General features: G+C 36.5%; 2 protein-coding genes and 1 pseudogene across 2 annotated transcripts; all 3 read left to right on the plus strand.

The window, feature by feature from the left end:
• Nucleotides 1-10,382: 10,382 nt before the first annotated feature.
• Nucleotides 10,383-27,946, plus strand: MYCT1 (MYC target 1). Its single transcript, XM_006197797.4, has 2 exons — nt 10,383-10,555; nt 25,401-27,946. Exons 1-2 carry the CDS (start codon nt 10,504-10,506, stop codon nt 25,910-25,912), a joined length of 564 nt encoding a protein of 187 aa, XP_006197859.2. The 5' UTR covers nt 10,383-10,503; the 3' UTR covers nt 25,913-27,946.
• An 8,011-nt stretch (nt 27,947-35,957) lies between these two features.
• Nucleotides 35,958-36,985, plus strand: LOC102528811 (mitotic checkpoint protein BUB3 pseudogene; annotated as a pseudogene).
• Nucleotides 36,986-48,551: 11,566 nt separating this feature from the next.
• Nucleotides 48,552-57,446, plus strand: VIP (vasoactive intestinal peptide). Its single transcript, XM_006197720.3, has 7 exons — nt 48,552-48,713; nt 49,915-50,029; nt 51,901-52,023; nt 52,988-53,092; nt 53,837-53,968; nt 54,794-54,882; nt 56,617-57,446. The coding sequence occupies exons 2-6, from the start codon at nt 49,923-49,925 to the stop codon at nt 54,837-54,839; spliced, it is 513 nt and encodes a 170-aa protein (XP_006197782.1). The 5' UTR covers nt 48,552-48,713; nt 49,915-49,922; the 3' UTR covers nt 54,840-54,882; nt 56,617-57,446.
• Nucleotides 57,447-72,089: the final 14,643 nt, after the last annotated feature.

The raw sequence follows: 72,089 nt of genomic DNA on the forward strand, positions 1-72,089 counted from the left end.
AATTCATGGATGCCTTTTCCAACTCTGGTAATTATAGGACAGCATGGTCCACTGAAGCTTTCTGTGATGATGGAAATCTGGACCTGTGGTACCCAGTATGGCAGCCACTGGCCACATGTAGCTTAATCACATGAAATGTGACCAGTGTGACTGGTAAACTAAATTTCTAATTTAATTTAATCTTAAGTATTTTAAATTTAGTTTTAAATAGCCAAGATTTGTTACCATATTGGATAGGGTGGTTATAAAATGTACAAGATTTCCTGCATTTGTTTCCTATTGTACTGGTTTTACAGTGTCCTTTGCCCACTTTTAGGCTTTTCTGTTCCATTTGGTCACTTTGAAATCACTGTGAGAAGGGCAAAATAAATTATTTGAGTCTCTGATTGCTCATGGTAGTGAGTGTTAGTGGAAATTATATTTATTTATTCATTTATGTATGTATTTATTTATTTATTTTGATTGAGGTATTGTCAGTTTATAATGTGTCAATTTCTGGTGTACAGCACAATACTTCAGTCATATATGAATATACATATATTCATTTTCTTATTCTTTTTCACCATAAGCTATTGCAAAATATTGAGTATCTTTCCCTGTGCTATACAGTATAAACTTGTTTATCCGTCTTACGCATACCTGTCAGTATCTGCAGATCTCAAACTCCCAGTTTATTCCTTCCCACTCATTTCCCCTCCGGCAACCACAAGGCTGTATTCTATGTCAGTGAGTCAGTTTCTGTTTTATATATAAAGTTATTTGTCTTTTGTTTTTTTTTTAAGATTCCACATATGAGTAATGTCATATGGTATTTTTCTTTCTCTTTTTGGCTTACTTCACTTAGAATGACATTCTTCAGGGCCATCCATATTGCTGCAAATGGCACTATTTTATCATTTTTTATGGCTGAGTATAGTAGAAATTGTTTTTAAAAGTGAATTTCTAAGAGCAATGTTATGGCCTCACAATACATCTTTTCTCTTGCTTAGCTTCTTTTCAATGAATGTTAAAAACTTAACACTTTTGTCTTTAATTAAGACTTAATTATCTTCAATGTGTAATGTAAATTTTTCCTTTAACACCCCTAATTCACAGTGTTTTTTGTTTTCTTTTTTAACGCCATAGTATCCTTTGTTGCTTTCTATAGTATTTGTGGTACAAAGAGGCTAAGGTTGTACCCTCTACATTGTGGGGTATCATCTCAATGTCATGTAATGTATGTACCAAAAAATTTAAAAAACTCAGACTGAATTGGGGGTAAGATGTTATTCACATAATTTTTTTAAAAGATGTTCTTCCCCAAATATATCTGTTTAACAAAGTAAAACATACAATGAAATCTGTTTGAAATAAATAAAAACAAAATAATGTAAACATGTAATATGGACCCACATAATACCTATCTACCTTGTTTTTAAAATAATCATGTGTTGTTTGATTCTTTTATATTATAAAATGAGTCACTATTTTACCAAAATTTATCCTCTAAAGCTTCCTATAATGAACTCCCATGTTTTATTAAAAAAAGATTATAATTATCTTTTGGAGAGTATATCTATTCCTTACATGGAATACATCTAAAGTTCTCTTGATAAGGGCTTTCAAGGTACGGTAATGAGCAAACAAAATTGTTTCAAGGATAAGTTTGTACTTCGGATTGTCTAACACACTCTCTGGTAAAAAAATGAAAGTATTTGGGCATCGAGAACTTTGCGTGTATAGGCATTTGTTATCCACTAATGTAAACTGTGCATGATAAAAAAAATAATCACTCCCAGTAGAATGCAATTCCACAGATTATACATAGATTTATCAAGGACATTTCTCTACCGTCTCCCTCCCTGGAATTCTTCCCTTAGGGTGTGAACCAAGTTAGAGGAAATGAACCTTTAATGAAACTTGAAAACAGCTATTCCAGCGCTAGCTTGCTTTTTGTTTTCAAAATTTTAATGACATACAAGTGATAAGGGAAAAAGCTGGTGGAAGCAAAAAAGTCAGAGAAAAAAAATTAGTTATTTAGAGTATTATATTTCTGTTAATATAATAACACCATTTCAAAGCTTAGATAGCATTTTATCTATAACCAAAAAGTACATTTGGTAGAGAACATTTTTGAGAATATTTTATATCTGAACAGTTCATTTGAGCTGGTTCACTATGAACTTCTATGTGTCATGAATTCCCTTGAAACAAGCAGATGTGATGATAGAGATATTTTTTCCACCTATGGGAAAACTCAAACTAGCGTTCTCCTTTATTGTTTAAGTACATTTTTTCAAGGTAAAATTTATTTTAAATTATTCAAAGTTATAAAATCATGCCACTGTTACATGTACGAAACAACAATAAATTATGTTCAAGATTTAATATTCACTGAAAAATACCACCATTGTTTTACTGTTTTCCTTTTCCATTTCCACTAGTCATTTTTTTGTTATTTAATATAAACATCATTTCTACTAAAATATGTATTTAGATATTTAATAAACCCATTTTAGTCCTGTTGAAGTCCACTACTGCTGTTTCATTTTAACTTTCTTTTAGTATCTTCTTAGGTCAATAGTCTGACATTTGAAAAATAGGAACTCATAATAAGAAGTCACCATAACTAGGAGATTATCATCATAAAAATTAGCTAAAATCCAAGTCATTTTATAAGACAGTAAGAACAGGGCTTGTATAAGTTAGGCACTGATTATTCTTACCGTGTATTTATCTCGGGATCTAAATGCTTTACAAGAGTCCTTTCATTGAATACTCATCAGTTCTGGGATGAGTGTTATCACCTCAATCAACACATGAAGGAATTGAAGTTCAGAGACCCAAGAAAGAGCAGAAAAAATGGAAGAAGGAAATCAGCAGGCAAACAATCAAGGAGGTGAAACACTGCTATCCATGACAGGCAACAGAAAATTCAATTTCCAATCTATCAAGTTAGAAATGATTTGAAAGTTAAAACTGAAGCTCTCTTGCCTTTTGGCCTTGGACAACTGATTATCAGGTAAGACAAGCTTTTAGGGCAGAGCTTCGGTATGCAGGCTCTGTGTTACATTGTTGGATCTCATGGTACGAGCTAGAGAAAAAGGCTCATTGCAGTTAAATGACTCGGTCAAGGTGACAAAGTGACTCTTTTAGTACTTGAATGTTGACAAGAAATTCTAGACCAGGGTGGGGGCGGTTGGGAGGAGGAGATTATGAAAGGGGAAAAGCGAAGAGAACGCTTACCCCCCTCATTCTGGAGAGAGCCATTTTCAGTATTCCAGTTATTTGAGAGCTGGAATGAGCTTCCTGGTCATAACTTCAGCAATTGCCTTGGTGTCATGGCAGACAAGAACAGAGAGAATTTGGGCAGATGAACTTCTGACTGACCAAGAGAACACCTGAACCAGGGCAGCAGGGGCAGAGGGTGGGTGCTTGGTGGGGAAGACAAGCCTGCAGCAGGTGGTGCCTTAATCATCTCTACACCACACCCCAGGCCCCCTGCACACAGTCTTTAGCCCTGCTCTCCATTTTGTTCTTTCCTCCTTAGATTTGTTACAACATAAACTAAGGCATATTAACAACTTTAAGAGTTTATTTGAGGAAAAGCTATTCAAATTGGGCAGGGCCAAACCAGAAGAGGTTAGGTGTCCTCTGCGTCACGCATAAGGGCCAGGGGAAAGACTTTTATAGCGAAGAAGTGGGAGCAAAGCAAGGAAATTAATTATTTGATTGACTAAGCTTAGGCATTTGCCTCATTTGGAAAAGCATAGTTAGCTGTCTGTGATGGGTTGGGTTTTGATTTCTTAACCTTGAGACTTTTCAAGGTTAGGTTTTGGTTTGTTTATATAGGTTACTATAACATTAAAGCTCCCTGAGTCTAATGGTTCTCTTGTTAAATTAATTTAACAGATTTAACACTTATTATTAACCAAATCTTGCATTTTTATTTGCCAAAACTTACATAACCTATTACACTTTGTAGAGTTATGGGGTTTTTAATTGATCAATCAACACAAAATTTTAAATTAACTTTGCGTAGCCTATCATATTTTGTGACGCTATATTCATGACTATCCCCTTATTTAATTCTTACCATAACCATACATGCCTGATGCTAGAACTCCCGTTTTGCAGATGGGGCTTTTGCTTGTCTATGAGTAGATGGGGAGATTGTAAGCAGATAGAGTAGAGGGTCCCTGGAGAAAAGAGAACCAGGCACGGCTTTCTTGACAGAAGAGAAGCCATTTTTTACCTAAGCCATTTTGTCGTCTAAGCTTGGCCACAAGGCTTGCCCTTGAACAGACCTCCGTAATTAATGACCTTAGGGAAACAAAAGAACACAGAAACAAATGACTGTTATCAAGCAAAAGAAGTTAAAGTAGCAAAGACAATCAGTTGTAAAGGCTCCCAGTTCTCTCAGTGATAAAGATTAGCCTGAAGCGTTCAACCACCAGATCAACTGGAGCCTGAGGGATGATGGTGTAGACCTCTATTGACTCTTGTGACTTCAGTCAACTAAAACTTGGACTCTGTTGACTGTCTAAGCCTGTCTGTGAATACCCATATACCTGTGAATGAAAAATACTGCAAACCATGTCAGTAAACAAAGAATGCTGAAGTCATCATGTCATCAGCCACTGCCGCCACCCCCTAGAGAAGACAAGCCTGCAGCCCGGCCTCTGCAGCCACTCACAATGGTGCACCCTGAGGGGACTCAGAATAAGAAAGGACAAGATATTCGCCCTAGGTAGCTAGGTGCTTGTCAAAGGAATGAATTCAATGGGCTCAAATGTTTGCTTCCTCCCATACATGGAAAAGCACTAAATTCTTTAACTTGAGACGCCTGATTTTCTTTAGGTAACAAGTAATCTTTTATTGTTCCAACTACCTGGTTTTTGTTGTAAAGCTCCTAAATATCCTAGCTCCTCCCCTACCTCTTTGGAGCAGCCCCTCAGAGCGACCTGAGAGGCTGTCATCCTGGCTCGGGTCCTCCTGCCGAATAAAACAGAACTCTCAATTTCTAGGCTGCACGTTTATTTCAGTCAACATACCCTTAGCTTAAAACTTCCCCAGTTTTGCTGTTTGGGGAGACCCTGCTTTGGGAAAGACCCCCAGCGTTCTCTTGCTGCAAGTAATAAACCCTTCCTTCTCCCACTCTTTGCCTTAGTTTGCCTTTTGTCTTGACACCCACTGAGAGGTGAACCCAGTTCACAGGTGACAAGATGGCTGTAGCTCTGAAATCCCATAAGCATTGGGGTTCACGGGCTTTGCTCTGAAACAGGAACTCCCAGACCTGGTGCTCTAATTTCCCCCAGAAACTTCAGCGAATCTCTTTAGAAAGAAAACCGCATTTTGGAAGGAGGGAGGAGTGGGGAGTGGTGAGGGAGGAGTGGGGAGTGGGGAGGGAGGAGTGGGAGTTGGAAGGTGATACAGGAAATACCTGTTTATCTGGCTGTCAGGTGCTCTTCTAGGATTGAGGATCTGGCAGGGGCGGGGGTGGAACAGCAGTGGACTGTGCAGTGAAGTTGATCAACTTCTTTTTACTCCCACACCTCTCATACTCTTACTCAAACGAGGCATTTTCACATCCATGACTCTCTGAGGTTTGGCAAAACAGAGACTCGTCTTGTGTCTTCTGCCCTACGTCATTAGCCACCACTCCACAGCTCATTGCTGGCTGTCGGCTGCCCTTGGCTCCTAGAAGCCTCTCTCTGGTCCTTGCACGCGATACCTACATTTTAGAACCAGCAACAACATGTTACATCCTTCTTAGTCTGGGATCTCTCTGGCTTCCTCTTGGCAACATCACTCCTGCCCCTTTTCACCACATCTGTCTAACTCCAGGCAGAGAAAGTTCTCTGTTTTTAAAAGTCTATGTTATTACGTTAGACCCACTCACATAATCCAAGATAATCTCCTTTAACTTCATCTGCAAGGTCCCTTTTGTCATGTAATGTGACATTCACAGATTCAGGGATTAGGGGGTAGACATCTTTGGGAGGAAGGGTAATTTCACTTACCAGATTGCCTATTGATTTTTTTTTTTTAAAGTAAGCCCTTGTTTCTTAGAATTTCTTTCTGGAAATTCTTTGAGATCCTAGTTTAAAGTGTGTTCCTTTACAAAGTTTGCTTTCTCTAGGTGTGTTGGTTACTGCTAATACGGCTAAATGCTTTACATTTTCAACTTGATGTTTTTTGGGACTATGAACTCAGGCCCCTAACACATATGAGCACATGATTTTATTAGGAATTCTCAGAGGAGCCAAATTTTCCTCCCCCGTCTCCCTGAGTCAAGGCAAGGTAAGCAAATCTTCTTTTGCAGGAGAATTTCTTCTTGTCTAGTTTGCAGGTGACTGTGCAGCATTCTGACAGCCATCCTCAGGACGAGCATCAGGTCCAGGGTTCTGACCCCGGGGCTCTGCCCTGTGCCTCACTGACCAGCCCCAGTGCACTCCTCCCTCTAATGTGATTATCTCTTAATGAAGTCACAAAGACATATTTACTTAGGAAAAAAACACCACCCTCCACCCCAATGCCAGGAAATTATCTTGATCTCCACTACAGTTTGTAAAAATCTTAAATCCCAGCAGTAAGATTTTCACACATAGAATCTGACTTCTATTTTGATCTCTCTTACTTTTGTCACCCCCCACCAAAAGGAATGAGTTTAAGGAAAAAGGAAAAAAAGAGACCAAATCTCATACCGTGTAAACAAGAAGAAAAGAGGCATCAGTATGCTAAAATAATGTTTACATTTTAATTTATCTTTCAAGTTACTTTTTAGAAACTTGATTTTTTAAATTGATATAAAATTTCAGTTTTTGTGGGTAATTCTTACATGTTCTGAGAGTTCTCTCAATTTAGCTAAATTGTTTGGATCAATTTAATATGGGGTAGATAAAACCCATGAGAGTCTTAAAAGATAAAGCTAAGAAAGGAAAGTTTAAAGTCAAATGTGTATCTTCTTTTAAGCATAACAGTGTTCTTTGTATTGCTTGAATTTGTATCATGTCATAAGTCAAACTTTAAAAATACTGCATGCCTATTAGTAGAGATTTTTCACTTCTGTTTTTAAGTGGTGACGTTGTTATTAACCTGACTTGGGCTGTCCAAAATACTTTTGAAACTGGGGCTTAGATTCATTAAGCTATAACTTGCTTGTCTAATAAATAGTAAATTATAACTGCCTTCACTGATCAAGTTCACTTTAGTTGTTCCTGCAAGGTGCATATCCTCCAAGTTTAGACAATATATCACAAGAGTCCTTTAACCACCCCCTGTAGATAACGCCTCTGACGTATGGGTCACCATAGTAACGGCTGCCTAAATTGTTTTCCAGAAACTTGGAGCCAGTTCTTGCCCAGCTCAAATTGGTTGAAACCACTGACCATTCAGCTGGATCTGCGTATCCAGTGGATGACTTTTTGACGCCCAAACTCCACCCTCTGATCACGCTAATGCTACCATTTTCTGGACACGCGTCCCATGAAGAAGCGTGTAACTCAGTTACGCCTGCGCAGAGCAGTGATTACCTCATCTTTTTCCTGCCTCCAGTCACCTTCCCCTGTGCCTCTGACCACCCTATACTCCTCATCCATAGGTATCCCGAGCCCCTGACCTCCGGGGAGGTGGATCTGAGATTTGTTTTCCCATCTACTTGCTTGACTGCCTTGTAAATAAACCTCCCCTCCACTGCAAATCTCAGCCTTTGCCTCGCTGCACGTCAAGCAAATAAACCAGGTTCAGTAACACCTTTATCCTCAGATCCCTTGGGATTACTTCATTCTCTTACTGAATACATATTTGCTATGAGCCTACTATTAAGAGCCTGTTGTGTTATTATTAATAACATTAGCAAATGTTATTAAAAGCACTATATTAGCCACAGGATTTACAGACAAGAGCAAGATCAATAACATCCCTGTCCTCAGGGAACTTAATCTGTGATGGAAGAGACCAAAAACAACCAGGGAAGCAAAGCATTCACAGCATAAGGTCAGGAAGTGAGAAGTGCTCTGAAGAAAAGATAACGAAGGGTCAGGGGAGAGAGGAGTTCAAATGGGAACACTTTAGACGAGGTGAGTAGGGAATGCCTGGTGAGGAGGCAGAGACCTGAATGAAAGGGGAACGTAAGCCCTGTGACTGTCTCTTTGAGGGAAGAACAATCTTCTAACATATCTTATGACTATTGGAGAATACAGATCTGAAGACATAACTTGTGGAATAATGAACAGTAGAAGAACAGACCTCACATCTTCTTTAAAGATAAAAATCAACTTCCTGTTTCGGCATGGCAAGTCATGGGACCTGAAAATCACAGACAGAAGAGCTCACGTGTGTAGATCTCCACCAGAGGAAATAGGAATCCTTTACCCAGCAAATTACATGGACAGACAAGAACAAATGCTACTAAGAAGCTCTTCACAGAAAAGAAAAATATTCCTAGGTCAGCAAGTGATAGAAAACACATTTTCTTCAGGGCTTTGACTGAGTTCTGAACATCTGCAAAAGTGAAAACTGCGAGAAAATCTAGGTGATTGAACATGAAACAATGAAAGGAAGTCTCAGCCCGCGTCCCAGCCCTGAGATGGACGGAGCTTGGCTTCTGCACCAAAGACATTTCGACCAAGCCAGACTCATCCTCTCTGCTCATCTGGTTTGCTGTTTTAGGTCAAATGCACTCTATATAACTCTTTACAAAAATGTGTCCATTTTGGACATGAGTATTTATTGAATCAGGTAGCCTGTAATAATACAAATTGTGTACTTAAAATATATATAATAATTGATGAATAACTGAAGAATTTAGAAGCATTTCAATATTTTTTCATCCAGATTATGTTGTTCCAGAAATCAGGTGGCCTTTTCTATTTTTATAAATTCTGTCAAAAATACTGAAAAGTAAAGATAACTATTAAAATATGAGCCCCCCTTTTTTTTCTTAAGCAAAAAGATGAGTATGATAGTTGAGTATATGGAAATAAACTTTAGCAAGAACATTATAAAGATGAGTTTTCATATTTTCTCTGCAAAATCTCTAAATTTCCTGTAACATTCCATTATTCTCTTTTATGTGTCTATATTTTAATTTCCAATATATTTACAGTTAATATAAATATATCAAAATTAAGAAAATGAGCAGAAACAAGCTAATTTTGGAGAATTAGGACTGCAAAATTAATATGGGATAAACTTCATGTTAACATTTTTCAGGGTTTCCTAGAGCTTCTCAGGAATATAGCACTGACTTCATAAAGATGCTTATTGCTCACGCTAAATCATACTGTGATGACAATTAAGGTGAATGCAAGTTACATAAGAGTTAATGTTAGAGTTAATCAAAGATTGAGGAAACCAGATCCCTGAATGCAGTTTAATGCAGTCATTAATTACGTTCTGGCACTGTTACTCCTACTTTCAATGGCTTCCCAGTGCTCAGAGGATCCAGTCTGAGCTAATAAAGCTTGCAGACAAAGACTCTTGAAATTTTAACTAACCTACATATTTCCTGAACAGTCTCATGTAATTCTTTCCTATGTCCACACTTTCCACTATAGTCACACCCGAATACCCACAGTGTGAATTGTAATGATTCTTCTCCTCTGTTTATGTTGTTCTTTCTACCTTATTACCCTTTCTCCACTTGCTGTAATTGTTTTCATACTGTTATACTCAGTACCAAGGTCATCACTTCTCCATGCAGACAAAAATCACTGTGATCAATGTACTCCTGATGATAGCCCTTAACCTCTGTTGGAACTGAATGTTGGCATTAACGTTTCCCCTTTTTGCTTTTCAATAGGACCCTTCAGCGTAGAAACTGATTTTTCTCATATTTACCTATCAATTGTAATAAAAAATTAAATACAAAATGACATACAGATTAATATTTATAAATTAAAGAAATAACTTTTCAAAATTAATATACTAAATAGACCAAGAGTTGTTAAGAATTTTAGTAAGTAACTGAGATTTATAAAGAATAGGTAGTAGATAAAATTAATTGTACTGGAAGAGAATATGGATTTCTGAAGAATTTTCCCTCCTAACTTACTCTATAAATACAGATTTCAAACCTGGGAAAGTAGTCTATTTCTTTAGTCTATATAAATTTAGGCCAAAGTGCTGTAGCTGAGAGTCAGAAATCTTCCTCTGTACCTCTGTAGGAGATGAGGAAAGAACAAGACAGGGAACCTCTAATCCCCAAAGCAGTTTGGAGACAGTGGAAAGGAGGGCATTTAGCAACATAGCCGAGGAAATGACGAGAAGGAAATTGTTTTGTGTCTCAGGAACCATGTGGAATTCCAAGATAAGGAAAACAGTTGCTAATTTGAGTATAAAAGCAGGAAACATGATACACTTATTTCCTTTTCTGCAAACACAAGTATATGAGGGGTGGTGTGAAAATTATTTTTCTCTCTCTGAACCACAAAGACATAGAATTCAAAGTGCTTCTTTTGGACATACTGGCTTTTCTTTCTTTCTTGTTTTCTTCTCCCTCTCCTATTCCTTGTGGATATTATGGCTAATAACACAACAAGTTTAGGGAGTCCATGGCCAGAAAACTTTTGGGGTAAGATATTCTTTAACTACTTTAAATTTGAAATTAAAATGCAAAGGTATGTACTGTATGTTATTAAAATATTGGAAATCTCAGAGACATTTTGTTTACTGTAAATTGATTACCTAAAGCTTTCATAGATATATTGCAAAAAAAAATTTGTTCGGATGAAATGTCTGTAAGGTGGGCTACGAAGTGATTCCAGAAGAATCTGGGCAACAAGTATAGAGTTTGGCTGATGTTATGAAATATAATTAGAAAATAATAAGAATAAAAGTGAGAAAAGAGGTGAAAGTAATTGCTGTTTGGAATGGAAGTAGATTTTGTTGGAAAATTAAGTTTTGTTTGTCTTAAGGTTATATAGATATGTACCTTACTTAATGAACATCAGAATTGCCATAGAGATTATTTTAACTTGCATTGTCAATGTTATACAATGTTTAGATTTCCAAAGTGAATCCAAACTACAAATCCGTACTGGAAGAGTGTGATGACATAGATAAAATAAGAAATCATATAATGAAGTCAGAGGAAAAAATTGTATTAGAAAATGTTAAGTGGAAATAACATCACATGTAACATTACAAAGAAAGCCTATCCTGGGGGTAAAAAGAACGCTACAAAAATTCTTTTTGGCTGAATTCAGAGGCAGCTTGCAGCTTCTAGACAAGTCTGAGCAGCAGGACGGCGTTGAGGTCAAAACCACCAGACTTTCAAGGCTAGATTTAAGAGGCAGAAAGGCTTGGATGTAAAATTGACATGTATTTTTGGGTTCAGGGAAATTTTAAAAATAAAGGGGGCAAGTTGAATTAAATTCAGAAAAGAAAAACTTCAAAGGAGAAAACGGAGTTTGTGAAGAGATGGATAGCCTGACTGATTGATCTAGAACAAGGTTTTAGTCTCTGAGAACTATTTCAGCTTTTCTGTTGTGATTCCAAGGGACATTTTGGGAACTATCAGGTGACCAGTGAGCAGCCGTGCTGCCTGCCCCTAACCACCTTACCTGGTGGTCCGCCATCAAAGAATGTGCACGAAGGGAGTTAACTAATTCCTTTTACCATCAACCATTTATGTTTGCTTCAAGCCTGAAAATAAGAGACATGAGTAAACATCCTAATATAATTATTATAAAAATTAAGAAGCAGAAAATAAACTATACCTGCACATTGTAAAGAGTGGCTTTGGTATTAAGTTATTCTAGGTAGACACCAATAGACAATAAGCCTTTGAATTGTGAGAGTCTTAATTATATGTGTTTGTTACAATACTGTTTGCTGTCCTCTTTTACAGAGAAAGTGATTATACTAAACACAGGCTGAAAAACAGCTAGTGTGTTAGAGTGTTTACACCAAACTCATCACTGCAAAATCAAGTAACTGTATAAATTATTCAAAAACAAAGTAACTCTTACTGCAAAAAATAATCTGTCAAAGCCAAATTTATCTTTTTCAGATCGTTCAAAGTTAAATTGCAGGTTTAATTAAGGACTGAAGGAAAAAAATCATTATCCACTAACTAAAACATGGATAGCCATCATAAAATAAACCCAAATGAATGACAATATTTAATTGGAGTCTATTTACCAATCTTAATTTTTTTTAAATATAGAAATCTATGCTTACTAAGGAATTCAAACTTATTGTTCCAAAGACAGTTCCTAGGGTTTCTTTATCTTACAGTGTGAATACAATGGAAAATAGATGGAAATAATGAAAACCAGGAAGGGGAGTGTTATATCGATAAGCATTAACAAAGCCAAACAAATATGTTGAGCAGATATAATGTTATAATGTTTGATGGCATGGGGAAAATATATTAAAAAATCACATTATTTCCTTTGGGGTAAAAAATATTAAGTTCAAAGTGCAAAAAATGTATATGTGAATATATGATGCAAAATTTTTCTAAAATATAAATGCTGATCTTTTACATTTTTATTTCTTTTTGTATCTAAATTGTTATCTATCTTGATCACTGTCATCACAAAGATATTATTTGAAAATCTTGTAAATGTAGTGTGATACATTGTTTATTACTTCTGAAATCAATTGTCTGCTTGGCATTTTGAATTCAGAGAATAGACAAAGAACAGTTTAGAAAAGCAAAACTTGTACATCGAACCATACAAATTTCCCAGACTAAGGCTGCATAAAAATTTGCTTTCCAAATATAATTTTCCTGATTTGCTTTGATGAATGTTGAAAAATAAGATAATGACACCAGGTTATTACCAATAACGATAGCTTGAATTTTCTTGGTAATCCCCCACGGAAACATTACATTTTGCACAAGCATTGCAGTAACTGGTGCAATGGTTGGCAATAAAATTGGCCTGAGAGTGACAACACAGCTGAAGGCCACACCTTGCATTTCTTACTTTTGCTTTCTTGAATGCATTTCCCATCCCTATAAACATCCCTCATGGAAACAGCAGGAATATAACCTGTGAAAGTTTGCTGCACTCTGCTTTAATGAAATAGTAGACAAGTGTCTCCAAGCTTTGGTTAGTCTCTTGGTATTTAAAGTCCTAAATAGAAGACTGTTTGGTTATATTTTTGCCTTCTTATGCATTTTCTCTCTTTTGGCTAGCATTGTGAAAAATTAGGAAAGTTATTGGTTTAGGAACTTTTATTTATTCACCTTATTTAATCCTCACCAAAACTATGTCTGTCCACAAGAAGATTATACTATTGGAGGAGATTTTGTGTCCATACATATGCAAATGTATGCTTATGTTGTTATGAAATAATACAAGATAGTATATGGTAAAATGACCATGATTGTTATTAGTTAAAAAAATCAAATATGGACGATATGGTTCCTAATTCTTCTTAGAAAAAAATTCCTATAAATCAGATAAGGTTCAAATAGGGAGATACTTCCAGTAAGGAAATTTTAATCATTCAGTTTTCCTACATTCACTTATTATTAACTCATTCATTCATTCATTTATCTATCCAGCCCATTAATTTAATCAGAAGCATTGACTGACCACTCCTTACATACTAGGCAATGTGTCAGGTGTTGGTGAGATAAATAAGGTATAGTTGGAGAATTTCAGGGAGTTCAGGAGAAATGTGGTCAGCAAATGTGCAGAAGTAAAAACACACAAGTCTTATTTGTGGAGAAGTGAATGGTTTGAGGCAGATTTGTGTAGTTTTTTATTTTTAATTTTTTAATTGAAGTATAGTCAATTTACAATGTTGTGTTAGTTTTAGCCAAGACACGGAAGGAACCTAAATGTCCATCGACAGAATATTGGATAAAGAGGATATATGTATTATATATGTTACACACAGTGGAATACTACTTGGCCATAAAAAAGAACGAAATAATGTTATTTGCTGATTTATAGTTTTGAATGTCAATGTAAAAAGTTTCACCTGATTTAGCATAACTATTTTCAATTTAGTTACTTCATGTCTCCCCACTTTTCTCTTCCTTAGGACTTTCCTCTAAAGTTGGAAATAGGGTGTGGTTGGGGTGGAAGCTATATATTATCAAGAGTATTGGAAGGAGAAGGTCATTGTTTCTTGATCAGGTTCTGATCTCCGCTGACTCTGCTGATGGGTATTTCTTATCTGCTTTAGGGGCATTGTCCTTTCTTCTTGACTCCGCTGCTGGGGGCTCTTACAGTACAATTTGGCTTACATGGTCCATGCAACATATGTAATGGCATGGTTTTTCCTTTCTGTACGCCCTTTCTGGTCTACTGACCCGTATTCACATACTTTTCCATCTGTCTCAGTGGCACAAAACAATGTTGAATGATCGATCTTCCATAACCCTGGGCTATGGGTGCCTCTTGAGGTTGGGCTGTATATCAGAGATGGAGTGATGGCCCCTTTTCCAGAGCACTTACTGGTCACATACTTTATAGCTCTTCTTCTCTCTCCAAAACTTCTCTTTTCACACTGCTTCTGAAAATTGACTTATGCATTGAATGCTTATGCCCATCCCACCCCCAAGTCATATGTTGAAGTCTTAACCCCAAATGCAGTGTCATTTGGAGATGGGGCCTTTGAGAGGTAATTTGGGTAAAACTAGAGGATGAAAGTGCCCATAATGGGGTTAATGGCCCTATAAGAAGAGGAAGAGATACTGCTCTCTCTCCATCTGCCCGTGTGCATGCACTGAGGCTAGGACCTGGGCTCTTACCAGAACCTGACCATGCCGGCACCTGGATCTTGGACCTCTTAGGCCCCAGAACTGTGAGAAATAAGTATCTGTTGTTTAAGTCACCAATCTATAGTATTTTATATAGCAGCCCAAGTCGACATAGGCATGACTCCTAGCCCAAAGTTTATTTTTCCAAGTATTGTTTATTATAGCAAAAAGTGATGTTCCTGAGTCCTTTAGGCTCTTAGTATTTTGAAACTACAATAAACATCAAAAAACAACAAAACCATTGTCATCTCTCAAATGTCTAATGGTCACCTTAAAACAATTGGTTTTCAAGACAATCATCTATTCTATACATTTAATAGTCTTGTTAGTCATTCTCAACATCAATGTTTCCTTTTTCTGTGTATCCTTGATAACAGCCCTAATCCTCTCCAAGATAACTGAAGAGATGGAGAGCTGTTCATGGATTTCTTGGGCAGTTAAGTGCTGTCAAGGGGAGAAAACTTTGGTTAACAGCTGAAAAGTTGATTCCTTAACTTGTAGAAAACTATATCACTTTGGGCTCTACTCCTGATGGGAGTAAGATGTTTCTGGAGAAGTCAAGGAGGGAAAAGGTTTATGGGCTGGGCATACACCCCAATGAGGTTCTTTACTTTCCCTCTTCTCAAATAGTAAACAAAGACTGACTCTATTTCAAATGCATATCTTTAATTTGTATTTTTAGAGCTCTTGGATATCTATGCATCATTTCATATTAACAGCCTACTTATTACTTCCTTTATATTGGTTATCTAGGAAGTTTGAAAAACAAGTGTTTACAAATGCTTGTCTTTAAAACTGCTGCATCTCAATTCCACAGAGACAAGTTTGAAAATTCATCTCTTACTGAACTCCATGCTCAGAGATTGTGATTCAGTAGGTTTGAGGTAGAACTTAGAGGAACGTATTTTTCAGTAGGGTCCTGAATTTCTACATCTACGTGAATGAGAGAAATTTGCCTGTAGTAAGTAGTCTTTTCTTGTGATAGCCTTGTCAGGTTTTGTATCAAGTTTACGCAGACTTCCTAAAACAGGTTGGGAAATGTCTTCTATTATCTGGAAAAGTTTGTGTAAGATTGGCATTGTTCATTGTTTAAATGTTTGAAAAATTTCAGCAGTGTATTTATCTGTAGTTTTTTTTAATAGAAAGGTTTTAAATGACACTTTATTTTGATTTTTTAATTTTTTCCCGAATAAATAGTTTTTATTTCCCAAATCAGTCCACTTTCAATAAAATTGCAATCAGTTTAAGGAAAATCCACAGGAGAGCATTTTAAAATATGTTTCTGAAGATGATCACTAAATGGTCCACATGAGTTCCAGGTATAGATTCCAATCATTTCACCCTTTGAGATAGCACAGCCATCAGACAGGAAAGTGTAGTATATCTTTCTTTCTTTCTTTTTTTAATTGATGTAATAGTCAGTTACAAAATATCAATCTTGGGTATACAGCATAATGTCCCAGTCATACATATACATACATATACATGTTTTCATATACTTTTTCATTAAAGATTATTACAAAATATTGAATATAGTTCCCTTGTGATATACAGAAGAAATTTGACTTTTTCTTATCTGTTTTTATATATGGTAGTTAATATTTGCAAGTCTTAATACTACTCAGCCATGAAAAAGAATAAAATAATGCCATTTGCAGCAACATGGATGGACCTGGAGATCATCATTCTAAGTGAAGTAAGCCAGAAAGAGAAAGAAAAAATATCATATGATACCACTTATATGTGGAATCTAAAAAAAGAAGAGCTGATGAACTCATTAATTTTTATTTTTTAATTGAAGTATAGTTGATTTACAATGTTGTGTTAGTTTCAGGTGTACAGAAAAGTGAGACAATTACACACACATATATATTAAAAGAATATATAAAATACATAAAAGAAAAGACTCTTTTCTACTATAGGTTATTACAAGTATTGAGTCTAGTTCCCTGTGCTGTACAGTAGGCCTTTGTTGGTTATCTCCTGTATATACAGTAGTGTGTATACGTTAATCCCAAACTCCTAATTTATCCCTCCCTCAGTTCCTTTAACAATATTACAATACTCAGATTTTCTATGGATTTTTCTATTAGTTTAGGGCAGTTTGTGTTTTCTGGGAATTTGCTCATTTTAAGAAATTTCTAAATGTATTGCCTTAAAGTTGTTTATGCTGTCTCATTTGTTTTTCTAAAATTTATTATGAAATGTTCAAACATACAGAAAAATTTGAAAAATTTTACAGTGAGTATTTGTATCTCTATCACTTAGATTCTATTATTGACATTTTATAATGCTCATTTTTATCTACTAATCTATTAGTTTATTCTAAGTAAGTTATAGGTATCCATACACTTCCCCCTAATTAATTCAGCGTGTATATTAATAACAGGAATTCAATATTTTTCATAGTCATTTTTTTCCTTTTAGGGCCAAATTTACACACAATAAAATGTGTAAAATGAACAAAAATGAAGTGCACAGATCATAACTGAGCATTTGCTGAATTTTGACAAATACATAACACACCTACGTAATCCAAACCTCAATCCAGATACAGAACATTATCACCCGCCCAGAAAGTTCCCTGATGACACTTCTTAGTCAGTCCCTGTCACATCATCCCCAGAGGAAAGCACTAGCGGGTATTTATTGAAAAAAAAATCTGCTTATAAGTGGACTCACCCAGCTTAAACCTGTGTTGTTCAAGGTCAAGTGTATTTCTGCCGGTGTGAGGTCTTCTCTACTTTTTTTTTCCCTTTTGCTATTACTCTTAACAGTAGTAAGAGTAGCTCTTTGGAAGCTCAACTCAGAGTCTAGAATGTCGCCCAGAGTCTGTCTTTCTTGGTGTCACCTGAACGCCTGTTTTCCAAGCCTACTGAGGTTGCAGAATTCTACCCAGAGTTTTGCCTCTCTTTACAGATTACTGTGATGAGAGATTTTATTTCTTTGGAATTTGCGCCCTCAAGTAGTGGTTTTGGTAGGTCTCTGATGGCTTCAATCAGATTTTTAAAGATACTTTTGATCCATATTTTATATTCCATCCCAGTGGTTTGATACATGTTGTTTTGTCATAGACAGAAAGGTATGATCTACCTTGTTCATATGGAACATAAGTGAACTTACCTTCTGCTCTAACAATACTGTTGGCTAATTACATTCAGAGTGTGACTTAATGCCTTTTGCCTTTGGCCAGAACCACTCCCAGATCTCCCAGATTTTTGCTGTTTGTCCCACAATTTAGTGTCTAGTTTCCAGTAATCTAGAAAGAGGAAAGAAAATCAAGAGTGACAGCCATCAGAGGTGGAGCAGGATGAAATTGAAATAAGGTGTTCAGGGAAGGCCTCGGTGAGAAGGTGTGAGCAAAGATCTGAAGTCACCAGGGCAGATGGCTGAGTTGAGAATTTCAGGAGTAGGTGCACAGCCAGTGCAAGGCCCCAAGTCAGGGGCACATGGGATGTGTTTAAGGAATGGCAGACAAGGCACTGTGGATGGAGAGGATGAGCTGGAGGAAGAGTAGAGATGCGCACAGGTGACTGGGAATAGGTCAGGCTGGAACTTCAGGGCCATTTGGGGGAGTTTACGTTTAGTTTGGGAGAAATTAAGGGTTTAGTGCAGAAGAGTGATGTGTTTTGACTACCGCTTTCGAAGGCTCACTCTGGCCACTGTGTTGAGAACTGAGTGCAGCTGTGGGAAAGGGAGCAAGGAGGGAAGCAGGAACCAGACAGAACCCTACTGTAACATCCCAGGTCACAGATGATGGTGACTTGGATCAGGGAGGTGGCAAAGTGGATAATGAGAAGTTGAATTCTGGATATATTCTGAAAACAGAGCAGTAGGATTTTCTGGGAGACGAGATACACATAGAAAATACTTTGTTTAAATTATGTAGTTAATAACATTTTCTGAACTTTAAATATTCTTCCTAAAAATGTTTTTGTGCCAAAATCTTATTGTCTGAACCATCCTCCTATACACTTTAAGTTGGGTACCAAGAACAGCGTAGCCTATTTCAGTAATAGCTGAACTTAAGGATTCTTATAATTGCAAAGAGTTTTTTTTTTTTTTTTAATTAACCAATGTTCTATTGTCAAAGATAAAATCACTTTTCAGGTATCAGAACGATTCAACTCAAGGCCACTAGGTGGTGACCTCGACTAAATTTTGATACTAACGGACAGAATTGTAGGTATGGATTAATTAGATTTACTGAAAACTAGATTCAATATTAGAATCTTAGAATTGGAAGGCACTATAATGACCCTAATATATAGCCCAAGAAAGATCAAATGACTCAAGAAAGTTGTACAAAAATTGGTAATAATAACTACTATTCCTTGAGGACTTCCGTCACGTGTTACTAAATAGGATAGTAACACTTAATTGATATGACACCTTATTAACGTTAGAGATTGTTCCTTTTTCTTGTGTAGGGAGATCTGCATTTTTAAAGCAATCATTTGATCTCTTTAGTTGCACTGTACTGGAATTATATGAAGTAAAATTGTAGCTCCTTTTTCCTCCCCTAAGTGTTGAGAAATAAGAAGGCAAATTGACTTCATAAAAAGGAATATCCGTGCCAATGTATTTTTCAGGTACATTTTCTTTCACAGTACATTTTTCTTTTCTAAAAAAAAAAGAGGGCTCCCACAATTTATTGTCAAAAATCTGCTGGAACGGAATTACATATGTGAAAATTTAAAGCAGAATGGCCAATAGATGCAGTATTCATGATATATTTTCTGGATTCTATAATTTGGGTCGAAAAAACCATTAACTCTAGTTAAATAAAAAGAATCTCTACATGGTCATTCAGGAATAGGCTGTACCATAATTATGACTTGATATTTCTTATTGCTTTTCTGTATTTCTACACTTATCTTTGCATTTTTGGATTTAAGGGAGCTTAACAAGATAGGTAAGATTTTTTACCATATATTTCTGCAAGATTTAGAGATTCTTATGTCATTATTATCATTTGTAACTATTAAAAAAATTTTCACATCTAACAAAGGGATAAGAATTTTTGTAATGTTTTCTAAAAAAGATATTTGACCGACTTTATGGGTTAGGAACTCATTTTCATGGTATTTGCACTCAACCAAACAAGAAGAATTAAGCAAATTCATGTCATAAGTAGTAAGATTTTTTTATGTCATTTTTATAACTTCTATAGCTGCATCTTATCCTACTTTATATTCATTCAGAATTTAAATCGTTTATTATTACATGTATAATGTACATGTGATTCTTATGTACATTTAAAATATATTATTTAATCCTTCTCAGATTTCTACCTTTATATAGTCTTCTGTTGATGATAGTAATAGGATATTTTGAGTCATAATTACCTTGTCATTTCCCCCAAATTTGGGCAGACAATATGTTCACAGTGTCAGAGATATTATCAAGCCTTAGACAATAATTATTTAAAATAGATTTATTGTCAAATTGCTCTCCTGGAAATATTGTCCTAGTTTTAGTGCCACCAAAGTCATTTTTTACTCACAAAACTTAAATTTGTCATTGAAGAAGATTTTGGTGGTTGAACATATTCTTTAGCATCTTGTTTACTGGAATTTGAATTTTATCCTTGTTTTCTTAGACCAGAACAATATATTTTGGAAGTCAGATAGTCATCTGACATATTAATATATTTCTCACTCCATGTGTTTGGGTTGTCTTTGCAAATTTTCTCCATCACTTCAACAGACAAGATATTATTTTCCCTTGATCTGCATTTTAAAAGTTTCTAATTTTATTTCTTGAAATGACCCTTATGTTACTTTTTGCTGTAGATTAACCGTTTGGAACATTTTATTGGTCAGAAGAGACTGTGTTGGAGAGGCTCAGAGGGTATATGCACTGAGACCGTTAAGAGAAACACCTGTAAACTTCAAATGCTTTTATTGGGGAACTGAATCCATTTTAAGATTTTGGGTTTTAATCTCCATTTAGTTGAAATAAAGTAAATATGTCTCTTTAATCTCATCTATTACATCTGCTTATAGCTTTAGAGATTAGGATCCTCAATCAGACCCTAGTGGCTACATAGGTTTATGCACAAATCAAAGTCATGCACTTTGCAAACCTGAGTATTTGTCATCTCATTTCATGTCATACAGGCAAGAAAGCAATAGTCCCCGACCAGTGCTAGTTGTCAGTCTTCAATTTTTAAAACAAATCAAGTGTCATTTCTACCACATGAGCCTTAGACTCTGTTTCAATATCAATAAAATTAGGAGTTTGAGGTAAAGCATTTTTAAGAGTTTATTTTAGTTGAAACCTTACATCTCTGATTCTCTATCTGAAGTTGTTGGTATTTAAAATTCTCCAGTGGAAGCTGTTGACTCAGGGAAATATGACTGTAGAATACATAGTACTGCTTTACTACAATTTCCCTACACATTTCTGTTCCAAATCTGGTATTACAGAGGTACATTTTTAATGTATTTTAAGTTCTTCACTTTCATTTTCGATAAATATGAAAATATTCCAACACACCAAAGAAATAAAGCATTTCCCTAATTAGTTGTTTGACAATTAAGCAATATAATACACTTAAAATGATGTCTGAGACCTATAAATTGAATTAATTAAATTAGAAATGTGCATTATTATTTATCAAAATAATGAAATGAAAATAGAATTGCATTTTGTAAACTATATTCCTGTAACATCAACGTTTTCTTAATCACAGTTTTAGTCAAGTATTTCTAGCTTGGAATAATAGAAGTTCAAATTTAGAGGGAGTTTACAGTTTACCATCTAGATCTCCACCTAATGCACTATTTTTTGACTCAAAAGCACAATAACAGTTAGATGGACAATAGTATATCTCTCATTTTTCTATTCTAAATAGGAAGAAAGAATTTCTGAGTGAGTATTCATATTCTTTGATTAAAGTATTTTTCACGGTAATCAATTATGGATTCTCTGGAGTATAAACTACTTAATGAATAAACTCTTCCATGGGACAACTTATCACTTAATAATTTACAATAATAAATTATTCAAATTATGTGTAATATGTTTGACAAGAACAAAAATTGTCAAAAACTCGTTGAAATAAGGTAAAATTAGTATTTTCTTAACCAAAAAAACCAAATTAATAAAATGCCTGGACTCACATACTTATTTGGAACGAAGATAAAGGACTTGGTTTTATGAAGTATTTGAGTAGTTCATGATTTTTATTTAGTTCTCTTCTAAGAGCAATTAAAATATTTTTCAGTGAAAATCAGAATTTAGGCAGCCATTATAAGCAACACAAAACTTAAAGGAAGTTTAATATTAATGATTATAATACAGATTCAAATCTGCCCTAGCAAATCTATTCTTTGATAAACTATTATTGCATAATTGGAAGTTTGAGATTGGCTGCTACAAACTACTATGTACAGAACAGATACACAATAAAGCTCTACTGTACAGCACAGGGAACCATATTCAATAGCTTGTGGTAAACTGCAATGAAAAAGAATATGAAAAAGAACATATACATATATAAATATATATGTATAACTGAATCACTATGCTGTACACCAGAAACTAATACAACATTGTAAATCAAAAACGTAGAAATTAAAATGAAGAAAAAAAACTATTACTGTATAAAATGGCAAAAGCAAGGAAGGAGATGCTCAAATTTCTAAACATTATAAGTTACTGCTAGAAAAAAATGTTGTTATTTAGATCTGAGGAGCCAAAGCTTCTAAACCTCAGTTTATCACCACTACCCACCTTACTTACTTCTTAGGGCATTACTTCTAGGACATTAGATGGTATGATGCTTTGGAATAATTTTTACATTCTTCTGACTTTGGATCTCTCCTGACCAGGTTATTTCTTTCCTATTCATACTACAGCTTCCCAAATTCCTATTATTATTGCATGTTTAAGTGGATGAGTTATATGAAAACCACCCTCCCTAACCCACGCCAGAACCTGGGAGTCATTCTAGATTCATCTTTTGCTCAGTGTATCAAAGTGTGGTGTTTTTACTGGTTGATTTTTATTTTTAGAGGTTGGTGGTGGGGAAGGATTGTATGTCCTTTGATTGTTTTTTTCTTTTGTTTTGAAGGATCGTAAAGTTCCCCCTTGGTCTTGCCTCTTTTCTCCTTCATTGTGTAGTTTCCAAAGAGCATCTGCCTTTTTCTTTCTTTTTTCAAACAGCTTTATTGAGATGTAGTTTACTGACCATATAACTCATCCACTTAAAGCATACAATTAAATGGTTTTGTTATAGTCACAGAATTGTGTGACCATCACCACAACCTAATCTAGGAACATTTTGTCCTTCAAAAAGAAACCCTGTTTCCATTGGAGGTCCTGCCCATTCCCTCCCACCTCACCCCCAGCCGCACACAATCACTATATAGAGAGTGATTCTGGACATTTAATGTAAATAGAATCATAAAATATGTGATCTTTTGTGATTGGATTCTTAACCTTCTTCTCCTGTAATCAGTGTGCTCATGGGACAGAACACTTCTCATTATTTTTGCAGTATTTCCAGAACTGCCCTTCATCTCTGTGATGGCTTGTGGGAGAAGCATGGGATATATAATTTACTGGTTTCTGTTTTTCATTGTTTATTTTCTAGGTAACTTGAAGTTTGGATTTTTTTTTTTGTCTTCCACATATACTGAAGGCACACTTTTGTGTATTTTTATTTGATCATCTTGTTCTCTATTGTTTTTTGTAAGAAACATTGGGAAATGCTAATTTAAATGGTTTCTTTGCTTTGGCAACCCAGATCTCCCATAATTCTTTTTTTAGGTTCCAAATATTTGGGGGCACTGATAGTTACAAGTTAATTTGAAATTTTACTATATTACCAATAAGGCTAATTTTAGGTTCTGACTATATTTATTGCTTTTTCCAGATGAAGCCTAACTCTGTGAAACTCTAGTCTCAAGAGATTGTACTTTAAGGCTATGAATCAATATTATTTTGATGAGAGATGTTTTGGAAGAACAATGCTGGGTCTAGAAGATCTGTCATAAGCCATCTCGTATTTCAGAAGTCCTCTTCCTATGATAAAGGATTTATTGCTTAGATTTGATATAAACAATTGTTTGAAGATTTTGATATAAGCATTTGTGAAGATAATTGTGAAAATAGGACATAACAAATATAATCTTTCTACAGGAGATAAAGGTGACAATATAAGGTAAAAGGACACTAAAATCTATCCTAAAATTAAGGAGGAATGACTATTATTTTGTACTAATTAATATTGGTTTGCTTTGTTATATCTGGATTATAGATTTTATATATACTGTCATAGATTAAACAATAAACTGGAAATAATTTTGGCAATCATAAAATCTAAATCCTTCACTTGAAAAAAGTAATAAAATCAATGAGTCTAAACAAATTTTATAAAAACCATGCAGTATGTCAGGAATAGAGATGAGTTAGGAATCCTGAATCAGTTAGCTTTTGCTATGAAACAATCCACCCCAACACATAGTGACTTAAAACAATCATTAACTTAGCTCACGATTCTATGGATTGGTTACTTGGGCTGGGATCAACCTGATGGATTTTCTGCTGGTGTTCTTTCCTGTGTCACAGTCACTGATTGGGTTGACTACATTTAAAATTCAATACATACTGAATTTCCCAAACAGAAATTTAAAAATTGTATCTAGGTATCTGGAAAAAAAATGTGGAAATGCACAGAATTTGAGAGAGAATGACAGGCTTTGGGATAGTGGGGAAATCAACAAGGCTGTGGGTTAAACCCTGGGGTAGAGGGTGAGGAAATGTGGTGGGTGATAAGGCTGGTGGGGTCTTTGAATATCCAGAATGTCTTTCCATTCAATGCAGGAACTCTGTACCCAGTTTTATTCAAGAATATGTTTTGAGCTCACAAGAAGAAGCAGTAAGGTAGAATTTCCATTTGGAAAAGGCATCTTTCCCTCCTTACAATAGGAAATCTGAACAAATACAAATTTTGTGAATTGGAGGATACTGGCGTACAGCAGAGAGTCTATGGAGATTCAGGGGACAGGAATTTCATGATTACAGCAAGGGTGTGATAACAGCATGAACAAGCTTGGGGACCAAGAGAGAGCCCAATAGGCTGCACAGGTTATGGTATCAATCAGTCAGATACAGGTGACAGTCCAGAAGTTCAGGAAATCTGACATAAATCAGTCAGCCCCCCAGATGGTTCCAGCCCAGCACTTCCTGTCTCAGAATGAGCACAGGAAGTGAGGGATCATTCAGCCTGCAGATGGGTGGACAAAAGCAGACAGAGGAAGAGGCAAAGTCAGTGTGACTATGAGATTCTTTATCAATTTTTGGCATGTTAGTTACTACTGTGACTCAAAAAGAAATCATCTTTGGACTATTGGCAACTTTAGAAAAATTTATGAGCTAAAGAATGGACTTTTTCAAAAAATGAGACTTTTTTATTACTTATTTCTGAAAGATATTAAAATAGTTTAAGCAATACGGAATGATACAGCTAAAAAAACGTTATTTTATATCCTTTATTCTTTTGCTTTGGTAAATGGAAGCACACCAGCTTCATTGATTCATATCCACCAAATACCATCTTCTATTTCCCTCATCCAAAATCTGTTTAGGTTACATATGCCAACGTTAACCATTTGTATGTTGCCTGTGTATTTAGTTGAACACCTATCTGCAAATTACCTATTTGTTCTCTTTGTTTCAGAGGATCTCATAATGTCCTTCACAGTGTCCATGGCAATTGCACTTGTAATTGGAGGACTTATTTGGGCTTTGTTCACTTGTTTATCTCGAAGAAGAGCCAGTGCCTCCATCTCCCAGTGGAGCTCAAGCCGGCGAACGCGGTCTTCTTACACCCACGGCCTGAACAGGACTGGATTTTACCGCCACAGTGGCTGTGAACGTCGAAGCAACCTCAGCCTGGCCAGCCTCACATTCCAGCGACAAGCTTCCCTGGAACAAGCAAACTCCTTTCCTAGAAAATCAAGCTTCAGGGGCTCAACTTTCCATCCCTTTCTGCAAAGTCCACCACTTCCCGTGGAAACTGAGAGTCAGCTGGTGACTTTCCCTTCTTCCCGTACCTCGTCCACCATCAACACTTCCCACAGTCTGGGCCGTCCTGATTTCCACTGGTCCAGTAACAGTCTTCGAATTGGTCTTTCGACACCACCCCCGCCCGCCTACGAGTCAATCATAAAGGCATTCCCAGACTCCTGAGTAGGATGCTTTCGTTTTCCACTTGTTTCTAATCGGCTAAGCAGAATTTTGAGGATGTGGCCCAGACGACTAATGAGTTTCCAAGCTGAAACACGCACGTGCAAGTTGGATATTACAATGTAAAACACATTTCCTTTGAACACATTGTTGTCTTTGTCTCACAAAATACATCTTTCCAAATAGTTATATGTTTATATAGTTTGTTTTCAACATGAGGATTATTAAAGATAGTGATTCTAACCTAAGAATCAGCCAGATGCAGTATATATATTTTAGACTAGAATGAGAACTCTAGATATTTGTGGTTTGTAATCCTCATTCATCGTCCAGTGTGACTATAAAGGGGGAAGAAATCGCTGTTACTTTAAAATTTTTTTTCCATCCTAAGAAATTTAAATTTCACTTTCTTTAGAAAGACAAGGGAGCTATTGTACAATCTTAGATTTTTAATGGATCATATGGATACAAATTGACAAAACAGGGGAGATTCTAAAGTTCCTTGATTCCACTCATTTACGAGAAGTGAGGGATCAGGCAAAGGAAGCTGAACTCAGTAGGTGTTGCAGAATATTGCAATTTTGACATTTATTTTTTCCTCTAGACTCCTTTTGTGCTTTTTCCAAGAATAGTTCTCCACATCATTAAGGCCAAATCCTTGGATTTACTCACATGTTCATTTGACTTTTCTTCACCATTGTGGTTCTGCTGTTACAAAAACAACAGAAGACCCAATTCATTTGACCTGCAAACAAACGAACATTGAGCTTGCTTATTTCTTAAAGAATAAACTTTATTTCTTACATTTAAATCTAGCAAGCTATCTCGGGATCTTCTGTAACTTCACAGACAAGTAAGGAAGGGCCCGTGGGGAGAAAGTTGTCAAATAGATGTTACGACCATGAAGAATCCTCCTTCCTGGTTTGGCTCCTCCGTCGTCATTTTTTGTTTGCTTCTCTATGAATTTCAACCTCAGATTCTGTGAAGAGTCTTCATATAATGGCTAAACTATGCCAAATGGTCCTCGGTGCAGACAGTTATTTAAGGAGTCCACCTCCACAGGCAGCCACCCTCTTAAAGGAAGGTACATCCTCCGTGTGGGTACCAGAGAGCTTCAGTGGCCAGATGCCTGTGGCTACCCTTGTTCATTTAAGGACATGAGTTCACAGGATTATTACTCAAAAGACCTGTGGCTTGTTTCTGATATAGTGAATATTTAGCTTATATTGCTGCTGCTTTCGCTGAATGCTGGGATCTTCAGTGAAGAAAAATGTATTCTCATTATAGTTTCTGCAGCGCTGCAGTTCCAGCTAATAGTGTCTGAATATGGCTCATGAATGTAATAATTTTTACATAATAAAAAATTCTGTATGGGGGGAGGGTATAGCTCAGTGGTAGAGTGCATGCCTAGCATGCACAAGGTCCAGGGTTCAATCCCCAGTACCTCCATTAAAAAAAAAAAAGATTCCATATAGTATTTTCTTTATTGTTTTTACTTAGCTTACATTTTCCATTGTTCTTCAAGGACAGTTATTCTTAATAATGTCTATAGTAGATGTCTACAGATAGACGCTCTCTAATACCGTCCACCTGAAGAAGAAAGCAGGAAGGAAGATAGGAAGAAAGGGAGGAAGGGAGAAAGGGAGGAAGGGAAGGAATGAAGGAGGAAGGAAGGAAGGGGAAAAGAAACAAGTACTTGCAGGGTATCCAATTGTAAGTTGGTTTTTAACAAACTTAGCAGTTATTGTATAGCTACGTAAGATTTCAAGAGATCATTAACTTTGTAATAACACTATATTTGCTTGTATGTCATCCTTAATGTTTAACATGAGAAGGCAGCAGAGTGTATGCTTTTTATCTAGAATTTATATTGGGTGTGAAAACTGCTTCCTATCTCAAACGAGGAAAACGAAAGCAGAAATTCTCTGGTGTATTTAACCATCTGGCAGAATCGTTGCCAAGTTGTGAAGCGATCAAAATGAGTACCTTGTAAATATTGTGCAAAGTATGAAATGTGAAATTAAAGCAAAAACTGGAGACGTTTTTAGTTATATTTGTTTTATTTGAAATACTTAGTTGGTTATGAAATAAAATTAAACTGATGTCAATTTTGATTCACAGCTTATTTATGGAACAACCTATGACTATTTCCTACTTGCTTTGATATTTTAACCCAGTCTAAACCATCTCTATAAACTATTCCAGAGACACAAACCCTATTTTATCTGACAGTGTATGACAGAAAAAAGACAGATCACAGGTACATGAAACAGAGTTTTTAATGAATTAATATAGATGTAAAATAACTAAGTTAATTTTTTGTTTTTTAAAATATTTTATTGAAATATTGTCAGTTTACAATGTTGTGTCAATTAAAAATATATTTTTATTAAAAGTTATTTGTTAAAAACATTAATTTAGATTCTTACCTCACTAGATAAACAAGCAATTTCCAGAATTATTTAATTAAGTTTTTTAGAGGATTAACTTTTTAACTGAGCTATAATTGACATGTAACACTATATTAGTTTTGAGTGTACAACATAAGGATTTGATACACATATATATTGCAAACTGATCACCACAGTCCAGTTTAGTTAATTAACATCCATCACCACACATAGTCACAATTTTTTTTACTTGAGATGAGAACTTTTAAGATCTACTCTCTTGGCAACTTTCAAATACACAATGCAGTATAATTAACTGTAGTCACCATGCTGTATATCACATCCCTGGGGCTTATTTATTTTATAACTGGAAGTTTATACATTTTTTGACCACCTTCACCCATTTTGCCCATGCCTCCTGCCCCCAACTTCTGGCAATCTGTTCTCTGATATCAGCAGAAAGTCCTATTGGTTCAATTGGAATTTTGCCTAATATATTAATGTCTTGAAGTAATTAGGAATAAACTTTCTCAAATTAAGAAGAAGAACCCTAACAACATATGAAAACCACAAGAAAAAAAAAACTGCAGATCTGCAGAAGTGCCTCATTTTAGTGCAAGAAGTGGTTGATTTACACAAGGTGAAGAAATAAAGCCAGAAATTTCCAGAATTAATTAGCTACTGGGTGATGGGAGCAGAAGAGGGCTAGTCTGATTCTCTTTCATGGTGTGAGAGTACAGGGCACACTCTTCCGTCTGTCAAAGCCCCTGCTATTCTGAAAACCACATTCCTTTCCCTGACTATCCTCCCACATGAGGATGGCAGGGACAGTCACAGCATCAAATGTAACCTCACTGATGGGTCTAGGAGAAGTAGAAGGCATCTGGTCCTCTGCAAAGGATTCCGAGAGTCAAGCCAGTATCTCTCAGGTGGTTAAAACTGCAAGAAATAAAATTTAAAAGCCTTTTCCTGCCATGCAATAGGGAAGACATTAAACTGATCACAGAAAGAAGCGGGAAAAAACAAAAACAAAAACAAAAACCACGGAATTGCCAGTGGATTTGAAGCTCCTGAAGGCTGGTTGTAGAATGTCTCTCTCCTTCCTAAGGCGTGGGTATTGAGGTCTTTCTTGGATTCCACTTAAAACTGCAAACGCTTTCTAGCAAATTCTCATTTTTATATAAACCAAACTGGGTTACATTACAATATCTTGTCAAAAAGGTTTCTAATGAAATGGGTATTTAATACATACTGCCTTATTTCTGAAGTTGATAAGTGGAGAGAAAAATGGGCATAAGGATATTATAAGAAGTTATATTAGAAACCGACAGTAAAACTAAATACAGAGTAACTGTCTTAGGAAAATAGGCCTGTAGACAAATAACAGATTATATAGCAGATGGTAGAAAACAAGGAAAATAATGAAAACTAAAGAGTGAAAGAGTGACATAAGATGTCAGAATTAAAATAAAATCTATTACATTCTTTACAAAATTAATACAGATGAGATAAACAACACAAAATAACAGCTTCTATGGGATCAAAAATTTCCAACTGCAAGCCAGTTGTAAATCTTGCTTAAAATTAAGTGATTCAGAAAAGATGTAAGTAAAAGGATAGGCAAAGATATATTAAACTCTACCCATTATCAATATCAGAAAAAGGTGAATTTAAGATGAAATATGTGAATAGAAGAAAGAGTATTACTTCATAATATTACTGATCATAATCCCAATGAGGATATAAATTATCTTGAGTCTTAGTATGTGATACAGCACCAAAAACGTCTTCATAAAACTAACTACAGACACAGTGAAGGATATAGAGAAATATTTAAGTATCTGAAGGGACAAACTTTAATTATAGATAGGAAGTCTCAATTTTTTAAGATATAAAAAATTAAGACAGAAAAAATTGAGATAGATGAAGATTGAGATCGATTTTATATATAAATTAACTTAAATATTCAATGTCATTTCAGTCAGAAGCCTTCCATAGGGGCCTATAATTTGTCTTATTTTTGTATCTGTTTTTGATTGTCTTTAACTTAGATGAAGACAGAAAGTCATGTTAGAAATAAAATTTAAGGGACAAAGTCATTAAAATTCTGAGAAAGAAGAAAAATGAGAAAGGATTTGGGCTATTAGATATTAAAATAGTTTTTAAGCTCAAACAATCATGCAACCAAAAAAAATAATAATGTACAAATCAACCAAACAGAATAAACAATACAGAAATAGAAACAAGTATGATTATAATTTCTAATAAATGAGCAAAATTGATTAATAAGTGTTTGGGGCAGAAATCTGGAAGACCACAGAGAAAAATCTCTCACTTAAAATAAGTTCAAAATGAATAAGAAATGTAAACATTAAAATGACATAAAGATACACAATAAAAATAGGAAGATATTTTAAAAATATTTACATGGAAGTAACTTTTCTAAGTGAGTTTGGATAATGTGAGCTCAGATTTTTTAAAAAGTTTTGAAGGTTCATTTTTTAATAAATGAATAAATCCGCTCTGGAATGAACTCTCCCCCAAAACTTGATGTAATTAGAGGGCTTACCTCACCTGTTTTAATTCTTTCAGGAATCAAACTAATGTGCTGCCTGTCTCCCAATATGCCCAGTTTTATAGTTTGTTTGTGGTCAGAAGGTAAATCTTGTCCTTTTTATCTATTGTGACTGCAGGTGGAAGTCTCTGAAAAGTTATCGTTCTTTAAAATAAAGAAAATGATGAAACATCCCCTTCCCTGGCCAGGGGATGCTATTAAATCCTGTTAAAATACAAATTATGAACTGTAATATGTGCCATATATATGTTAATAAGTTAACACACCTTAGTGTGGATTAAATATTCTACAGTTTAATATAGAAAAATAATATCTCAATGGAAAGTGCACAATGGATCAGGTAATTTGCAAAATGAAAGTATTAAACTAACCAATATGGCCTTGAAAATTACTTTTCTGAAGTGTACTTTGGCCATATAAATGTAAACTATAAAGACTCTGAAGATTACATGCATTTGCCCTGGGAAAGTAATTCTAGGCAGCTGTTATAAAATTTCATATTATAACTTCCTTTCTTAGGTGCCTAACAATTATTAAACCAAAGCCTTCACTGAGTAGATAGCATACAAAGCAACCTCCTTCCCCCAAACCCAAACCACAAACCAGCTACATCGCCACTGGACTAAGAAATTACCCTTGACCTGGAGGTTGCTCTGTCATCAACTGACTGATGAGATGAGTTGGGATTTGAATTTACAGTCAGAGAGAGGGTGAGGGCACATTAAATGTTCTCACTGTACTCCATGAAAATCAACCAAAATCTCGGAACTCAGACCCTGGTCACATTCTACAAATGCTCAAACAGAAGAGTCTGGTGGCCGATCACAGAGCAGGCACTAAAGAGGAGTTACAAGTAAATGGTAGAAGCTAGAATCAGAGGTCATGGAGAAATAAGAGATGAAGTGGGTAGTACAGAATTGACCTGGGTGAGTGAACAAAGTGAGAGGAGAGAGAGGGAAGCAGACCATCAGAGAAAGATGACTGTGGTGGGAAGACAGAGAAAGAGAATCTTCCCTGCTTTCCCCATAGCTCTCTAGTTTCTAGCCCTGTCTTTTTTTTTTTTTTTAAATTATTTTAGTTATTTATTTATTTTTCTTATTGAAGTAGAGTTGATTTACAATGTTGTGTTAGTTTTTGGTGTACAGCAAAGTGATTCAGTTATACATACATAAATATATTCTTTTTCATTGTAGGTTATTACAAGATATTGAATCTAGTTCCTTGGGTTACACAGTAGGTCCTTGTTGTTTATATATCTTATACATAGTAATTTGTATCTGCTAATCCCAAACTCCTAATTTATTCTCCCCCACCCTTTCGGTAACCATAAGTTTGTTTTCTATGTCTGTGAATCTGTTTCTTTTTTGCAAATAATTTCATTTTCCAGCACTTTCAGATATGAATTTTGTGCTCCCAAATTTCACTTACAGTGGACAGGTAATTCATTTGCTTGGCTAACACATATGTTCATTTTTGCTCACCCAATTTTCTTAGGGCAACTATTCTTTCATTTGACGTCATCTTCTGGTGACTTTCTGTCACCGTTCGCCACCTGTCCCTATGCCCTCCACTCTGCTTTCCAAAATGGAAAAAATGTCCCTCTTCTAGTCAATATTCCACTAGGGCTTTTAGTTTCATTCTCTCTTGCCTTCTTAATTATTTTACTGTTTCAAATATCCTTTCTCTCTCTGGTATTAGCAATACTTCTATCTTAAATTGGGATCATTGGAAACAGATTCTAGTTTGTGTGCAAAAATTTGGAAGGAGGCCCTCCCGGGAAGACTGTCTATACATGAGCGAGGGAAGCAGGACTGGGCAGAAGGGAACACTCAGATGAGTGGCGTTTCCAATAGAGGTTTCGGCCAGTCGTGTGGCAGAGCTAGGATGGTCCTTCAGAGTTGTCCCCAGTTGAGGCAGACGGCTGGGCAGTGGTTTGGGTTGGGGTTAGGATCAGAGCTGAGTGAGCTCTGAATGAGGCAATATAAAGACAAGCCCTGTAAATGGGGTTTTCAGGGAACTAGCTGCCAGTCATATTAAATTGTGACTATTCCCTGAGCACAGGGGTTTCAGAGGAACTCTAAACTGATAAAGATTGTCTCCTTGCCAAAACTCTACCCAGGCACCCCTCAGCTCTCTTTTCAAATGGGCTCTGATTTTTTTTTTTGAATGGGGTTTTTTGGGGTTTTTTTGGTGGGGGGAGGAGGTAATTAGGTTTATTTACTTATTTATTCTAATGGCAGTACTGTGGATTGAACCCAGGACTACTTTGTTTTTGGTTTTTTTTTTTTGGTTTTTTGTTTTTGATCAATTTAATTTTTTAAACTGAAGTACAGTCAGTTACAATGTATCAGTTTCTGACGTACAGCACAACGTCCCAGTCATGCATACACATACACATATTCATTTTCATATTCTGAACCCAGGACCTAATGCATGTACGCACTCTACCACTGAGCTAGAATATAATGTCTCTCCCCCCAGGCTCTGACTTTTAAGCTTCCATTTTCATCTCTGCATTGTCCAAATTTAGCAAGAATCCTGCTAAGTCAGTTTAGCCATATTCCTCTATTCTGAATATCTGATCACCCTTGATATGGAATCAGGAGCGTCACCCCCGAAAATCCTCCAGGTGATGTCTGATCACCCTGCCTGCCTTTGATAAGAATCCCCTTAGGCCAATTTAGCCAGAATTCTCTCCTAATTGTGGTGTTTCCTGTTAGTAATTTTCCATCCACTGACCCCCCACTCTGCACCTTGACCATAAATTGCAATTTCTCCTTATTGTATTCAGAATTGAACTCAGTTTTATACTGAGGTCTCTTTTCCCCTATGGCAACAGTTTTTCTGAACAAAATCTGTTTTTACCACTGTAACTACTGTCCAGCTCTGTTTATTCTTTGACAAAAGTCACTTCGACTTCTCCAGTGACTGTTAGGCTGTTGGTTTTCACTGATACTATGGTTGCAAGGCTGCTGATTTTCAAGGCTACCAGAAAACTGACAAAGAGGAGCTGGGAATAGGCAAGTTAAAAATGCCACATAGCTCACTGTTCTTCTCAGGACTGTGTAGTTTTTCTTGAATCAAGGCTCCTTGAGTTGTTGTAAGTCTTTGGTTAACTTCCAGGGTATTGAAACTGTTTATAATTTGGGCCAGTGTCCTCACTGTTGTTACGAAGGTGAAAAATTTCCGAGGACTTCCTTCTGTCAGTCTAGAAGTCCTTCTGCTTATCCATAGCTTGGAGTTTAGATAAAAGTGCTGTAAACATCTCCTGGCATGAACTGCATAAATCCTAAACATTAGAAACGGTGCCTATCATTTCTTCACTGGAATATTGTAGTGATTTCTCCTGGTTCTGCTTTTCTTTTGATGTGAAATGAGAGCCAACCATCCTCTGGGAGGAGCTGGCTGGTTTTAATGGCATACCCTTCCTCAACTATGACTCTCTCTCACTATGACTCTCTCGTGAGTGAAAACAGAAAGCAGAACACCTACTTTTGGCTAAAGGACCGCCCCATGGTATCTCAGTTTCAAAATCTGGACCATGTGTTCCAAGGCTTTCAGTCCTCCAACTCTCTTGTTAAATCTACGAATTCATTTAGCCTAGTCCTTCTGGACAAGTGTAGAATTTTACAGTTCAAGCCCCTCCCAAAAAGGTCTTGGAGCGAGAAGATGCTCATGTGTGATAAACATCAAGATAAAAGGTGCTGCTTGAGATAATTTCAACGTGTCTGTTTAGAGTAGACACTTCTGTTCACCTGACTGGAGGGAAACACAGCCCCGGGTGGTAAGGACAGGTGATGGGACCTGTGTGCAGGGACTTCCTTGTCCTCAGCCCTGCCTCTAAGTTGATTCTCTTCCACAGTCTTTTTGTCACTGAGATTGTCATTAGAGGAGACGCTTTGGTAACATTTCCCACATGCTTTGACATTTTTTCTTTTTGAGGAAAATGTTTCAGTCTATTAGGTTAATTCCACCCCAAGGTATCTGCATAAGCGGTGTGGGTCTGGCCTTTGACGTTATCTTCCTGAATGATCTTTGATTGCTCACTCAGGCACGTTGTAGACACATGGTCTCATTGAATCTTGTGCTATCTTTACCAAATCAAATCTGCAAAGTTCACTTGCAATTTAATGTATTGTTTTTGAGTCATCTTGACATTTTGACTTCATAAGTGTAAACTGAAAACTGCATTTACTGGAAATTTGTTTTTAAAAATAAAGCAACACTTGCCAGATCCCTGATCTTACAGATGCCTTATAAAATTAGGCAAAGCTTATGAGATAATGCTCCTGAAAAACATTTTTAAAAAAGAAGTTTATATCTAATTTTTAAAGCACATAAAAGAGTAAGACTATGTTCAATAGGAATGGAAAATATACAAGGAATAGTATAAATTGTTAGGAGAGGGGGCAGAGAGCATAATCAAATGTTAAAAGGGTGACAATGTTTAATATTGTTAAAAGAACTGGAAGAGAAATTTTTCTTTATTTTAAAGTTATAAATATTATAAATGAGTTCTCTTTTGGTACAGTGAGTCTATATTTAAAACCAATACATATTGGTTTTAATTAATAGAATCTTTGGATAGTTCATAATAAATGATATATTGAGAGTTGAAATTTTCCTGTAGGATAATTATTTTTAATGACTTAAATAGTCTAAAGTTAACTCTTGCTGCTCAATAGGGTCACAATATGATCAATTCCATTACTTATTTTTCTTAACCATTTAGCGATACCCATGTATGTTGGCATGTAGCAGTAAACGAACTGGGTAAATGGAGGTGGAGAGGAACTTTGAGTACACTTACCTCGTACATCCTAAGGTCAAGAATTTTGGGCAGTTATAAAAGATATTTTGGTGGGCAAGATACCTGGGGAATTTGAATATAAGACTAGGTATTAGACGATACTAGAAGATTATTATGAATTTTGTTAGGTGTGAAAATGTTATTATGATCATGTAGAAACATGCTTACTTTTCAGAGATGCATACTAAAATACACAGAGGTGAGGTACTGCGAAGTCTGAAGGTAGCAGGGAGGAGGCAGCGGTCTCGAAGTTGCTACTGAGAGGAGCCCAATATGTTCGGTTCTAAGGAGTTCAAGCTTAACCACCCACTGAGGATGGTATCTTCTTGGTGAAGTTCAGCCCCAACACCTCCCGGTTCCGTCTGGTCTCCTCCTGGGGGAAGTCCGTGCATCACAGCGATGTGCGGGCCAATTCCGTTCTGCTCAAGTACCAGTACTCCAGCGCTGTCCTGGACATGCATTCTGTGATCCAATACATGCCTTCAGTGAGGGGTTAAACCCTCAACTGAAAACCATACGAAGCAAACACTGAACAAGAACATCTTGTTGGCATAAATGATGCCCCTATCAGATGTGATGAATACCGTCCAGAAGTGGATGTGGTGGTCACTGGGCATTGGGAACAGACAGTTAAACTGTGGAATCCCAGCACTTCTTGTAATGCTGGGATCTTCTCTCTGTGTATAGCCTCTCTGTGTCTGGAGATGGGCTGATTGTGGGCATGGCAGGCAGTTGAGTGATAATGTGGAAATTACAGAACATGTTGTGTGGGCAGCAGTGCTGGGTGTCCAACTAGAAGTACCAGACTCATTGCATTTGGGCATTTCCACACAAGCAGGGTTAGGTTTAAGCTTTGTTGAAGACAAAGTGGCAGTTGAGTATTCGCACCCGAGCCCTGAAGTTCAGAAGAAGTATGTCTTCAAGTGTGAAAGGAAATAATATTGAGCAGATTGATGTAGTCAGTGCCATTTTTTAAACAACATCCACAATATGTTTTCTATAAGTGGTTCTGATGGATTTGTAAATATTCGGTGTCCATATAACAAAAAGCAACAGCACCAATTCCATAGATACCCCACCAGCATCACATTACTTGCCTTCAGTAATGATAGGACTACACTTGCAATAGCATCATCATATACGTGTGAAACGGATGACGTGGGACATCCTGAAGATGATGTTTTCTCATTTGCCAAGTGACAGATGCAGAAAAAAAACCCAAGCCCACCAAATCATCTCCTACAAGTAATTTCTCATTGGAAAGATTTTCTTCTTCCTACAAATACATGTTTATCCCCTGATGTGGTACAGTCACTGTTGACACATTTGGTATGGATTTCTGTTTTCTGTCTTACAAAAAACTTGTCCATATGCCTTTTCATACTGACTTTGCACAGAATGAGGAGTCTTTGTGTCTTTTCTTATTTGTCAATTACTCTGAAATACTTTAACAGAAGAAAACTAAAAGAAGCAAATATGGTAAAATTTAAAAATCTAGGAGATGGGTACATACAGGGGTGTTCACAATACCATTTTCTCTACTCTTCTATATATTTGAAAGTTTCAACAATAAAAAATTTTTAAATGTTTGTAGCTATAAAAATCTCTTGGCAATTGAGATTTTGCAATAAGTGGATTAACAAAATATTTTTATTACTTTTTCTGTTTTTTCCCTAGATTTTCTAAAGCCTTATAAAACTTTAAAATAGAAATCAGAATTACATAGTTGATTAATTGCTTGCTTTGAAAGAAATTGAATATAAAGGAATATAAAACTTAATTTTAAACCATTTTTCCATCTTTCTCTTTATTCCATCTTTTCTTTTTTTGCATTGTTATACAATTTTTATAAAATATTTCTAAGCAAGATAATATAAATAAGAAGTAGATGATAAAGTTAGGGCCAAGAGGAAGTGAAGTGGAGCCAGTAATGAGATTAGTGCTCAAAAAAGAGAGATACTCATCCTAGAAACTTACAAGCAAAGGGCCACAGATTTGGTTCTTGGCTTTCTAGCTGTAAATGTAAGAAAGGAAAAGAACAGTCACATCATTCAGAGTGCTCATAAAATAAGGTTAATTATTCACCAAGGAGAAGCACAGTCGTTTCTGATTTGAAGTTTATCCTCAACAGGGTCCATATGATGTAATGAACAAAGCTCTAAACAATAAAATTAGGATGATGACAGCAAGGAGTTTTGTGGGGGTGCGTCTCAATTTAGGCAGTTGTCATCATGACAAAAATAATCTCTCCAACCTATCCAGGCAAATACCAGTGTCACCCTGGGAAGAAGCAGCTCAAAGGTCTTGAGAGATTCTTGGAGTATCTTGAAAAAGCCTTCTTAACCAGTTTTAAGAACCCAAAGGGCATTGATAGATAAACTCTAAGAATTCTGTAAATTGTATCAGAATCCTGTAAGTTGTGTATATTAGTGGGCATGAATGGGCAAGGATACATTTTTCTGAGGACAAGGTTTGTAAGTTTTGTCAAAGGGACCTTTGCTTCAGAAAAGATTGAGAAGTGGGGGAGGGTATAGCTCACCTGGTAAAGTGTATGCTCAGCATGCACAAGGTCCTGGGTTCAATCCCAGGTACCTTCTCTAAAAATAAATAAATAAATAAGCCTAATTACCTCCCCCCACCAAGAAAAAAAATTTAAAAAAAAGAAAAGATTGAGAACCACTGATTTATAGCAATAAAGAGGCTACACATCCATTATGAATTTCTTTTTCTTAATGAGCTTTTCAGAAATATATATGATCATGAGTTATGAGATTGTGCTCTATGCCTACTTCTCAGAATGAAAAATTCTCCATGTGCCCTGAAAAGAGAAATCACATGCCTGATGAGTCAGCTGACGAGAGCAGGCTTTCCCTTCTCTAATGAGAGTTGAGGCACTGATTTAGGACTGGTTGGTAGAGAAATATAAGTCTTATATGCTTGGAGGTAAGCCCAGGCTGTATTTTTGGGAAAGATAAAGATTTTTATAGAAGGATAATTTTGTGTATCCTCCAAATGAAATGAAAAAAAATTTCATGTAGTGTGTTGATAAGTTTTACATGAATATTTTTAAAGCTGGTGTAATCAAAAACTTATCTTGAACATTACAAAAGAAAAGTTGAATAAATTGCCCATCGACAGTCTGGCTTTGAGTGATGCAATTTCCTGGAACAATATACTAATATAAATTGCTCTGTGTTGTATTCCTCTGTAACTGAATGAGATACCTTGCCGAATGGGGCTGTTAGCTGTAAATAAAGTAAAAGTTTCTTTCTGGCAATAGTGAGTCAGGCCAGAAGTTTCTTGAGGTCTTGGCTAGATCATAAGTATAAAAACTTATTATGCATCTTGTGTGTGTGTATAAATTAAGATTTCATATATATTTTATAAAGTCAGAAAATAGGTACATAAGTATATTATATATACATATATAGTCTTAATAAATATTTTTACTATATAAAATATATACTATATAAACTTTTAATTTATATACACATATGCGTATATACATAGATATGTATATATTCTTAATATTAAAATATATATCTATATATTTATCTATGTCTATATCTATCCCAGAGAGATTAAATAACTTGCTCAAGGTTGTACACTGCATGTAAATAGTGGAGCGGGATTTAAACCAAGGCAGTATAGCTCCAACGTGTACACTGTGGCTATTAAACTAGACCCCTCTGTGTGCAATAATACAGTCATGCTATTTGCTTATAAAAGAATATGCCTTTCTACTGTCTGTGTCTAGTAGGGGAGCAAAGCATCTATTGCACTCAAAATACTATTCAGTTATTAAAGAACACGTTAAAATGAAAGAAAGGATATATGTTCCTGTTATTTTCTCCTGGAAATAATTAACTGCTCTGTCAAGAGCATTTGTACACTGAACATTTTGTTTAAGTTTTCACAACTGAGAGTGTAGAGCAGCTAATAAAATAGGTGGACGTCTCCTTCTAGCTAGCTGCTGTTTAAGTGTAGGAAGTATTGTTTCATTTGTACATAAATGAGTCCACTTAAATGGTTAATTCTTCACTGCTTCAAATTTCTCCAGCCAGCTTTATGACCGTTTGCATCAGAACTGACACAGCAATTCCACTCCAGGGATTTATCCTGATAAAATTATTTAGGGAGAGCAAAAAAGCCATATGTAGGAAGTTATTCAATATGTCTTGTTTGTAAGAGAACATAAGAAAATTGGGGGGATGATAGAAACAAGAGGACTCATTAAGAGAGATTAAAAACAGCTATATCAATATACAATATCAGTATACTATGCAATATTATAAAATATTATAGATAATTATAAAATTTTATAAAATCATAGAAAATGTCTGGCTAAGTATCAAGAAAGGATAGCAACATACTAATTTATAAACATACATTTAACAACTGTTATAATTTCAACAATTAAAAGTACATACTTGTAGCTCAGTGGTAGAGTGCCTGCTTAGCAAGCACGAGGTCCTGGTTTCAATTCCCAGGATCTCCATTAAAATAAATACATGCATACTTAATTATCTGCTGTCCCCACCAAAAAACCTTCTAAAAATCCTTGTAAACGAAATGTGAAAGAAATGGAAATAGTCATACTGTAATGGAATTACGAACATTTTGTCTTTTTTTCCTTAATCTGGTGATTTTTATCTAATGAACATTTAAAAATTCCTTGACAAGTGGTTGTTTAGGTCAAATGAGATAGGAGATATGCAGATTCATCTTTAATACAGTATTTTTTATTGCACAGTATGTGCCTTGAAAAAAGGAACACAAATGGATAAGCAAGCTCAGTTACTATTTTGTTGAGTATTCAGAACTTCAAACTAACATATGGGACACTACCATTTTAATGATGACAGAAAAATGTGATTAACATGTCAGAATGAAAGTTACTTTGTTTTGACTTCATCTTGAGAGAAATAATGAATCATAAAACACCAACTATCAGACACAACTTCATTTTTTTTTATCATTTTAGGGAAAAATGTTATTTCAGTTGAAAGTAATTAAAACTCATAACTAAAAATTTGAAAAATTTAGAAAAAAGGGAAAAGAGAAAACATTATCAATGGCTTCCTCCAAAAATATAGCTTTTATTAACATTTGGTTTGTTTCCTTCACATAGAATACTTTACCAAAAGTAATACAATTATACTTGCAATTTTGTATTTCTCTTTCCACATTAGAAATGGTTTCCTTTATTGCTAGTTTCTTTAAACAAAATAGTAATGGCAACATAGTATTACATTGATTCATAGTATGGTTTATTAATTTATTAAAATATTCTATAAGAAGTATATCTTGTTTTTCACTATAAAAATAAAGCTATAGTGAACATTTCTGTGCTTAGAGCTATTTTTCGTTTTAGGATTATTTCATTATTATTTTAGAATAGTTTTTAGAGGTAGAATATTGGCTTAAATTATAAATATTCTTAATGATTTTTAATGTATCACAGAGTGATACACTAAATTGTTGGCAAAGAATAAAAGAAGAAGACAAGAAACAAAGACCTAGACTTTTTGAAACATGAGACTTTCTATCATTTTAATTTAGCTCTCTTCCATTTCATAACTATATGGTTGAATATTTTTACTGTATTGACCATTTTATTTTTTCTGTGTGTATTAGCTATTCATATTGTTACACGTTTATTTTTAGGCACTTTATATTTCATTACTAATTTGTATGAATGCTATATTTTAGAAAATTATTATCTTTTAGCATATTTTCTTCAAGTATTTCTCCAGTGTCTTTCCATTTAAAATTAGATGTTTTTAAATAGAATTTTAAACATAATGTTTTCAAATGTGTCTATGACTTCTTTTGCAACTTTTATTTCACTTCAAATTTTTATCTTTCAATATCATAAATTATAAATATTCAGTTCTATATTTAAAAAAAAGTTACATTGTCATTCAGTTTCATTTATTTGTATCTAACTTTTTTTGGGTGAAAATTGAATTCAATTGCTTCCTCACATTCATCTTCTATCACAGGACGGTGTTTGTTTTGCTTCTAACTTCTTTGCCGTTTTGAATTCCTGACTTCCTTAGAGTAAAAAGAAAAAAAATTGAATAAAAAAAGACTCATTCTGAATTATTACAATTATTTCCCTTATCCTTTATAAAAAAAAACCTTTCATTTCAGTAAATGGAAGAAAGTTCTAGAATGTCCTTATTTTCTAATAAATGCCTAGAAATTTGCTTAATTGGAGAAAATATTTGCAAACTATATAGAAGCTATGAACAAGGGCTTAAATTTCCAGAATATAAAAACAGTTCATATAACTCAATAACAGAAAATAAAAAACCCAATCAAAAAATGGACAGAAGACCTAAACAAACATGTCTCCAGTGAAGACATACAAATGGCCAACAGGCACATGAAAAAATGGTCAATATCGTTAGCTATTAGAGAAATGCAAATCAAAACTACAATGAAGTATCACCTCACACCAGTCAGAATGGCCATCATTAAAAATTCCTCAAAAAATACATGCTGGAGAGGGTGTGGGGAAAAGGGAACCCTCCCACACGTTAGCTATAAAATCTACTAACATAGTTTAACATTGCTTGAAGAGCAGCATGAGTGTAGGCACCAGTGCCACGGCTTTGGGATGTGAACCTGAGACTGTCGTGTTAGACCCGTGCTCTAGAGGATGCTGAATTGTTCTCACTCAGGTGCCCCCAGATATTGGACCCTTGGCCAGTCTAACCATTTAATGTCCAGTCTCCTTCAAATCAACTAACTGCCGTGCCTTGTCATCTGAGGAAAGAGGGAGGAACCTATCCAGCTGTTCCTTTAAAAAGGAGAGGAGAATGGCCAGCTCTCCAATACACACATAAGACCTTGCCAGGTTCTGTTGTACATCCTAAAAATGTTCCACACCAGGAAAATGACCCAGCTTTCTAAGGAACTATGGCTATTAAGAGCATGCCCACCACTCAACTCTGCCCAGTCCCTGCACCCTTGCACCCTCACACCCGTACTGAACTCAGCCTTCATCTTGGTCCCCTTTTTGACTAAAGTGTGGCCCCTTGTATTCCCACTGTGTACTATGAAGCAGCATTAAGTTCACTTGCATTTTCCTCATATTCCATAAATCAAAGTGTCTATAAAAGGTAGACATTCTGAGAGAGAAAATCTGCCTTCATATTTTCTGGAACCAGAACACGAGTCTCATCAGACTGACATTCTGGTCTTTCTGCACCTGGTACCTTACCTGTCCCCCCATAGCAGCCAAAGTGATCTTTTAAAAAAACAACACAAACACAAGCTCACATCATATCCCTGCCTCACTGGTTTTCTTTTCCCTGAAGGTAAGGTTCTGCATCAATCTCTCATTATGCCATGCCTCCAGTTCTTTTCAAATGATTTTTTTGTGATACCTGGAATGGTCATCCCTTTTTCTCACCTCCGTTTTTTAACCCAAGGTCCAAGCATTCAATAAATCTTGGCTTTGATATGACTTCCTCAGAAATACCTGCTCCACCTCTCATAAAATATCATACTTCTTAGGCCAACTCACCTTATAATTTGGTATTCAATGTCTGTATTTTCCATTGATTTTGACTCTCCTTGAGAGCTAAGATGGCATTTGGCTTTTCAACTCTTGGTCCCTAAATAAAATAGAAAATGATGCCTCTTTGGGGTTTCAAATCGCTATCATCTCTCAAAACAACGTGGCAGGACTAAATCATCTTACATTCTTTCTAGCTAAAAATTATGATTTTATGACTCAGGAATTAGAACGTCAGTCTCGCAGACTGGGAAGTGCAGCGAAATGACTACAGAGACAGGATATTAGAACGATGATTAACTAAAAAAACAAAGTTTATCAAATAGCTGTAGCTCCTGCTTCCTAGACAGTCAGAGACTATTTCCTGAGGATGAGGCGCCAGGGGCCCTGGAGAGGTGGAGGCCGATCCACTGTTCCCCATGGAGACCCTGGTCAGGGTTGTTAAGGTTTTGTGTTTGGCTCCTGGCAGTACATTGACCTTTCCTCCTACAGTGTTAACAATAGATCCAGCCTCTTTTCCTGGGGGCACTTGAGTAACACCAAGGGTCTAAATGAACTTCTCATTTCTTTGTATTTCAACCATAATATTCAAAAACCAATTGCTCACCAATCTGGCAGACCTGCTCAGGGCTAGAGCACCTTTCCTATGGGATTCCATCTTAATTATTCTAAGGGTTCTCTCAACTTAAATGTAAAAAATTAAAGCTTTAAAAATGAGCCTGCCTTCTAAATCTCTTGAATCCTGAAATTAAATGTCTCCAGATATCCTCAAAAGTGTGAGGTTGGGTTTGGGAGTGGAAGTGCTTTAGGGATGGTCTGCAGGACACAGATGACTCTCTCCAGAGGTTGACCGAGTAGACTTTAATAAAGATATAGAAATGAGAGTGTGATAAGGATTGAGGAGAGTTTAATAAATATGTTGAGAACCAATGAGGTGGCAAAAGACCCGTGAAGTAACCTCAGCCCCTCACCAGGAAGATTTTGGCACTTCCAGGGCTATAAAGGAGGGGCCACCAGACAGGTTCTGGCTCTTAGAGGAGGAATGTAGTCTCCTCCAAACCCTAGCTCATGGAGAATAAGTATTCAGAACCCTTTTTCTTATAGTCTTCAGTCCCTTTAGTTTCCTACCAGTGCCTGCCTTTGGCTAAACCCATCCAGAAGCTGGAGGACCACAGGGCATGGATGACTCTGGAGGTCAACCTTCAAGGGCACAAAAAGCTGAGTGGGGAAGAGCAGAGAGCAGATCCGAAGGGGCAGCTGGAGAGTATCCAGCAAAGGGGAGCACTTGGGTTTGCAATCTGTGCGAGCAGATCTGTCTTGAAAGCAGGTCAAAATTCAGGCTTCCTGGGGCTGGAGGGTAGGGGGCGCTTACAGGACTGAGGCAAAATGAAAGAAACAGGTTGAGAATCTGAAGGCCAGGAAGTGGGCTGGGGAAGCCTAAGGAGGGAGCCAGATGTCAAAGCTGGAGACCAGCCAGAACGACTGAAGGACAAGGGATTGGAGGAAGACATGAGGGAAGGACTCATTACTCCAGGATGGGTCTCAGCATTACCAGGCTTCTGTCTCACGGTCTTTCTAAAGTTGATTTTGATACTAAGTAGGATACAGGGCCTTGGGCAAGCTTCTCCTAGGCAAAGCACGATCCTACAAAACTCAAGGTCATTCATGGAGTAATAGGGAGTATAAATTTTCATAGACCGTGTAGCATCATGTACAAAAACTTCAGCTCTAAAATGTTTTCTCTAACTTGTCTTCTATTTTATCCCTCCATTCCACAGAAAATGTAATCCTAGTCATTTCTGGTTAAACACAGACATTTTAAGATTTAAAATTCTGCGAGTTCAGGATTTGCTTTCTCCTTCTTCTTCCTCAGAGTATGTAGCATCTAAGTTTACCATTCCTAACCATACAGTTGAAGGTCTTCACTCATCTCATCCACACCCCCAACCCCCTTAACTTCTGCTATCTACGAATCTGATCTCTGTATCGATGAGTTTGTTTTTGTTTTATTTTGTTTATTTGTTTTTTTCATTTTTCTTTTAATTTCACATATGAGAGAAATCATACAATATTTGTCTTTCTTTGTCTGATTATTTCATTTAGCACATTACCTTCAAGGTTCATCCATGTTGTCACAAATGGATTTCATTTAAAAAAATGATTTCATTCTTTTTTATGGCTGAGTAGTATTACATTGTGTGTATAGACTGTATCTTCTTTATCCATTCATCAGTCTATGAACAGTAGGTTTTTTCCATTTCTTAGCTATTATAAATAATGCTGCAATGAAGGGGTGTTTCACATATAGGTATGCATTATGCATATTACATATATGTGTATACATGCATATATTTTTTACATAGTATATATTAAAAGTATGTATATTCATACACACATGTGTATGTTTCCTAATACAAGTTATTGAAAACTAAAGGACTTTAGAATACTAAGGTACACATGACCTCTTAAATACCTTCCCAAATGGGAGGCTCTAGACTAGATATTGATAAAGCTTTTCTGCAAAGAGTCAAATAGTAAATACTTTAGGTTTTGTGGGTAAAACAGTCTCAACTTGGCCACTGTAGGACAAGAGTGGCCACAGACGATACATATGTGATGAGCATTTGCATGTTCCAATCAACCTTCATTTATGAGTACAAATTTAAGTGGCATATAATTTTCATGTGTAACAGAGTATTTTTCTTCCTTTATTATCTTTCAGTCTTTTGAAAACATAAACATCATTCTTAGCTTGAGAGATGAAAAAACCAGAGAGTTGAGCCAGATGTGGCTCACAGCCAGTTGTTTGCAGACCTAACCCTTCTGGATGACCCTGGCAAAGAGTGAACGGGTCTCGGGGCCAAATGTGAGTGAGGGTGAGTTAGGCAGACAAAGTGGTCACATGGAGAGACAAAGAGCACAGCTTCAGCTTATCATCCCTAGTGAGGACCTTCTATTAGCTCTTTGCACTAAGAAAAGAAGGGCAATTCTGGATTTCTGCCTAGCTCCTAAGCCTGAAAACCCCTTCCACCTGACTTTCCTGCATTCAGTGTATTTTAGTTTAGAATGCAAGTTTTTTTTTTCTGTCTGCCTTTGGTCCAGTTGTTCAAAAAAGGAGAGGGAGATGCCAATATTTTTATGAGGTTTTGTTTTCCTTACCTGACCTGTTAGCATCAATAATGGTAATAACAACAGTACAGGAAACTGCCAGTTCTTAATGGCAAGAAAGTTTAATTAAGATCAAAAGACCTAGGTTTCATTCCCTATTTGTAATTTCCACCTGGGTGAATTTGCAAAAATTACTTAAGCTCTGGGCTTCAGTTTACTTACTTGTAAAAGAAGGCTTTTGGAGATTTGTTCTAGTTGTATGAACGAGTAGCAGTTCTTCTTTCTATAGATGTCATTTTAATGAGAAGCCTTAGGGTAGGAAGTAAATTCTGTTAGAGATATGGGAACATGATGGCAAGATATGTCAAAGTAGGGGGAAAAGATGTAAACAGTAAACCCAGATTTGTATTTTTGTATTTACTGAGTTTTATAGTAAAAATAGTATTTAGGATAAACTTGGCTACAATATTTTTTCATATGTTAATTTTTTTCTGGAAGATTCTGTAATTTAGCTGGTTAAGGAGCCTCTGGCTTCTATCCATTTCGTTGAAAGAAAAGAGAAGAAACACATTTTTTTAAAAGTTTGCAAATTAAGACTTTGAACCTGCAGATGGTGCTATGATCCCGTTCTGAAATTCGTTTTGCTTTCTAGTTTAAATTCATAGGGAAAGATGCAGTTCTTTGATTTAGTTTATTTTTATCAAGGTAATAAGATCAAATTAATTCTCTTTATTTTTGTGTTTTATTATTTTAATGGGAGAAACTATAGAAAACCTACTGTAGTACTCTTTGTGAATGCTAAGTGCATGCTTAGACAAAAATAATAAAATATTTTTTGTCTTTTTTCTTTTAGATTTTTCTGTTTATTGATCAACATTGGTTTTCCTATGACTCTCAGTCAACTTATTTTGCTGTTTCTGTTCCTAAATAAAATTGCTTCACTGGGAATTAGGCGATGAAGAGCTAAGGATAAAAAATTCCATCTGAGAATGATTTCAACCTCGAGAGTTTGTAATAATCAGGTAAAAAAAGATTTCCTGGAATTAAGCCACAGGAACTCTGGCTTAAGTCAGAGCTGTCAACTGGGAAACAAATTTCCAGACATTTTGAAATGTAATTCATTTAATTTTTCTTGTAACTGGGTTAGAAAATATGATTAAGCTTAGCAAGTATTCTTTTACTGGATCAGTGTGACTTTGAATGGAACAAATAGATCCTAAAATCTTAAAGTATAAGAAAGAAATGGCGTTTTAGAGCTGTCATCCCCTTGAGGAACTTGCAAACAAAACTGGGAAAGAATACACACTGTTTTTTTTAAAATAAAAGGAAAGGTAGCATTTTATTTTATTGTCCATGACGTTGTTCACATGGCTGTATTTTTACCTTAAACTCTGATTGAATGCATGCTAAGCTACTTTGACTTAAAAACCCACAAATAGAGAACTTATAAAACTGATGAGTATAAAATTTAAAAAGGAAGAAAAACTGAACCTCTTGAGCTATCCAGTATGATAGTTTATTTATTTTTTGGATCATTTGAGGCTGTTTATGTGAAAATGCACTGGGCATTGTGACATTTTATACTAACATGAAATAGCAATTAATACTACCATCCTATACTGCAGTGTGCATATTACACTATCTTAGAGAATATTTGAAAATTTATCCTGGGATTAGTTTCAATATAAAGAAAATGTAATAATAGAAAAAATATGGAAAATTATTTCTAGATGTATTTAAAATTAGGTCTCAAGAAAGATTAAAATCAGGATCTACATGAAGAGTATAAAAATTTTTTAAAAGGCTTTAGGGCAATTGATGCTTTGTAATAAAGGAGAATTATACATTTGTAAGCATATGAGCCTAAGCATTCGTCGCTTTCTGTTATCTGTTCCTACACATAAAATCCTTATTTTCTGAAGGAATTCCAGTGGCCCTGGCACTAATCAGTCTCTTACTTCATAACTACTAATTAAAGATTAAAACATTTCGGATTAAGCTTGGTCCTTTTTTTGTTTAAAGAAAAGTAAGCTTCCTCTTTATATCTTACATCTTGAAGTTACTCACCCTAAATTTATATAAATCAGGCATAATGACAACTTAATAAGAACCTCGAGCCTTATTCATCCCATGGGAATACTACTGTGACGTCTTCAGAGAGCTTTGTGATTGCTCAGCCCTACGTAGAAGCCCTATAAAATGATGGGCTTTGAAATGCTGGTCAGGGTAGAGTGAAAAGCAGTGCTGGCAAGAGTAGCCAGCACCAAGTTCTGGCTCAGCTCTAAGGACAAGAGAGCTGGTGGAGCCTGTCGGCCTCGCAGGACGTCAGCACCTGAGACAGCTCTAATATTCTCCTTGGAACAGAAAGTCTCCGAGGAACACTCCTCAGCCAGGTAAGTGAAAGCTTTACTTTCTTCTTTTTTTGTCTCCCCACTGCCTCTAGAACTTTTCTCAGGGTATACTGAATTTTATTTTCTCTTGAAAAGAGTTTTACAGTGTTCCTCCTTTACAACATAAAAGACAAGTGTCTCCAGGCTCCTGGTAAGTTTAGAAATACCTCAACTTCTCACATATGAATGAGTTTTCTGAATTCTTTGGTTGGAAAATGCTTTACCCTGCTTGTTCTTTTACTCAATGTTCTTTTTAAAATAATGCATTAAAATAAGGGTTTTTCTTTTGACTTGTATGTAAATGTTTGACTGAAGGGTTCAATAATACATTTGTTTTGGAAGTTTCAACTTGTTTTGTGGTGCCATCTTTTCTATTTCATGTGTTAGTTATGTGAACCTAAGAAGCATTTATTTTTCTCTTTAAGTTTAAATACTGTGAGTCTTACAGACAGCACAATAAAGAGACATCAAACTCACAACTTTCTATGTGGAAACTACTTAGAAGTGAAATATGCAAGTGAATTAGATGTAAAAATACACAAGCTTTGCATTCAGTATATATTTTCTTTTATGGCAAAAATTATTTCAGTGGTAATATGTGGTTCAATGATTTTTTGTATTAATTTTTACTATTAATTGAGTTAATTTGTTCAAACCCATATTAAGCTCCCAGTAATATTTATAGTTAAAAGAGGAAAATGTATATACAAATAATTTTTATATATATATATACACACACACATGTATAGACACACATTATTAAAGAGATGGCACTCCAGTTTTATATTAATCAAATACTAAAAACTTAAAGGAGAAAACAAACTTCATTTCCTTGAAGCTATTTCCTTAGAAAAGATGTTAAACATGGATGTTACAACTCTGTTATAAGAAGATTGTCCCCAGGGTAACTTCCAGTACTGTAAAAGTATTGCATTCAATATATAGTTGTGCCTGCTGAGAGATAGGCAGCAGTTGAAAAGGATCTTAATTTTTATTCAAGCATCTTTCACTCCCTGCCCCCCAAAAACCTTCTTGATTTAAAAAGTAACCATATTGTAGTAATCACATTGCAATCTTTCAACAAGGTGAAAAGTACCTTTTCTAAACTCTACAAGATCCTTTGAAAATTACTGCTGGACACTTAGAATTACCTCGCTGGTACATGTGTGGTTGGAAAAGTTGATGTGATTCTCTCCCTTTCAAGGTACAGAGATGGAAACCAGAAGTAAGCCCCAGCTCCTCGTGCTCCTGACACTTTTCAGCGTGCTCTTCTCGCAAACCTTGGCATGGCCTCTTTTTGGAGCACCTTCTGCTCTGAGGTAGGTTCCCTTCAATTCAGATAGTTGAACGCCCCTTCTCCATATACAAGGGGATTTCCTACATGTTATTTGGGGCAGCTCATTAAAAAACATTTGTATTATTTATTCAAATCTGTTGGCTGATGTTTGAAGCAAGTTATTTTCAACTTCAGGTCAACATGATTATTCTGAGTCTCGGAATTCACTCACAGGGCAGGAGAGACAGTGTCAATGACTAGTTTTATAGGGAGCGTGGATCACATTTGCAGGCAAGGTGGAAGGAAGATTTGGCTTTTCTTTCATTCAAAACCAGTTTTAGATGAGCAGTCAGCTGGTCTCCATTATCATCTCAGTTCAGTTGTTTCTGATAGAAAAATAGATGTCTAGTTGCCTATCTCATTTTAGCTCATTGTCAAGATCAGTCAGTAAATAAAATCACAAGATCAGTAGCTGATTAGAGGAATATGCATAAGATCATGTTGGACAGGCCTATCTAAGCAGAATCAATTTGTCAATATTAAGAATTGTTGGATAATTGTCCTACTGAGATACCTCCCCCCATGAGTGAATTTTAAGGTACTTGATTTTTTTTTACCAGAAATCCTTCGTTTTACTGCTCTCTAGGTTGTGTTTTATATTTCAACTTTATATAGTATAACACAACTCATATTTAAAGCATTATCTGAAATAAATTTATGCTAGGGAAGTAAACAGTAAAAGGAAACTACATTAGCTTGATTTTTCCTTCCAGTTTACAGGGACTACTATATCTAGGGACAAATAATCATTTCTTTGCTTATTTTCTTCCTCCTGATTCAAGTTAGACTTATGCTTAATAGAGTGAATACTCTTGTTCAAGGTAGACTTATGCGCAACAGAGTGAATAATCTCTTAGCCGTTAGTGTTCACTGTGAAATCTCCTTAAAGCCACATCTTATGTTGCTTTGATAATTAAAGAGAATGAGTCCATCTGAATGGTTGTATCACGACAGTTGAATCATCTCAAGAATGCTGAAGTTTGCACTGATTGCTAGGTTTCATATTCAAAGAGGACTGCTTATTACTGACTACCAAATACTGCTTCACTAAAGGTACATGAGTGCCAGGGGCCAGCACACCCCTTAGAAGTTCACTCTAACATTGAAAATACACACACGTAATGTTAACAGTGTGCTGATGTTCAAAATGTGCATACATATTCCATAGATAGGCATGAATATTCTTAGTCTTGCAGCAAAGCATTGTACGTCCCTCATTAAAGTGGTGTTACTACATAAGATTAGAAGAAAAGGAAGCTCCACAAAATTCACTGAATTTGAGTACCTATTCAGAGATGGAGAGATTCTTTGGAGTTGGTCAAATACATAGAAATATATCACACCAAGGTGAATCTTTGAAATAAAGTTTAGGGACTTAAGAGAAAGAAAAAGTAATTTATGCTAGCTCTTGAGAAATGTTTGAGACAATTGATACTGACCATAAACAAATTTATGAATTGCTCCCAGTTTTCATACCTAATATGAAAAAAATTTCTAAAGTTTCTATTTTGTGTAAAATCTTTCTACCTGTGAAACTGAACTTAGCAAAGTGGAGCTATTGCCAAGGGAGTGTATTTGGTATAATGCTCTGATAAGATTGAACTAAATAGCTCTTGGGTTTGATACACAGAGCTTGTAAAAGTTGTATGGGATCTATTTTATGGGGTAAATTAAAACTTCACTACTCAGACTCTTGTAAACCCTAGAAACCATGAAATCAATTACACTATCCATATATTGTGAATGTGTGATATACACTAAGATTCTGAGTATCTTACTTCAAACGATTATAAGCCATAAGCACTATCTTTTAAGAAAGGAATGTATTTACTTCACTGTATTTTCTCCTAACAGGATGGGTGACAGAATACCATTTGAGGGAGCAAATGAACCTGATCAAGTTTCATTAAAAGCAGACACTGATGTTTTACAAAATGCATTAGTTGAAGATGACACACCTTATTATGACCTATCCAGGTAAGTTCATTTTTACTGAGTTTTATCTTAGAAAACACACTTTTGAAATATAAATATTTTATTTTTGTGGCACCATGAACCATGAAGCTGTTCTCATAGCATCCCACTACATATTCCCGTGCCGCATGGCTTCATTCAGCCTGATTTATGGAAGCTCTTGCTGGTACATGGTTTTCCTGTAGAGAGGTTGTAACAGATGAGGCTGAGCAAATCACTCACTTATTCTGTTGTATAAAATTTGAACATCAGAAGTTGTGCCAATTCTAGTAAAACTGCAACATTTAGGATTCCATGATGGAATAAGCTCTAAGGCAAGAAGTTCATCTCTCTGGAAAGAAAAAGTGCCTAATAATAAAAGCTAGTCTTTTCACAGAACCATTTGTCCAGAGCAGCATTCAAGTACAGACAGAATAACTCTATACTGAAGACAAAATGTAAAATATTTCTCTTTCGGATGAAAAATTTGGTTGATAAGCTCTAAGATCCTCTCTAGCTTAAGAGATTTTGTTTCTAAATATTTTGGCAGAAGAAATAACAAAAGGCATAGTAGGGTTTTTGCTAAAATCAGGATAATTTCTCCTTGCTTATATCTTTATTTACAGTAGAAGAAATAAAACACCATAAATAAATAGAAAATAAATATTGTATATTTCCCCACCAATATTTCTTAGAAAAGAAGTAGTTTTATAGATTCTACCAGGAAGCATTATTTTAATATTGAGATATGCTTCTAAGAAAGCTAATGTCTTTACTTTTACAAATTTGGGGGCTGGAAATATAGAATATATTTGATATAAGTGGCTAGACTATATCTTATATTCAGTTGTTAGAAAACCTCCTTTTGGACTTAAGTTTGCATGGGGACCTTTCAAATAAGCTAAGTTTCTTTTTTACTTAATGAGCCAAAATAATATTTTAGCAAACTGTGTACAAAATCATGGCCGTCTTTTCCTCCTTGTTTCAGAAACGCCAGACATGCTGATGGGGTATTCACCAGCGACTTTAGCAGACTCCTGGGCCAACTTTCTGCCAAAAAATACCTTGAGTCCCTTATTGGAAAGAGAGTCAGGTAAAGAGAATTTACCATTTTTTAAAAAATATGTCACAATGATTAAATCTGAAGGTTACCTTTTTTACTGTAAATAATTTATTTACTTTATTCAAAATTGATAACTCTTGATAATGTTGAATTACTTATAAAATAACTTGGATTCTTCAATAAAATATTCTCCACCCATGGATTAAGAAACTAAGCTTTCCTAGTAAGACACACTTATCTTTCTTAGATAATAATCATGTATAAATCTACAAACACATTGAACTAGACACAGTAAACTTCACTGTATAAACTGAAGGGAATTTTAAGGTTAACCATAGTGTTTCTGTTTTACTTCCTGCTCAAATCAAGCATTGAAAGATTCTACCTTTAAATGGCCACTAGCTGATTATTTAGATGCCACTCGTTAGAGTGGGAGAGCTTCATAAAGAAGCATTTATTTTTAAAGACCTTTGCCTTCCAGTGGCAGAACACAACTTCAAGTATCTCCTCGTTTTTCTTTTTCTTTGATAAATTATTTGCTCATTTGGTACACCAAGTGTCTTAAGGCACTCCCTGTAAAAGCCAAAATACATTGGATTATTCTTTGCTCCTCTGTCTTTAGCTTAGACGTATTTTTCTTTCAGTTTTTTTTTTTTTAATGATGGGAAATGAGTTGGGTGTTGGAATTATCTGATTCCAAGAAATTCAGACCTTTGGCACATTTGCCATTTCTTTGTTAAAACTCTTTGTTTTCCATATCCTCACATTCCTTAGCCATAGCATCTCAGAAGACCAGGGGCCAATCAAACGCCACTCGGATGCGGTCTTCACTGACAACTACACCCGCCTTCGAAAACAAATGGCTGTAAAGAAATACTTGAACTCAATTCTAAACGGAAAGAGGAGGTAAAGAAACAGGACACTTGCTAAAATGAGAAATTATAAATGAATTTCACAATAACAGTGGCATATGGAGACAAATCTATTTATTTTGTTACCTATCTGTACTCTTTGAAACAGTAATTCTCAACTTTGGCTAGCATGAAACTACCCTGGAGAATTTAAAAATACGGATATCTGGGTCTCATCCAAAACCAATTGCCAGAAATTAGGGTCTCTAGAGTGTGGGCTCTAGATACTGGTGTTTTTTTCACAGCTCGCCATGTGATTCTACTTTGTCTCCAGGGTTAAAAATGATGACTGTAGAGACTTCTAGTCTGAGTCTGGGCATACGTTTTATCAAAAGTGCTGATTTAAAAAATATGTAGGGCAGTCAACCAGCAATTTGGTACCACATGGAATTTTTTACATGCATATTTAATATCTGTATTTTACCAAATTAAACCATGAATTATTTTGTCTTCTCAAATTTGGTAGAACCTATGTCTCTCCATGATGTATAAATATGGAGCATAATATATAGGCAATGGGGTGCTCTCTCTTTTCACTCCAGTATTTTTGTTTAGATGGCATTAGGGACAGTTCTGTTTGGGTGAGATCAGGCAAGAGGACTCTCTTTGCCCAGCAGGTTATACTTCTGTAAGAAAACTTTAAGACACTCTAAGGTTGAAGAAGCATTCATAGGTAATTACTCACCTGAAAGATAATTGTTTGGCCCCCAGAGAATTTTACAGACCACCTAGAACAGCCTCGGTCACACGTCATCTTTTCTCTGGAAGCTTTCTCCTCTAAGAGCCTTAACACACACAATTTTCTTTTTCTGATCTGCAGCAGTGAGGGAGAATCTCCTGACTTTCTTGAAGAGTTAGAAAAATGATGAAAGAGCTCTTTGGAGCAAAGCTGCCGACAACTTCCCATTGGTGAGTCTATCTGTGCATCCTTATTATATTCTACCAGGCATCATCTAATTATTGAAGTAGGTAAGAGTCAATTGGCAGAAAACCTCTTAGCGTTCTCTTTATGAGACCTCATGCAAGAAAGACACTTCCACCTGAATGGACCCCAACTTGGTACACATCTTGAAATGATTCACGAGTGTCCTGATGGCATACAAGAGGAAGCTCACAATGCAGTAAGCAGTTTGGTGTCTCCTGGTTTACTCAGGCTCATTCCTATCCCTTTGATGAGCTATTAAAAAAGGAGACTGGCTCACACTAATGAGAAAACTGGCTTTCTCTTTGATAGTCAAGCCATGCTGCTTTGATTAATTTAAGGTCTAGTCCCACAATTGACGGTTAGCGTCTCATTTAACTTAAGGACAAGGAAACACCACAAAATTACAGCGTGGCATGGCTTGTTACCGTAAAAATATCAAGATGCTTCAGGTCTAACTGTATTTCTTGAAACATAGCAAACTTCATGCAGCAAAAATTATGTTAGCTTATTTTACCTGTAAAGTGAGTGTAGGTACTAGACTCCAATAATATTCACTGTAATATATACATATTTTTAAAATATTGAGTTCTCTTTTGGGGGGAGGTAATAAAGTTTATTTATTTATTTGTTTATTTATTTGTTTGCTTATTTATTATTTAATGGAGGTACTGGGGGTTGATGCCTGGATCTTGTGCATGCTAAGCAGGCCCTCTATCACTGAGCTATACCTCCCCCTTGTGAAATATTTTTTGAGTAGAGAAAGCACGAATAGGTTTTTTCCTTTGTTAAGTGACAAGCTTGTTATCAAAATTGTTTTAATGTAAATGTAGAAACAAGACATACTTCTTTCTTGAGTTATATTCGTGTTTCCATTTGCTCATAAAATATTTTTACAATGTTTGGCAAACCTTTAAAGAAATTATATGGCATCACTATCTCAGGTTGTCAAAATTTTCTCCAAAGGACTACAAGTAACTACTTTGGGCTTTGTGTATTCTATGGTTTCTGTAACCCTCAACTCTACTAGTGTAGCACGAGAGATGCCTCTAAGAGAGATACATGGTCAGGGGCACTGCAAGTGCTCATTCCTCATCACGTATAGACATTTCAGAGAAGCGAATTCCTTTGGCTGAAAAAGAGAGTTAGTTACATATGACTTCTTGAAAAAATGTTTATAAAAATAAGACTTTTCCATTAAATTAAGAAATATAATAGCACTACAATATAAAGAAGGATTAATCACTCTGTCTTTTTATGAGATTCCATTCTCCAACCTTTGATTTTGTGAATGGGTGACATTGGACAAATTCTTTTTTGGGGGGAGATAGGTAATTAGTTTTATTTATTTTTAATGGCAGTGCTGGGAATTGAACCCAGGACCTTGTGCACGTTAGGCACAGACTCTATCACTGAGCTATTCCCTCCCCGTCAGACAAATTCTTTAGAAACTTTTGTTGCTCAACCAATTGTGAAAATTTCAAATGAGTGAGTATTTATGGCTAATTATAGAAGTTCTTCATCCTCTGGCTCCTTTTCCAAAGAGAAGTCCCTTGGCAGATTCCCTCTTAATATCTCAGAACATAATCTCCTCTCACAAGCTGCTGATAAGGGGCAAAGAAAAAGACGTTTTTATCAACTGAGTGGATCAATAAATGAAAGTGGGATGCTGTAAGTAGAAATGTTTCTATGCTTAAAAACCCCAATTCTTTCTTTTTCAGAATTCTTGAAGGAAAATGATAAGCGAAGTCATTCTATTTTGAGTTCTACATAAGTAATTCAAGAAAACAGCTTCAGTATCAAAACCAAATAAATACATTGTGTCGTGAACATTGTGATTTATTTTACTCTAATGTAATAACTGTGATGTTTACATTGCAAATATTTTTGTGAGTTCTAAACTTTGTCTTTAACTCATGAAAATCCTGTAATTTCATATGCTGTGTATCCTTTCTATTGAAAATGTATTTAATGATAAGTAAATACTAGGTTAATTTCAATTGTATGAGGCTTTTTGAAAGAGTGATAATAGAGCAAAACTGATGTTTATTTATAGGGCATGCAGAGGAGCGAAGCAGATAATCAGCATATCTAAATGTGAATGTTGAGCGGATGGAATGCTGTGTTAAATAAACCTTAGAGTGTCTAAGGGATTACCAAAACAAAGATAGAAAGACATCCTCCAAAAAAGACATTCAGAAAATGATGTGTGTTTCTGCATTCTTAGGCAACATTTCTTTTGAATGAGATTTAAAAAGCTCTCAGATTTGAATCTCCAATTGCCAGAAGCTCTCTTCTGATCTAATGTTTCGGTTAAGGAGAATGGCCTCAACTTCTGACACTGGACTTTTCCTTTATGCTTGTGTTAAGTGAGTGTAAAATGTAAACCGAATGGACCATTTGTTTTTCAGTGATTAGTAGTTTTTCCATAATCACTCAAATAATGTTTAGGGCTTTCTTCAGTGAATGCACATTTGGAGAAACAACTATTTTTCCAAAATGATTGTAAGAAATTAAATATAGAAAATAAAGACCTTTGATTTTCATTGCAGACACTTACTATTGTTTTCATTTTTTTAAAAAATGATGCAGCAGTAACCCATTGTAGCTCTTTAGTTCTAGGAACTAGATGGTTTTTGTGGTATTGGAGGCAGGGTTATGTTTGATTTTATGTATGTCCTAAAATAATGGTGACATAAATAAGAGAAAAATTTCTTTCTCACACAAGGCCAGAAGTAAAATGTCAAAGGTTAGTATGATGGTTCTATTCCACAAAGCCCTCAGTAATCTAAACCCCTTCCAGGTCACCCCTCATTTCCTAGGACATGGCTCTCCTTATGATCCAAAATTGCAGCTAGAGTTCCAGCCATCCTACCTGCATTTCAGGCAGTAGGACGGAGGAAGGGGCATGGAAGAAAAGGGAGCAAGGAGTATATGCTGGTTCTCACTTAACTGACATCTTACACTAACATTCCCTTGAGCAGAACATAATTTTAGGGTCATGGTCATTTGCAAAAGAGGCTGGGATTTTTTTTTTTTCCTGGATGATCATGTGCCTAACAAAAAACTGGGATTCTGTGAATATAAAACAAGAAATGAATAGATTCATGTGGGAATTTTTTTTAATCTCAGGCCACGCATCTTAAATTCTCACCAAGGGGCTTCAAAAAATGACAAGGAAAGTGAGAGTCAGATAGAACCTAACTAAGAATGAAGAATCATGATCTTCACAGGCGGAGTTTTGCTCAGTTTCATTTACTACAATTAGAACAAGGAGAGACTAGTCTAGAACTACTAGTAACTGTAAAACAGTTTACAAAGGTTGAAGTTTATTGGACCAACTGTATCTTTTGTTCATATCTGATTCCACTATTAGTTATTTGTTAAGTGACTTTTCCATTATGCAAATCACTGCACGAAAACTGTTTTCTAACTTCTAGATGTTATTTGCACACATGGAGCTCATAAAGATCAGACAGGGACGGAACTGTAGTGCAATCTGAATGTGAATCTAAAGAGTTTTAATTTTATCTTATTAATGCAAATCTTTTCAGTTGATCCCCTTTTCCTTCAAGAAACATTTGTTGAAGGACAATGATGTACAAGGTAGATACCTAAGGGCTGTGTGTTCTGGGCAGAGGTGAGAGCAAGTGCCAGTTAGGGAACAGTGCTGGCACATCTGGACAGCAAGGGATGGCCAGCAGTAGGGCCCAAGCAGTCTGAGCTGGGCAAGCACTGAGTAGGAGATGAGGTCAAGAGGTTACCAAGGACTGGACCTTGTGGGCTTCACCGGCCACTGACAAGACTTGATGAGTGAGATGAAACACTGCAGTTTCGGACAATGATGCGCTATTATCTGAAATGTCCTTGAACAGGATCATTCTGGCTGCTACATTGGGAACAGGGTGAAGGGGTGCTAAGGGTGGGAGACAGGGGGACAAAAGAGGAGGCTACTGCTATAAATCAGGTGAAAGATGGTGTGGCATCCAGGGCGTGAGCAATGCTGGTGGTGAGTAGTGGAGTCTGAATAAGTCTTGAAAGTTGAGTCAAATTTTTTGCTGATAAACTCAAGCTATGAAACAAAAAAGTCCAGCATGATTCCAAAGTAAATTACCTGTGCGACCAGAAGGATGTGGTTTCTACTCAGTGAGATGAAGAAGACGGTGGTAAGGAGGTTCCTGGGAAGATGAGTTCCATTTTGGACAGTTTCAAGCTGCTGCAGCTTCGAGTTGGAGACATTCACAAGGAGTTCTGAGGAGATGCTAGGTTGGGGATAAGGCACTGGGAGACTTCAGTACGTAGGTGAGATTTAAAAGCACAAGATGACAAGATCACCAAGGGACTAAATGTCGCTAGAGAAGAATCTCAACACATAGACCCTGGGTGTCTTCATTCACTCCAGCTGCCATGACAAAGGACCACACACTGAGAGACTTAACCAACACAAATGCATTATCTCACAATTCTGGAGACTGGAAGTTTGAGGCCAAGGTGTTACCAGGGTTGGTTCCTTCTAAGCACCGTGAAGGGGATCCCTACCCAGTCCTTGGCTTCCAGTGACTTACTGGCCATCTCTGGCTTATGGAAACATTACCTCAGCCTCTGTCTTGAGCTTCACATGGTACTATCTCCATGTGTTTGGGTGTCTCTAGATTTCCCCTTTTTTATGAGGACACTGGTCATATTGGAGTAGAATCCCCTCTAATGACCTCACTTTAACTTGATTACTTGTATAAAAGTCCTGTCTCCAAATCAGGTCACATTCTGTGGTACCAGGGATTAGGACCCCAACATATGAATTTGGGGCAACACAATTCAACCCATAACACCAAAGCATGCAACATTAATAGGCTGATGTGTTGAGGAATAAATGGGGTAAAAAGGACTGAAAAGAGAAGCTAGTGAAATAGGAGAGAAAAAAAGAGTGTGTATTTCTGGAAGACAAGTAAAGAAAACCTTTCAAGGAAGAAGGCATCCTGAATAGATTTAAATGTTGTTGTGATGTCAAATAAGATTCATTTATTGATTTCTGAAGCAAGTATTTATAAGGAATCTACTGTGTGCTCAGCACCTTTCTTGGTTCTGATGATACAGCAGTGAAAAAACCAGACACAAATTCCTGCCCCCATGGAGGTTACATTCTATTGGTGGAAACATGTGACAAACAAATTAGTTAAGTAAAAGACATTATGTTAGAAAATATGTGCTAAGGAGAAAAATTAATGCAGGGAAAGAGGGTATGAAATGTTCAAAAAGAAGCTTGACATTTTCAATAGGGCTCCCAGAGACAGTCTCACAAAAAGGTGAGTTTGAGGAAAGCCCTGAGAGAAGTGAGAAGTTGTGGGAAGATCATTCCAGACAGAGGGAACTGCAGACGCTAAAGCCCCTGGATGGGGCAATCCTGATAGTTCGAGGAGCAGAGAGAAGGCCAGTTTGGCAGAAGTGGAGAGAAGGATTAAGAGAAGGATTAAGAGAAGATGTAAGAGAGAAAGTCAGAGAGGTTAAGAGGAACCAGGTTATAGGACATTACAGGTCATAGCAAAACTTTGGCTTTTATTTTGAATGAGATGAGAAACCATTAAAAGAACTGGTTGCCATCAGTGACCTTCACAATATTATTCCTGGTTCAGTGATGTGGGTGAAAGCTGGGTCAGAGTTGCCCTAGAGATTGGGGAGGCAGGGGTCTCTACTGTAAATATCTGTTACACTTAGAGTTGTTTTCCTGCAGAAGGGGGCAAAGAAAAGAAGAGGGGCCTGGTGGGGGAAAAAGAGGTCAAATAATTTGTTTTCATGTGGAAGAAATATCAAGAGTGTGTTTGCATGATAAACAGGAAAGATCCAACAAAGGGAAATCTGATGATGCTGTTGGTAAAGGAGATTGTGCTTGAGTGATATCTTTGAGAAGGAAGAGGAATTGGATGATACAAACATAGAGGGCTTGACACTCATGTGATGCAAGTACTCTTCAACCAAAGCAACAGGCACAATGTTCGGGTCAAAGGCAGATGAATGAACAGGTGAGGTGTTAGAGCTTAGGGAACTCCTCCTTTGATTACATCTACTCTCTCAGGAGATGGCTGAGAGTAAGAATAAGTGAGGAGATGTTGGAGATGTAAGAAAAGTAAAAAAAAAAATATATATATATATATATATGTGTGTGTGTGTGTGTGTGTGTGTGTATCTATATTACACAATTTACTAGGTAAGTGGAAAAATAAATGAAGTAGGTAAAATATTTTTCTAATCTGAAGAATTCAGTGATGAATGAGGTGGTTTAGAAATATGGGTCAACTTAACTAGCCCAAGATTGTTTTTTTATTATTTTGAAAGTTTAATGAAAATTAAGTAGATTTTCCCAGAAATAAGCATTTTGTGTGTGTGTGTGTGCTTTCAGAGAATTCCATAAATCTTACATACCCATGCATGGAACTTAAGAAGCTTCCTTGCTTGCGCTTTAAGAAGCCTTACTCTAGCAGTCATGTACATGGGGAAATGGTGTATAACCATTAAAGTCATCCAAAGTGAGACAAGAAGTGTTTAACTAGACTGGTGGGAATGAGAAAGGAAAGGAAATTATGGAGATGCTCTAACACATTATGTAGCAGGGATTTACTAGGAACTTCATGTTGTTAAATCAGATCAAGTTTAGGAAGCATGTGTTATTCTTCAGCCCATTTTTCAGATGGCGGAGCTGAAGCACGATGTAGGTAGCAGAATCCTAGCCCTGGAAACTCATGTAGAAATAGTTCACTCAGTCCCCAAATGGGTCTTACTTAAGATCCCAGAAAGACTAAGTGACTTTCCTGAGATAACATAATTATTTAGTGGCAGAGCAGGAAATGGGGCTCAGGCGCTTTCTTTACCTTACTGTCTTTATACCTAACACTGTAATTGGCAAAAATTCAATGCATAGGACATGGATTCCCTTGACGCCTACCCCAGTCTCGGTCCCATTTCTGCAGAGGCTACCCTGCCCTCCTACAATCTCAGAGGCCGGCCAGCTAAGAAGCCAGAGTGCTCACCTCACCCATCAGGCTTTTCTGGACGTGATATCTGCCTCTTTTCTCATGCTCAGAAAGCCTGGAGGATACATCAGCCCTCTATGTTTCAGCAGTGATGCTGGATTGCGGCTTTTCAGATCCCATCCTTTCTATGCAGGTGAAGAAGTATCTGCCCATTTGGCTCCACTCTGCTTGGGTCTCCTGCATCCTCAAACTTTTCTTCTCTCTTGCCTTACAGAAGTCTAGCCCCCAAACCTAGCCTTAGCTAGTTCTTGCACTGGTCCTTGCTGAACCTTTCGCAGAGCTGCCCTGTGCTTTGCCTTACCTTGTCTTGAACACATGGATGATTTGGTGATGTCTCAGATGGGCCTTGTCTGTGAACACTGCCTTTGCCCCTCTTTGCCCGTCTGCATCCCGGCTCTCTATTTGGAACTTGATCTCTATCTGGAATTGGACAGAACTGGACACAAGTCTTTACTAGTTATTGCTAGTCCCATTCTGAGCAGCCTGTGCAGTTTTCTTTCCCCTGGACAGTCTCACTTCCCAATTGTTCCCTCCCTCCAATTTGTTCTCTCTTTATTTCCTGCATGTTCTTTGACTGCAAACTACTGCTTTCCTGTGAGTTATGTGGAGCTAAAATCTCAGGGGGTTCTGGTTTTTGCTGTTTCGAAAAGATCACCCAGGATAGAAAATGCCTACCATTTAATAGATCAGCCTATTTGCCTGAAACAATATAAATAGCTTTTATTGCAATAATTTCTAAAATGACAATCTCTAAAGAAGTTGCCTCTTGATTTAAAAGAGGCTTGATTGACTATATTACATAACATTCGTTTCAGTGGTTGGTCATTGCGTGGAGTCCTTTCTGTGGCTTTGGATCTCATGACTGATTCTGGGAAAGAAAAACCTAAATTTTTTTTTTCTTGGCTCACATTTATAAATTAATATTGCTAACGCACAGTTAGCAAGACAATAGCTCTTTGCAACTGAATTACATTTTACGGCACCTGCAGTACAAAGTTATTAGCAAATAGCTTGTTTTTGGTTTACTCTGTGGTGGAATATTTTTTTGAAATATTGCCTGATGTGTTAATGTTTCATATACCAAAGATTAAATCTGCTACATCATTGTGGTAGGAAACTTTCAAAGACGTCCATGTCTTCATCCCTGAGACTTGTGACTGTGTTACCTTACATGGCAAAAGAGACTTTACAGATGTGATTAATATTAGGAACTTACGAAGAGAATCCTGGGTTATCCAAGTTGCTCAGTGTCATCACAAGGGTCCTTAAGTGATGGAGGAGGAAGGCTGCAGGGTCCAAGAAGGAGATGGACAATAAAGCAGGGACTGGAGTGATGTCATTGCTTGACGTGATCATGAGTCAGGGACTGCGGGCAGAATTTGGAAGCTGGAAAAGCATGAGAAGAATTCTCCCCCAGAGGTTCTAGAGGAAATACAGCCCCGTCAACTTTTGGTATTAGCCTCATGGAACTAATTTTCAGAATTCTGACCTCTAGAACTATAAAATAATAAACAACACAACTTTTAAGCCACCAGATTTGTAACTTATTCCAGCAACAATCAGGAATAAATACAATTGTCCTTCTCCAATTACAACAGAACTTGGGTCTGGTATCCATTGCTTGAGGGAAGGTTGTCACTGCAAACTACTGAAATTAAACGTTTCTGTGGACTTGTCATGTAATCGCAGCGAGAAAGGAGATACCAAAACCTGAATTTGCTGAGGCAATCCAGAATTGACTAAAATGGTGATGAATTAACTGAGGTGATTTTAAAAAACTAATATAATAGGTGCTTGAGATACAAATTAATTTCAGGTATAAAAATAGTCATATTCTTAGACACCTGAGTTCAAAATGAAACTGAAATTAATGTCCCCTAAAATTATATCAGAAATCTTTTTTTTGACCTGAAATGAATATTTTATCTCTACATTTGCCTTCAGTTGATACACACAAAATCTACCCAAAAATGACACAATATTTCAAGAGTTTTTAAGGTTCAAGATGCTAGTCTGAGCCCATGAACATGCCTCCCCTTTCTCCCCAAATACCATTCACTTAATAGCAAGAAACAGGAAGAGTAAAGGAATATTATTACACAGAGAAAAGACTAGAAAAAGCGAGCCGGGAGCGGTGGGAGGTCGCAGTCCATTTTGGGGGAAGACGGGGATTGAAGATTGGCTCCATACCACCGCGGCAGGAGCCTCAGCGAGGAACCAGCGTGGGCCGCCTGCAGCCAGTGATCTTTCTATTGACAAGGTCAAGGGTAATTGGATTTTGACAAATACAATGACTGTTGTTTCCACATGGAAATCTCTTCCTGGCATTTCTCAGAAAATATTTATATACTTTAACAAATGCTGAATCCCAAGGAAAAAATCAGTTGAGAAATTGGGATGAAAGAATTAATGTTTAAAAGTCTCCACAAGAATGTTACTTGTTTAAAAGAATTCACTTGTACTAATTTGCTAGGGCTGCCATAACCAAGTGCTACAGACTACCTGGCTTAAATCCAATGTTTCACAGTCCTGGAGGCTGGAAGTCCAAGATCAAGGTGGCGTCCGGGTGGATCCCTCTGAGGCATCTCTCCTTGGCTCGCCGATGGCCGTCTTCTCCCTGTGTCTTCACACAGTCTTCCCTCTGTCCATGCACAGGTCTGAGGTCAAATTCCCTTTTTTTATAAGGACACCATCATACTGGATTAAGATGCTCCTTAATGATCTCATTTTAACTTAATTACCTCTTAAAAAACTATCTCCAACTACAGTCACATTCTATGGTACTGGGCGGGGGTTAGGACTACAACATGTGAATTTTAGGAGGACATAATTCAACCCACAACACTGCTAATGTCAAATCAAAAGCAAGAGCAGGAAATGCTGAGATGTGGAACATCTTTCTTACAAGGTTTTCTGTAACCAAATGTCTATATATATCTCTAGGAAAAAAAGACTCTTTGAATGAAATGTCTAATTTTGTCACAGTATATAAGTATATAGTAATAACCAGCTATTCGTTTATTATTATGTTGTTTTTGCTCTAGAAAACCTTTGAAACTTTTAGTGTGATCTTATCACAGAAAAATCTTCTGTTTTTTGTTATTCTACTTTTGTTATTATGATTATCCATGATTATTTTAGAAATATGTACTTTAAGTATGGTGAAAAATATTAAACAACTTACAGTTTTGGAAAGTCCTAAGAATTCCTGTGAATTCTGATTGATCTTTCCTGCATACCAAAGATTAGTGTTTGTCAGGAGTTTGACAACTACAACTGAGGGCAAGATTAAGGAGGGGCCTGCACATAAGGGCATAAACAGACAGTTTACACACAGGACTGCTGACCTCTCATGCTTGCTAGAGAAGGCTGAAAGACCTAGATGTCCTGAAGGATAAAAATTAGAGGGTTATTCTCTAAAAAATGGGAAAAAAAACCTTTCTGGGGAGGAGCAGGGTGGCCAATGCGGCAGCTGCCACCCCAGAGCGTTCCATCAGGGCCACCCGGAGTCCCCTCCGGCTCCCCACCGGCTCCTCAGCCTGGATGGAAACCTGCCTTCAAATAACTTCATTCACATGCAGTAATTCCAGTCAGACTCTCCAGCTGTGCCTTCTTTTGTTTTTCCTCCCTTTCTTTCTTTCTTTTTTTTTTTTTTTAAATTGAAGTATAGTCAGGTACAGTGTGTCAATTTCTGGTGTGTCTCCCTTTATTTCTTTAATAATTTATCCAAGCAGACCTCAGGTTAATGGCGGCATGTGCTATTAGAAATACTGAATGTGAGTGAACGACCAAAGAGCCCCAGGCATTTGAGGAAACCTTCAAGAAGGAAAGATCCAAGTTTAAAAATAAAACTGAATATGAAAGAGAGAGAACATCAGAGAAGGAGAGATAAAGTCTCAGAGACAATTAGGAAAATAGGGCATGTAGAATACAGGACCGTGATGCAGGAACAGAGAGAAGAAAAACCTCTTGGACTTGAAAACTGCTTGAAATAAAATAAAATTTAACAGAATAGCTGTGGGTCAAACTCAAGAAAATTGTCTAAAATATTAGAGATAAATTTAAAAATAAAAAATGAGTCAAAGATAATTAGAACAAGAAATCTTGCATGAGATAAAACAGAAGTTTCTGAAAAAGAGAATGGAGAGAAGAGAGGGGAGAAAATAATCAAAGAAATATCAGAAAAGTCATTTTTACCTTCCCCAGATTGTATGTCCTGTGAGGTCTGACTGCACACCTATTTTATCAGTGAGTGCATGCTACATATTGTATCAACAGCCCGAGGATGTCTAATTAATATGTTGAATTTGTCAACATATTAAACTAAATATAGGATAGGGCTATATTCTTTTGTAAAATGCATCAAAATTTCCCTGATAATGATAATGAGTTACTAATGTGGCAAATTAACTCCTAAACATCTTAAGCATGTTTACATTACATGTATATTACAACTCTGGGTGTGATACATTCCAAATGTCTAATTTTCTAAAATCTCTGTAAGAATGAAAATGAATCTATCCAATCTAGTTAGCAAAGTTACATATTTTCTTCTATAAGTTTTTATGTAAAAATCCCTATATATTACTATTAATATTACTATATACCATAGTATATACTATACTATAAATATTTTAAAGATATAACATTAATTACTGTTAATACTATCATATATTATTGTATGTAGAATACTATGTAGTGATAGTAATATTAACATATACATGGATATTCTGTTTCTGGGTCTCAGAAACTATGCTACAGAATATTTTAAAAATAGAGACTAAAAATTCTGTAATAATATCTGTGAATTCCTAAGAACTCTTGGAACTGAAAATTTTCGTGGAACTGCAGCTTAGAAAGATACACTCCAATTATTTACTTGCCTATTCTTGTTTGGCGCTCCAAATGCAAATGCTACCCACTCTGGTTAACTGATAGCTGCTGCAACTGTTTGAAAGGAGCAGGAGGGAAAGAAGCATTCAAAGTATCTGGCTTTATACAACCCTCTGCCGACAGCTTTCTGTCCCTAGCCATCAGAGAGAAAACGCTTCCTGGGGCGTTCTCTTTTGCCTTCTGTAATTGGCAGTCTCTTACAAGAGGCATCTCCTTTCATACTATAACTTTTTCCATTTTTTTCCCCACACAACTGTGCTTTTTCCTTTTCTCTTCCTTGGAAATTCGCCCTCGTTTCATAATCCGGCTTCTTTTTCTTTCGCTCTTCCATTCTGTATAAAATTGTGGATTCATTTACTTGGGCATCTTGCTCTGTGGTTTGCTTTACCCACCTGTTAACCTCATTTGTTCCAGGGACAGAATATCCATACAGATCTCCCAAGATTTCTTTTTGTCTCTCAGGTTTTCTCACTGTTAAGGTTGATTTGCTAATTTATATTTTATTTATCTTTCTAGTTTCAAAAACAGAATCTTTGAGTTCGAAGTTGCCATTGCATGTAAGGTTACAATTTACTGCTGGGGAAATAACTATGCCATTATTCTTAGATTTTACCTGGAAGACATTTTCTTCTTACCTTGATATTTATACAGATGAAGAAACTTGTCAACTTGAGTAAAGATTGAGATAGAGGTTTGGAACAGCAAGCAAATGTCAAAAAAGAATCTTTATTATAGATGCATAAGTCTGAAATTGTGTGCAGGCAGTGAAAATGAGACTAATGCAATAGGACTGAGAAAATGCCCATTTTAAGGTCTCAGTCCTTGCTAAGCAGCTGATTAGAGGGGTGTTAGCCTGAAAATATACCTGCAAAGTAAAAGCAAAAGGGTAAACAAAGGTGACACAAAAGTTGGCTTCCATGAAGGGGCTACTATAGAACCTTATTTTAAAGCATTATGATGACACTATGTAATTGATTTTTAGAAAATGAAATATAAGTTTTATTTCCCTAGTTGAATGTTATTTACTAAATTGTGGGACATAACTGTCAAGTTATATATAACTAGCAAACATCTTTGGAAACTGAATAACAATATGACTAATTTGTATTGCAATAATATTATATGGATTGTATTAATTCAGTGAATTGTAGGTGAAAAGATAAATTCGAGTTTTGGCAAGGTTCACACTTTCTTTTGGGAAGTAACGCACACATATTGATGATAAAAGATGTACTGGAACATACAGTAAAGCAGAAATAGCATATTTGTTCTGTGTCGCATGGCTGTCAGTGGGGTACTAACAGCAGAGACTGGACTGAGTAGGAAAGACTGTTTCTCAGTAGATAACGATCAGGTGACCGATGCCTTCCACACATTAGCTTGAATAAACCAGGAGATTAGTGTCATTCTTCAGCATGTGTTGGCGATAAGCAAAATTGCTTCTCGAGTCCACATTATGAGAAGGAAAGCACGACTCTAAAGCGATGGGTGACTAGCAAACGACACGTCCAAGTGTTACTGGTTTTCTTGCTGGGTAAGTGCTAACTTGTGCATTCCAATGACTTTGCAGTGTAAAGATGTCTGCTTTAAGGGCCTCTTTTTTTCCATAACTTCTGAGGTCACTGTATAACCTTATCGGAACCCAGGAACCCATTCTTGGGTTTGACGACGAAGCATCGCTCTATGACTATGAAAATAAAGTATCAAAATAGAGCTGAGGGCCAGAGACTCTTACAGAACCACGGTGAAATTCACACCTGAGCAATCTACGTGCCCACATATAATTGGAGTGTGCACGTCATGGGCCGACGCGACCTTGGTGCCTGCTTTCTTGTGGCCAGCTTAAGGGTTTGAGTTACTACAAGAAAGAACAGAGGCTAGCTTTCCGCACTGGCTCAAGGAGTCCTGAGGACATAGGTCTCACTTCCTGGACTCCCCAAAATAATTTTATTTTTAGTTATACCTAGGAACTGTTGTACACGTCTACATCTGCAGAAAGGCCGAGAAGCAAGATTAACTTTTCCAGGAATCAAACACTGAGGGTATTAAAGTGGGAGACTGTTTGAATTGGTCTCCTTCCCCAGGGCCACTCTGCAGCTACAAGCCTGGTCTGGGGCTCGTATTTGGTCTCTGTTGGCTCAGTGACCTTTCTCAGGTCCATTCACCAGCACAGGGCGAGCACCTCTGCTCAGAAGGGGGTTGAATGACCTCAAGACTTGGCCTCAACCTTGGTCAACAATTCACTCCTGCTCCAGCACCAAACTGCAAAGATCATTTGTTTACTGTTTCTATCCACAGACCAAGAGAAACAGAAATAGGTCTTCTTGCTCCAGTTTAACTGAAACACACACAGGGAATGTTGACTCTAGATTTCCCGTATTCCTTTAGCTTTTCCTCACTTTCTATGCCAGAAATGCTGGCAAAGAAATCATAGGATAGGATTTTTGGAAGAGAAAATTACTAGTGAAAGTAGTTCATGTGTAAAATGCATAATTTACTTCAAATAAAAAGGAATCCATTCTCAAATTCTGTGATTCAGAGCACAGAAAATTTTGGATTATTCAACATGAGTTAATCCTGTTCGACGGCATTTTAATGAGATAATTTTAATTCATAAATTATTACTAGAGCCAAAATTAAAAAAAGAAATGTTATTGGAAATATTTGATAAATAGGACATTAAAACTGTTCTAAATATATGCTTTCCTATAGTTAAAATTCAGTGTTCTCATCGGTATCATAGTGTACCAAAGCCCTACCAAATTCTAAATTTCCTAGTCCAATAAAATAAAGTAGGAATTAGCTCACTTTATTATCCTATAAGTGTAGAACTGGACGTCTGTTGATATTGCACATAGTGTAAAAACTTTTCTTTGTTGATCTTCTGAGACATTTAATGACCATCTTTGAAAACAAAACAAAACAACAAAATCATAAAACTTGTGGTCTAATAAGAAATTAGAAAATTAAAAGGATTTGGGAAAATTGTGGCAATAATTGGATTCTCACAGCCACTGCAAGTCTTCCTGCCTGTTACTACTGCTCTCTGAGGCTTCTCAAGAGTATAGAGCTATGTTAACTATTCCCCATGTCTGTTGACTAGAACATGCCTGTAGACTACACCTGAACTGCTGGGTTTCTATAGCCAAGGAGAAGTGAAACTGGGGCAGGGCTCAGCTGGGCAGGGGTCTGGGGGAATGGGGAAGTTGTGGGGATCACAGCTTACCTAGTCTCTCACTGTACCCTGAGGTAGATGAGTTGGTCCCACTGTCTTTTGAGTGACCGCAGCAGTTTGAATGGAATGGTTACCATCTCACATACAAGAGGTTTGACTGGTTATCTTAGATTCACCTACTTTAAGGGAAGCTTGTGAACCTGTGGAATCTTCCCTGTCTCTCTGGGAAGTCAGGCTGGGGCCTTTGTAGGACTCACTGAGAAGTCAGTCACAGAGATGCTGGGCAGTCACTCACAGGGGATGCTGGGCAGTCACTCCCAGGGGATGCTGGGAAGTCACCCACAGGGGATGCTGAACAACTGTGCAAAAAGGAACACTACTGCATGCCCATTTTATGCCAGATACTTTTCTAGGCCCTGGGGACACAGTAGTAAACAAAACAGATAAAACAAAAAATTCTGCTGTCATAGAGCTTACATCGTATGTGACATGCCTCCTTTCCTTCCTTCTCTTCTTCTCTAGACTCTGATTTCAGAGATAGAATCAAAGTTTTTGATGGCGCTGACAATTCAAAATCTTAGATCCAGACCTGTGGAAGAAAAAGAAGAAGAAAGGAAGAGAAGGGAAGAAAGGAGAGAAATGCAAATGTTAGTAAATTTCTCTACTGCAAACCACCCTCCTTCGTGGACCTTTCACCAATCAATCTATCTGGTTTCCCACCTCCAGTGCTTCAATTCTCTGCCCAAACTTGCTGATTTCTAAAGTTACAACTTTCCAAAAACACTTTTTCCTTCCCTTGGAGGATCTGGCTTTCAGTTGTTAAAAGGCATTTCTAGCATCTAGTTACCTACCGAGAATGAATCAAGCATCAGGTTTGTCCTGCTTACTGAGCCATTTTGAAAATATGCTCTGCTGAAGACTAAAAACTCGCAATTTAACATTTCATTAAGGGGTGTGGACTAAGTGATCGACTTAGTTAAGCCCTTCAGTGGAGTCAGTTATAGAGGCTGACGTGCCAAAGCAGTATGAGGCCGCTGCAGAGCAAGGAAATGCCACAGGTAGTGTGATGCAGCTAAACGCAAGAAAATTTAAGGAAGGAGAACATAAAAAAAAAAAAAATCAGAAAATCATATTGGCAGATGTACACTTAGGAATTAGTCTTCTGTTTTTCTTTCCATAGGCAGAACCATCTCTTAAACAAGACTAGCAGTTGAAGATCTTTCATATCTAAGGGGTAGAAGGTAATTTGGCCAACTTCTCAGCTTTGGTCATAGTCTATAGGTTAGGGCACACACATTCTTTTGGTGTACAAAGCGGAAGACTATCCTTTGCCCAAGTACTGCCAAGCCAGTGGTCACTTGCATCACGCCAAAGAAAAATTGCACCAGCTAGAGTTGAAGAACCTGGGAGACTTTACTCAGGATGACTTCAGTAGGAGAGAGAGACTGACCTCTGCTGAAACAAAAGGTAGTGAGAGGGTTCTTAAGCACTGAGGGGGGCTGGCGGAAAACGACTGCAGGACGTTAGGAGGGAGATTGATCAACGTGAGCAGGTCATCTGTGTTTGATAGTTGATAATCATCAAAGTTAGGCTTTCTCCATTCCGCTGAGCCTGGGAGGCAGAGGCAGGACCTCTTTCCGTGATTACGTTTCAACGGGATGGCTCCCAGGCCCTGCGTAAAGACGTTCCTCAGTTGCAAAACTGTCCAGAGGCTGAGAAAAGCTCTGTCTACATTTCAAAGGGGTGGAAACCGAAGGCAATATAAATTTTCTAAAGTAAAAAAGCTGAGAAAATGGAGCTGTAGAGCGTACATTCAGGAAGAAATCTGTCTAAGGTTTAGTCATACCGAGGGAACGTTAAGGCTGTCTTGGTCAGTTAGTCATCACAAAGAGCTTATGTAAAGCCCTCATGTATCTTCATTTCTCTTCACTTCTCTGAGAGACGTACAATAAATCATTCATGCACAAAGTTTTTCCTCAAATACCTATCCCATGCCAGGCCTTGAGTCTGGGTATAGAATGGGGAGAATGCTTTTGTGGTGCAGTGACCAAACAGCCAGAAGATAATCACCCACGCAAATGTAAGTGACAGGTAAGGCAAG

The sequence above is a fragment of the Vicugna pacos genome, chromosome 8, assembly GCF_048564905.1.
Source record: "Vicugna pacos chromosome 8, VicPac4, whole genome shotgun sequence".
Classification (NCBI taxonomy): Eukaryota; Metazoa; Chordata; class Mammalia; order Artiodactyla; family Camelidae; genus Vicugna; species Vicugna pacos.

Coding starts and splice junctions, on each gene's coding strand:
- MYCT1 (XM_006197797.4), top strand. CDS start 10,504: ATGGCTAATAACACAACAAGTTTAGGGAGTCCATGGCCAGAAAACTTT. Junction 10,556..25,400: donor ATGGCCAGAAAACTTTTGGG/GTAAGATATTCT, acceptor TCTTTGTTTCAG/AGGATCTCATAATGTCCTTC.
- VIP (XM_006197720.3), top strand. CDS start 49,923: ATGGAAACCAGAAGTAAGCCCCAGCTCCTCGTGCTCCTGACACTTTTC. Junction 53,093..53,836: donor CTTATTGGAAAGAGAGTCAG/GTAAAGAGAATT, acceptor CACATTCCTTAG/CCATAGCATCTCAGAAGACC. Junction 53,969..54,793: donor ATTCTAAACGGAAAGAGGAG/GTAAAGAAACAG, acceptor TCTGATCTGCAG/CAGTGAGGGAGAATCTCCTG.